Below are 72,089 nucleotides of genomic sequence, written 5' to 3'. Positions count from 1 at the left end.
GGTGACTCAGAGCTTCTCAGGAATTCCACATTATACAGCATTTAGTCAATGATTATGTTTTTTTGTTGTTTTTTTTTAACACACTCTAGGACACCAGACATGCTGTTTGATGCTAAAAAAAAAAGAAAAGCAATAATTCCTGGACCACTGTCAACTCATCACGTCATTGTCATGATGATCTGAGGGGTGCTGTGGTGTTTTATGAAAGGCCTGTCACTCGGCTTCGATGGCAGGCAGAAGTAGTGTGGGAATCAGTGAGGTGGAAGGATGAGACTGCAATGGTGGGGAGGAAGTTTTACATGTTAATTACTCTTCTAGATCCGGCAGCTTTCTGGAGAACATCAGCGAGAGATGATGATAATAATAATAATAATAAGAAGAAGAAGAATAAGCTAAGGGGAGTTGATGGTTGGTGTCAGCCTCCCCATGGCTCCTGCATTGTCTTTTTCCCACATCACATGCTCTGTGATGTACTTGACTGGCAGCTCATGTAGTAGTGCTATAATGAAAAGAGGAACACATTAGCATTCTGATGACCAGGAAGACAAAAACACCACAGACCTCTATATTCAAATGATCATTAACAAACTAGTACGATGCAATAGGCTACTATGTACTATGTACCATATCTGATACTGATTTGAAGGACTAGGAGAGTTTGTGGTATTCATAAATACAAATTTTAGTGAAAACTTGAAGTAAAAAAAAAATTAAATACACACTGGTCTATAATTGATTATGAGTTTTAATTTTCGGCTCGGTTTGAGTTCCTGAGTTCGATCTTTGGACGAGATTCTTTTCATGTCTGGCCCAGTGTGTGAGCTAGTCTGAGCTCAGCTGTCCTCCTCTCCATTTTCCTTCTTATTTACTTAAGAAGATTTGCTTAGCTTACGATTCAAGTTCAATCAATTACGAAATCAAGAAATTAGAAATCAGACATTCATTGGAATGATAGCACGGTTTTGAGTTTAACCAGTTCACCTATGCATTTTACAAGAAATGCAATAAAAGCAGAAGTTTGTGACTTAAACAGTATTGTTTTAAACTATGGAGATGAATGGAGCCTCATTTACTGCATTCTGCTGGTTTTCATAACCTCTTCTACTGTTCATCTTGACAGATGGTATAATCATTATTCCCAATTACAGGATCGCTGTTAATAATATAAATGTCTAATACCTGTCATATTCATTTTAATTTCCTATGAAGTTGACCAATTAGACACAGAAATCCTGACAAAGCCTTTTTAAAAGTATAAAGCTTTACACAGTATGAAATGTAAGGTGATACCTGAAATTTCCACCTTTTTTCCAGCTCTGAAAAGTGCTAAATGATGACTTAAAACGTTTGATAGGATGCTGCCCCAGGTTTCCGCTCTATTCTCCATTTGGTGGCGAAATCCTGTGGAAAATTGGACGTAGTTGGCGGACAGAGCTACAGGGTGGAGAGAACTGTGGACAGGGCACATTCCAGGGGAAAGCTGTGTAAATCCCGAGCATTGATTGGAAAAGGGACCTCCTGACCCTGGGAATACATTAGCAGATTAAGCAAAGAGAGTCTCGAAGTCTGGTAGAGCTCCTATTCAGACTACGTTTAGCCCTGAACCCTGGTGTCACTAATCCGCCTTAGATATGTGTGGAAGTGTGACACGGAGTCCAAACATAATAGAATGTAAAAGTCTTGTCTGATAAGAAAATCATCAAGTTAGTTTCAGCAGGCTGGATTTTTGAGCTTGGTTCGAAACTGCAATGTGTTGCTTATGAAATAAAAAAAATAGGAACAAATCAGCATTTGTGTAGAAATTTGAAATATGATGGCTGAAGAATGGTTTCTGGCTCTGTGGGATAAGTTTTTATCTCTGAGCAGCCGGAGAAGCCCTGCTGCTAGTAATAAAGAGAGAGAGAGAGAGAGAGAGAGAGAGAGAGAGAGAGAGAGAGAGAGAGAGAGAGAAAATATCTTATCAGGCCAGAACTCTGCCTCACACTAACATTCAGCCCATTTTCCTGCAACAAGTTTAGCTCATTTATTGGGACACACATTAGATTTTCAAATTTGACCACAATGGTCCAGTTTTTTAGTGGTTGACTTTCTGTTAGGTTTTTTAACAGGTTTTAACATCTTGGACTGCGATCACCGTAGTAAAAGTTTTGTTATTGTTTACAGACTTCTGTGTATCACTGGATATTTTGGTCATGCCTCCTCAGAACTGATTAAGAGACATATGCTTTGAAGCTTGGAATCTTGGGCCTTGGTTTAGGTGCTTTATCCGTTGACTCCCGGATCTTTGACTTATTGTATCCTCACACAGTTCTCCACATCTAATCCGAATCCAGCTTAACTCCTCACAAACACTCTTCACCCACATCCTCCAACTCATTTCCCCCCACATTTCGGCAGCTAAGAGATTTTTAATAGGGATTAAAGGAAGACTTCACTCAAACATATGCTAATGGTCCAATGGAAGAAAGACAATCATAACCCAGCACATCCAGGAGAAGGTGATCTACTAAAAGTAGTTAAACTGCTACTTCTTCATTTTCATTTAGGTAGTTTTTTGTTTAGGTCATTGTTTGTCTTTTAAACATTTTCCTTGTAACAAGACATAGATGTACTGAGAAATGATAAATTATGAGTTTTTTTCATTCAGTATAATTTAGCTCACCAAAATACATGACTATCGATACATAGCTTGCTAATTATTTCATCAGAAGTAAAATATTTATTTCTGCATATAACCATATACAATGTTAAACATTAGCCCAATTGCAGCTTGCTGATTAGCCAATCATATTAACTACTGGAAATCAAGGCTAGTCTACTAGAAATTCAGCCGCCCAAATCCTGACTGGAACCAAGGGATCACTCCAGTCTTGGAGTCCTTACATTGGCTCCATGTCAGATTTCGGGTGGATTTTAAAGTTCTTATGCTTACCTACAAAGCTTTGAATGGTTTGGCTCCTCACTACCTTTTAGAGCTGAGCTTTTAGCCCCCTACACACCTGTGTGTGCTCTCCGCTCTTCGAAAATTGGCCTTTTAATCGTCCCACATATTCGTCTAAAATCTATGGGTGATAGGGCATTTTCTTCTCCAAGACTCTGATATTCCTTGCCTGTTCGGATTAGGTAAGCAGAATCTCTTAGTGTCTTTAAATCCTCCCTTAAAGCTTATTTCTTTAGGGTAGCTTTTACTTGAAATTGATTTTTTTTAACTTACTTGTTTTGATAGTATGTTCTTATTTGGTGTGTTTTATATCTTACTTATTTTAACATATTATTTGTATAATTGTATAATTGTTTCCCTTTTCTTCTGTGAAGCGCTTTGAGATGCTACTTTTAAAGGCGCTATAGAAAATAAAGTTTATTATTATTATTATTATTATTATTATAATGTAACCTGGTAGTAGCAAATAAAATGGGCTAAATCTTAAAAAAACATAGTCAAATATTTAAATAGCTAAATGTTAAATATAACTATGTAACCTTAGCAAATTTGTGAAACTTCTCAACTAGCTGTTTCTAATTAGATGCTGTTTGTGCCTTCCTTGGTGTGTCTTTGTTTAACTCTGCATAGTGAAATATTTTATTGAGGTTGAGGTGGGACCAGAGTCACTCATCCTTAAAGTCAACACTGCAGTCTAGTTTCTTCTACACATTCAGACCCACACAGATCGCTCGCTACATTGTGTAGCATGAGAAACTGCTGAAATTTTAGTCTGTCCTATAGGATTGTATTTGATGTTAAGAATCTTATTGGAAATTTATAAAATGTAGAATTCTACTGGCAGTGTATTGAACATAATTGTTATTGGAAATTACAGAGGGTGCTTTAGATTTTCTTCGAAATTAGAGTACTTTAATTTAAAAAAAAAAAATCTATGCTGTGTTCAAAATAGCATATTATATTAGGCAGAAATGTTAAAAGTAGCTTGGAAGTTTGTTGTTCTGGACATAGCATAAGAAATTCCATAGGTATGTTTTGTATGTTAATATATATTGTATAGATTCTCTATACTATGTCTAGGTTGATGTGAGAAAAGTGTTATTTGAGTGTTATTTATAAAACAACAACAACAATGCTACATTATACCTTCATGTTTAATTCCCATAAAGACCTGAATTAGGACCCAGTGGATCCAATTAAAACACTGTTGTGAAGTGGTCCTACATGATATTTATCTCTTGTCGTAATCTACTCTGAATTGTTTAATTCAGAGTATGAGAGAACTTTTAATTATAATTAAAAATTAGGGTTTTTTAGGGAACGTCAATACAGATGATAAATTGTCTTGATTCATGATATTTTAAATGAGTTTACATGTTTGGATGTTAAGGTGTTTTGTCTACCAATCAGGAGACTGTGAGTTCAAATCCCAAGTCCACCAAGCTGCCACTGCTGGGCCCCTGAGCAAGGCCCTTAACTCTGATTTGCTCATAAAATTAGATAAAATGTAAGTCGCTCTAGATAAGGGCGTCTGCTAAATGCAGTTAATGGGAGCGAGTTGTATTGATGTGTAGAATGCAGTGGCTTTGGCTGGATGAGAGACCATTGACATTTGTAAAGATTACTTGAAAGATTTAAATGAAAACAGTTTCAAGGTCAAAAGTTTTTTCTTTTTAATGTTATTTTTGCAATGTAAGTAAGAATACAAGGCTTTGTGCCAAAATCATTCTTATGCATTGTAAGAATGTACAATTCTTAAACAATTCCAAGTATTTTGCATCCTTTGTAATAAAGGTGTTTGTATAGGTTCTTCTTCTTTAAATTTTAAATATACCCTTCAGTTTCATATCACTTTATTTGCTTTTTTCCAAGATACAAACTTCTTTTTTGCCCTAAAATTAGAAAAACCCTGTGCATAATAGCTAGAGGCCATTGTTATTGACTAAAAGCTAGGAAGGGTAAATATCTAATAACGACTGAATGTGAGCTTTTTCCTTTTTTTTCTTTTCTTGTTTGTATACTTGTGTTCTTTGTGGGAGTTCAGGGCTCTGTGAAGGCGGACAGGGGTGACAGTCTGCTTGGTCACGGCTTGGTGGTCTCGCCAGGAGCTGCCCCCTTCATACCCTCCCAACACACACAGACACACAGACACACACACATGGCCCAAAAATCCTAACAGACCTAAAAACTGCAGGGACTCTGCACCTACTGACCAACCAAACCGGCACACAGATGGAACAACACACACACACACACACACACACACACACACACACACACACGCACACACACACAGTGTATGTTCCCCTCCAGTTTGGAGGTTATAGCCTTTTTTTCATTTTCATTATGCATTTCTACATTTATGTTCTTTTTTTTTAAGGTCTCTCATTACTGTGCTGCGATTGTACAAATATATTCTCTGCTAATGGTGGTGTGGACAAGGCACTAAAAGTACATTTGCTCATTGTTTGACACAGATATTTGCTCTGTGTTGATGGACGCAATTACCAAGTTAAACACATAATAACACAGTGGCAAAACATACTAACCGTACTTTTTTCCTAACAGTTAGCTGATGCCATGTCCTACAAAATGCACACTGTTTTGATTTGGCTCATGTTGCGAGAACTAACAGGCCTCCCAACACCTTTTACTGTTATTGTTTGAAACCTTCACGCTAATGGAAAACAAACAAATTGCATTCGCAAATTGTCCCGTAACTCTCTGAGCCTTAAACAAACACCGATTTCTGTGCGAGGTGTTAGGGAGGACGAGCCAAACTTTCACACCTCCCTTAATTTACGCCTTTCCTTGTTTTAGGGGATGAAGTTTTCTTTAGCAGTTTCCTGCTTACAGAAGAGATTTAGATGGCTCATTGCTTGCCTTCTACAGTATCCCCTCCTTGTCTTTTACAAAAAGTAAACAAATAATTTTTTTCCCCAAGAAACAGCAGGAATTCTATGATTAACAGCATATTCGTTTTCCTAAAATCTCTTCAATACACCTTCAATGCCTGGGCAATGATGGCTCAAGCAGTTAAGGCTCTGGGTTGCTGATCGTGGTTCAAATCCCAGCTCTGCCAAGCTGCCATTTTTGGGCCCTTGAACAAGGCCCTTAACCTTCTCTGCTCCTGGGTGCTGTATCACCCAATCTTTATACAAGAAATAAAGATTTCTTGTATTCTACACATAACGTAAGTCATGTTGATAAGATAAATATGATGAGGATATTATGTACACTATATGGCCCAATATTTGTTGACATCTGAACATCACACTTGTATGTAGTTCCTCCCCACATAAAAAAAAAAAGAAAGTTAGAAGCACACATCTATATAAAACGTCTTTGTCATGCTGGGACAGGTTTGGGCATGTTGGCTCCAGTGAAGAGAAACTATATGCTACAATATACAGAGTGCCCCTGTGCACAAACTCAGGGCTGTCAAGTGTCACGCATTGAGAGTGACAGTCACACATTTGGGTCTTTTGTCACGCTCTCCCTCCACACATTGTGTGTCTCACGCAAATTTTTTTTTGACTATTTATCATATATTTAATATGCCGCAGCACCCAAAATGTATCAGTCCGCACCGCTGTTTCTATGGAACCGGGCAGAAATCAAGCACGTCTCCCTGGAGCTCTTAGTTGAGCCTGACACTTATCAGCCAATCAAAAAAAGAGGCTACACAATAGCCAATCAGAAAATAGCACTATCTGGGTAAGATTTAAAGCAACAACAAAACCTCAACACGAAACAGCTTGTCTCTGGACGGGACATTGTCTTCAATCATGACCCTAAAAATGGCTGGGCTTGAGCCGAACTGTTTTAAATGGGAGCAACATTACAAATGAAAAAGGAGTCCAAAAAGGCAACAAACACTTATAATAAACAACACCATATTAAGTGTCATCAAAACTTGAGAGCCCTGCAAACTCACTGAGCTCCAAAGATTTTTGTGTGGCAAGGATGGAGTGGAGGAAACCCAAGTGTTCTGCACAGAACCCTGATGCTGACCCAACCCCATTGACACCTTTGGGATGAACTGAAACTGACCATACCCCAGACCTCCTCACGCAACATCAGTGTCTGATCTCATTAATGCTCTTGTAGCTGTATGATCACAAATCTGCATGACCGCACTTGAACATTGGGTGGAAAGCATTCACAGGAGAGTGGAGTGCAACGTGGGCATTTTCATGGCACATTAAATACAATCTCTCTCTCTCTCTCTCTCTCTCTCTCTCTCTCCCCTCTCTTTCTCTTTGCTATGATGATGGTTGATCACTGGTGTGGCCAGTTGTGTGATGTCACACTAAATCACTTTGGCACATTGGAGCATGCTGTACAGTATGAACTGGAAAAAGTGTGTGTGTTTGTGTGTGTGTGTGTGTGTGTTTAAATCTATGGGTGTGTGCATGTGCCAGGCTTCATTAATGAATATAGCTCTCATTACCTCATCACACTCATGACACACTTAATTGGTCTTAAAACATAATCATTTACTGTTCTGAATACTTCTGAACTTACTGAACCTTTTTGTTCATTAATATTTAAGAGAATTTGCCACAGTGTGATATTACTGTACTTTTTCCCCCTCTGTGCTGTGAGACTTTGTCCAGGGTGAAGTGCACAAGAAACTAATGATTTATTTGCTAAACATTAAACACTATTCCAAATCCACTGGAATCATTAGCACTGCTATTCTTATAAGACTCTATCGTACAGTGTAAGCTTTATAATGAGTCCAGGCTGGATTGAAGGTTATGTATTGTGAATTACAGATGGGTTTTAGACAAACCAGAAGAAGAAATGCAAGAAGCAGGGGCAGAACTAGAGTGGACATTTATAGATGTGGAGCTTTGCCTTTATTAAGTTGGTCTAAGGACATGGTTTCTGAGGAGAATTTTTTTTTCACATGGGCCCAGAATGTTTGTAATGATTTTCAATGAAATATAAATGGATATTGGATTACACAGGCACTCAGTAAATAAGTTTTTTCATATTTTGTATGTATATCAACAGATTATTGCAATTTCCATTGGTGCAGTCAGATAGTGTGATTTTTCTCATTATTACTTTTACCATTGATCCACCTTCTGTTCAAGGTTGTGATGGATCCATGGGCATCTGAATGGGATTTTGTCCATCATAAGGCATCACACTCAAACATACTCATCACACACTCAGTCAAGTTAGAGTCACTAATCCACTTACCAGCATGTAGATTGGAGAAAACCAGAGAACCTGGAAAAATCTATCACTGACACGGAAAGCACAGGATCAGCCTGGGGACTGGGAAGATATGATGTGCTAATGCTAGCCATTTTGCCATTGTGCCTCCATTGTTAATAACACAGGTGACAATATTTCAAGGTTATAGTGACTTTTAGCAAAACATATGGATTCTGAATTGCCGGACAAATCCAAGTAATTAGCAATATCAAAATGTCAAAATCAAGCTGAAATCATGCAGTGGCAAATACTTCAAATACTTTTCATGTTCAAGTCTTAACTTAAGCTTGTGTTTTTGGATTTGCATGTCGTTGTGGGACAAAAACGTCGTTTTCAACTTTAGACCAATCCGAGATGTCACTGTGATGCATGGCACATAGGGTGTCCTAAATTATTCTCACGTGAGAATAATATCATTTTCCAGCTCTGTATGTTCACCGTGGAAGTGAAGAGTTGCTCGCTTTGCCCTAAAAACTGGCCTAGTGACTCCAAGAATTGACACAGAATCACAGTCCGCAACTAGTGAATCAACAAACTCTGCTGTTAGACCAACAAGTTTGACAGGCAATGTTATTTCAACTGATGGACATATCTGTGCCTTGTGTATTCACCTTTCACTTAAACACACCCCTGACTTAGCATATCAATTCTCTCTGTTTATCCTTTTTTTTTTTGAATCCGTTCCCAGATTTGACATGCAGGTTTGACTCCATGGTTAGCAACGCATGATTGTGCATGAATACACAGCTGGCTTCTTGTCCTTAGATCATCTGATTAGATATCTTGAGGTAGATATGGATTAAAATACAAGCTGAATAGCTCTGTTAGCCTAGCTTAAAGTTGAATCGGACAAAAATGAACTGAAATCACAAGCCACGATCGATCGAAGACGACAATGGCGACTACAAGAGAGCTGTGAACTGAAGACATTTTTGCATAATTTTGTCTGAAGAGAACAAGACAAGCTATCAAGCACAGCATGAGGCCACAGGGCTAAATCTCTCAGTTTAAATGTGGCAACTTCTTTCGTTTTGTTCTTTTCTCCGGTGTGCGGCACACGTTGCAACGTGCCAGCTGACTTACACAGACGCCTTTTGTTATAGCAGCAGCGACGAGGCCAGGTTACCAGAAATTATGTGGAGTAAGCACATGTGGAGAAATCCCTCTTGAGCACGTAGCCTCTCCGGGTCAACTGAAGTGAGTCGTTACTGATGTAGCAGGGTTCATCCAAACATTATTTCACAATGGGTTTCAGGCCTGACGCTCAATAACAAAATACGGGCCTGAAATGAGTAAACATTTGCTTTCGATGCTTGGAAAATAATGTGTATAACACTATAGCTGGAGGAATGTATACATCTTTGTGTTATTCTTTTTTTATCTCAGTTCAAGACTTCACTGTCTGTCTGGAGAGTCTCATGTCCTTCCTATGTCTGTACAGCGTTTGGTTGATTGGCTGCAATGAATTTATCTCTAGGTGTGAGTGAGTTTGTGCCTCACTCAGAGTCCGAGTGTTTAACCAAGAATAAACCCTGACCAGGATGAAGCATTGACTGAAGATGAATGTATGAATTAAACACTCGAGAGAGAGAGAAAGAGAGAGAGAGAGATAAATGACCAAGCATGCTGCATTCTTATTTTACAAAACAACTAGGACATTAAACTTGTGAGCTAAATCTATTGTGCCAAATTTTTTTTTTTTTTTAATCTTCAGGCACTAGAGTGTAAAATCATTCACTCTCAGCTAACAGAGATCATTATCAGTATATATCAGTTTTAGAAACCCCGTGCAATGCCAGGCAAGATTTCTAAAAATACAACATTTCTGTCATAGGAAAAGAAACATCCTTTCTTTTTGCACAATTTGGTCATGCAAATTCTTATAAATGTACAATAATTATGCCAGATTGTATCAGACCAGTCTCGGTGAAGGGGAAATTCTGATCCATTGATTAGGGTATATGATGTTTCCCAAGATTTTAAGATTTCCACTATGTGTTTAACATATAAAAGAAGATTTATAAATAAATAACACAAATTTCATCTTTACATAAACAAACAGACAAGTCTAGTAAAGAGACTATGTCCATAGATATAATCTTTTAATAAAATGTTCCACATGTACTGTTAGGGAATCAGTGTATGTTTTATTGTTTCCATATTATTACTATTATTTATCCTTCCTCTCTGAGAAGCGACTAGTACGTGTAACGAAATCCTATTTTTTCCCTGTCCTCCAATAAATTAATTGCACACACATGGCTTGTCTGTGAGATGTTTTCCGACTGTGTGAGCAACGAGGAGATGAAGTGCAGAAACAGTCTGGGTCGCCTCGGGTCAAGGTCACTGGGCTCGGGTTGCACCTTCTCCTCCTGGTGAAGCTTTATAGTTTCAGTCACGGTCAAAACATTTAACCTCATTTCTTTCTGGCACGGAGAGAAAACACACACTGGGGTTTTTGGCACCTCTGTCTTATTTAACTCAGACGTGATTGCAAACACAGACGTGTAAATGTTCACTTTAGAAAGTGACACCTATGCGTTAAACAAGTCTTCTCTACTTTACTGTGTGTGTGTTTGAATAAGCTATTGTGCTATGTATAGTGGCACTTTGCTAAACCCTGTGTGCAGTTCTACATGAATTAATTCTAAATTCCCAGAGATAAAAAATGATTTTTTTCCCCCTCGGCAATTTTACAATAACATCATTGAATTGCTTGTCTGTTTTTTTAGTATCTCACTCATGATACATCACAGGACAACAAAACAGGTTTGTAGGGGAACCGTACATACTTATTTCAGCATATTTGCCCTTAACAGATTCCCTTTGGGCTCAGATCCTCTGCATTGGCAGTTGTATTGGTGTTGTTATGGACTCTCAGTCTCAATGCTGCATCTCTTTTTAATTCAACTTAAATCCTAGAGACATAAACCAGTCAACTGACCTGAGAATAACCGTTTGTTTGTCTCGTAGTAAGGTAACAACGTGAATTCTTCCAAAATGCCAGTGACTGTGTTTCAGGATTTCACATTGAGTCCAATTTACACATTAAAAAACCTAAGCAAACCTTTATTTTTCTCTTTTTCTAACCCCTTTCTTGACCTGAAGTGAAATGTGTTCTGCCTTTTCCCGTATTTCTGTTTCTCCTGTCTTGTATATGTTTTAATGTCTGAAATAGTTTTTTAATGTGAAACATCCTGACCAGGACTTCCTGGAAGAAGAGATCTTGTATCTCACTGACACTTTACTTTGGCTAAATAAAATATAAAGTATAAATAAAATAAAAAAGAGCTACATGGACTTTTATTACAGTTCTTGAGTAAATGATTTCACTGTACATGGTGCTTTTTTTGTGAGCTATGCTGAAATTAATTAGCGTCCAAGAAAGCTAATGGAGATGGCTAGATACTTAGCTAAATGCTAGGTGTTATTTAAATGAGCTTGAACGTTTGTATAATATTAAACTTTGTATAATATTAAACTTTTTGTACTATATTTCTTAAGTTCTGTAAAGCTGCTTTAAGACAATGTCTATTGTTAAAAATGCTAAACAAACAAAATTGAATTGAATGTTAAATCCTACATGTTTCCAGCTACATAGTTAGCTATCTAGCAGACTTTCCCCTTACACCTTATCTTAGCAGGAGTTAGATGTATTTAATACAAGACATAATGGCTGGTGAGCAAAAGTACTGCTACTATGCATACAATGCATGTGCAACAACATTAGGGTTTATTCAACACTTTACATTATGCTTAAAAGTTTGAATAACCACAAAATATCCAGGTTCTTTGCTGAAATATTTCATGCAGCAAGGACAAATCTCTCTGATTGATGTGAAACTGGGTGGCCCCCACAATTCTGTCCACTCCTCTAATACAGCATTTCTCAGATGTGATGTGATCTGCTTATGTAACAGACGTTCTCCAGTCCTCCTCTCTCTCTCTCTCTCTCTCTCTCTCTCTCTCTCTCTCTCTCTCTCTCTCTCTCTCTCTCTCTCTCTCTCTCTCTCTCTCTCACTCAGTGAAGCTGCCTCGTCCATGCCTGAATCACCTCAGACATAAAAATCATGAAAATGTGTCTCTGATGTTCTCATGCATTTTGAAGCCTTAGAAATTGTTAAAGAGAAGTAGATTGAAGTTAATAGTTTATGCTGAGAATTACTGTGATACTCACATAGAAAAGACAATTACGATAAGAGATATATCTTAAATACAAGAACAACAACGACAGCAACAAGATTATTGTAGATTCAGTTCAATTCATTTCTGTGCCTTATGTCATGTTATGTCATGTCAGATTAAAAGACTCCTGTGGAGTTGTCTTAATTTCCAAAATCAGATGATGTAAAAAAAAGATTCAACACAATTTGCAATACATTCATTACTAGAATTTATTTAATTTGGTTTGTTATTTAAGTCTCAGGAAGTTTTACCTTGCCACCGGTCACCTCTGGCTTGCTTAAGTTCGACCTTAAGTTTTTAAATTAGTAAATTGTTAAAAGAGCTATACAAATAAAATTGTATTGACCTGAATCAAATCTATACATTTTAAAAATTGTCTAAATATATTTTAGGAATCTAAATATGTTTCTGTTAAAACTGCTGTACGAATTGAATTTAACTGAAGCAGAAACAGAAATTTACAGCGTCTAAACGAATACAATGCACAGAACAAAACTCTTTAGCATTAGGTATAAGATATTGTATGGTATTTGTAAAGATTTTGTTTGTAACAAAATTTGCTGGAAATGTTTAACTCTGCTTCCTGCCTGTTGAGAGAAAAAAAAAAGATTCACAGCGCTACACAGTCAGCACTAATGTCTAACCGATTCAACACAACACAATCAACACATCACTTGCTTACCCTAGCTATTAGCAGAGGCACAGATTTCATACAGTATGTCTAATTTAACATAGATCAGATTTATATACACTCTATAGTCAGAACTTTAATACAGATTTAAGAGTTTACATTCTTGCTGTCCGTCACACTTCTAGTATCATGAGAGATTAAGCATCGTCTTATCAGTTGCCTGGGAGCACAAGCACAAACAAATTTCACATCAATATTCCATTACAAGAAAATGCAACACTTTGTATTTGCAGCATTATACATGGAAATCATTACTGAACATTTTTTCCTGGAACAACATAAGACTGCACATGGAAGGAAACAAATATTTGCTGTACTTCATTAGTGGCGTCATACTGTAGCTATTTATAAGCATAAATATTTCATTTTTATGAACAAGAGATCTCTCTGGTATTAATGGCACATGTATGATTTTCTAGCGATCCTTTATCTAATTTATATATTCAGGAAATTAATCTTAACGAGTATATACAAAGAGTAAAGATTTCATTTAGATTCGTTTGCATTCATTTGCAACCAATCCAAGACTGGATCCTAAACTTTTCGCCTGAGAGATCCCAGTTTTTCAGAATCTTCACCGCACTTCACCGATGTACCTCAGGGCTCCATGCTTAAACACCCTGCTGATGCATGAGTTAGCTGCACACTACAGTTCAAACCAGGTTTGCTTATGACACTACAGTTCTAGGCTTCAGCATGGAGCAGTTAATCCAGTTCTCAGAATGGTGCAGATGACAATAATCTTAATGTCTTTAGACTAAAGACATGGACTGCTCTCCACTGCACACCTCAGGAACAACTGTAAAGGCAACCAAATGCTTCTCCTCTGTTGAACTCTAAACACCATCAGTACCTCTACTTCCTATGGATTCTGAAGTAAGCCAACCTCTCTCCCTCTTAGCCTCCCTCCCATCCATTCCACCTTCTACAGAGGGACTCTTCTTCAGACAATATCCAGACCAGCTGTTCTACCTTGTGCTACAGGAACTGCAAAGCCTCCGACCACAAGACCCGACATTGGATGGCGAGAACAGCTGAAAAGATCATCAGGTTCTTTCTAACCACTATAACTGCTGCATCCACAAAGCCACCTATCCCCCGAAGTCTTCACCCTACTGCCATCTGGAAGAAGGTGCAGGATCATCTGTGCCATCGATAGCCGACGCACAACAGTTTCTCCCCTGAAGCATTTAGATTTCTCTCTCAAACTGCCACCCAACTCTCACCTGGGCTAGTCAAACACTTAAACCAGCATGACAAAAACATTATACACTACACTTTAGAAAGTTGTATCAGACACTTTCCAATTATGAAGCTGGTCTTGCTGTTAGATTTGCTGTTATACTTCTTGCTGCTCAGCATACAGCCCATGTTCTATGTATTAACTGCCCTGTGTATTTATTGTCCTGCACTCATGTCACACTGTTGTGTATTTTCACTTTATGTAGTCTTACAGTATGTACAATTATGTGTTGTACCATAGTCTTGGAGAAACAACATTACCATCCAATGTATATAATATATAAGGGTATACCATTTTAAAAACACATTTGTCTCTAGAATCTGTGACCTTCACAACGGTTACTACCACTCAGTTTAATTGGACTGATCACGTGGTGATTTAAATGAATATATTTTTCCTCATTTCCCACTACGACGCTGCATTAATCTCAGGGGTTTAAACATCGAGTGACTGCATGTTCCTGGGTACAGGGATACGGAACCAAGTTTGAAAAATTTTGATGATATCATTATCCAGCTCATTATACAGAATTATAAATGTACTGTAGTTAGCAATCGTCTCATACATTTATGCTAAATACAGCACTACTGTTGCTAATTAGGTAGACGCAGCAGATGCCAAACATGTTATTGAATTCATAACCTCATACACACAAACACACACCTTATACCTGTAGAGCTGGAATGGTAGAGTGAGTTTTCATCTGTTTTTAGAAGAGCTTGAGCACTCGACAAAGTTGAAGGATGTTCATGATCCTGGAAGGACCAATGATAGGAGGAACTAGCATTACAAAACAAATCATTCTCAGCCTGACATTTATGGCTCATTTACGTCACAATGGCTCAGTGGCATGAAGCAGTCAGCTTTGGTCACGCCTCAAGTAGCACTAGGTTCCTGAGTTACTAGTTTGCTGAGTATTTCATGTGGTATTTGCATATAGATTTCTACTTAGGTGTGTTGTCCTTTAATGTAATTAACCTGGCCTTAACTCTAATGTCTTTTGGTTTGTAGTATCGTACATACAGAGGAACGCTTGCAGGCTTTAGTACTCGAGTTCTTCAAGGCTTTAAAGTAGCTACAGTTATATCTCACTGGTGCTTGTGCTGGAAGTTAAGGATAAATAAAAATGAATAAAATATTCTTATTAATGACAGATTACATCATTGCTCCAGACTCAAAGTCGATCTAAGAAACCAAACGTTCACTGACACTGAACATGCATCAAGTATCTGACCTTTCTGTAGGCTGCCATTATGACTCTTCAACATAATCTATCAGTAAACTATATTTGAAGCCTAGGACAAATCTTTGCATAAATCTTTTATAAAGTAATGGTGAAGACTTGATGAATTTTCTTTGCACAGTCTATATTTGTTAGTCTATATTTGACATAGTCACTTATATGACATGTTAATATACAGGCCAGGAGTTTCATAACAGCTGATACTATATGGGCTTAATATAATAAATAAGTGAAGCTGTATTGGATTGATGCTTCATATAGTACAGAATGGGAACGGCCCATGAGGAGTTACTGTTCATAAATACGCTTTCCACTGAGTAATTGGACAGTATGTGCGTTCCACATTGCATACTTGCGCACTATTCTTCTCCATTTGGAGTATAAATAGTATATGCAGTTTTTACACTAAAAATTCAAACAAGAAGAAAGAAGAACTGTACTTCAGATATTTAGATGATGCACGATGTTGGACACTGGATAAGAATTTTTTTTTAAGATGCCCGATAAGCCTCTGTGGATGTTAAAGTCTTACAAAAATCTTTTAAATTAGCTCATGCACATTGTGTGATTTATTCTTCAATGTTTTAAAAATCCACCGTATTCCGCTAAAGCTACCTGTGTCCCAATACATGCCTTTGATATCGTTTAACATTGAATGGAAAACAGTTGATCCAGAAACTCTTAGTGTTCCATTTGAGACAAAGCTACGCTTCTATAATTGATATGCTAGACAGTAAAGTGCATAACGCATGGTGTTAGTGCATAGTGTTTCATTTGGGAGGAACCAGTCCTAAGTGACTGTTAGTAGTATTCACTAGTATTTAAGTTGTGTCTTCTATAGCACTGATTGTCTGGTTGATTGGCTCTGTGTCCTATTCATGTCACGTTTGTGTTGTCACCTCGCTTCAATGCTCCTAGTTTTAGTTTCATGGTCTGTTTTCACTTATTGTAATAAATAATAAATCTCCACTTGCATCCGCCTTCTCTTCCAAACACATGGACGTTTTATAGAACATTTCACAATGCTTCATGCGGCAAAATAATACCTCTCAAGAAAAACTTGGGGAAAAAGAAAAACCAAGAAAAAGAAACGCCTGATTTCTTTTTACAGTATATATTTTACATAAACCAAGATATAACATAATAGTGAATAAAACCTTTCTTCACTTGTCTCTCTTTCATGCAAAGACAAATATACTTCATAAAACCTTAATATCACATTAATCATCCAGTATTTCATGTTATCATGTGTATGCAATTCTTATTGAGGACATTTGGTATGAAAGCAGGTATGTAGGCACTGTTGTGTCAGAACTCACAGCATAAAGACGCAACGTGTGAAATCGTGACTGGACTTAGGACAGAAAAAAACAACCATTACTGCTGAAGAGAGAGTGATGTAGCACCACTACATATTATCTACTCTACAGTTATTACCATTAACAGATGTTTGAAGGCCAGATCGCTCCTTGTCATTATTACTGCAGAAGTCTGAAATCTGATATATTGTGCGGCAAATCTATTGCTGTGTAACACACTAACACATAGATCAATTACAGAATTTAAATACAGTATATTATCAACATATTTAGGTATTATATATTATTTTATTATAAAACACATTTGTCAGAGAGCTCGATCTCTGAAGTCCTGGATCTGTGGTGTGGAGCTGAAAATAACACTGAATCCTCTGCTTCCTCCCAACATATAGTACGTCCACGATCAATTTATGCTTCATATTAAAGCCTGAGGCCTATGTTATAAACACACACACGCACACACACATACTAATTCACATTTGTTTCACATTCGGCACAGGATGTGACTCATCCACTTCTGATGTTTTAATTATAACCTGGCAAAAATCCGTTAGCAGACAAGAATCCCTCGGGAGATTCAGGAAGTCAGGAGGTTAGATGGATCGAATATTGAGTATGTAAAAAAAAAAAGGCAGGTTTTGACATAGCAATAGTGGAATTAATGTAGAAATTTGTACAGAAATATATGGGCAAAGGTTTTTTTTGACACCTGACCATCACACCCATATGTGTTTCTGTTGCCACAATGAAAGCCCAAAATGGGACCGGAGTTCTTTGTGTGCTCTAGCTTTAGAAATAAAGCTAAATAAATAATGTGTGCACAAGTTTCATTACATCTTATATAGCTTGCATTAGGATTATTGCACGCCATTACTGACAACCAACAAACAAATACAAACCACCACATTGCTGTGATAACCATGTCTTAGTATAGCTCTGGATTCCTCTCTTATTACAGTTCAAGGTTGCATAGTTACGCACCATTCTGTAGCATAAAAAGTGTGAGTAGAGTTCACACTAAAGAAGAAGTGCCCGGATGATGCACATATCCAATCCAAAAAAAACAAATTATGCAGCAGAAGAAGGGTGCTGACGCTGGATGAGAAAAGATTTTCAAAATGGCTGACAACACTCAGATAAATGAGACATCTTAAAAGGGTCTTTTAAATACGCCCACGAAGATTGTGTGATTTATTTTTTGACTTCATATATGTAATCGTATACCGTTGCATAGGCACTCTCCTATGACAGTATATGCTAATTTATCTCAGCCTCCATCTTTCATCCATAGCTCTCTGTCATGGCTGAGCTACATTAGCTCCTACATACATCAGCCCCTGAATGTCACATGACCTTGTTACATGTCTCACTGAGCACACTCATTTTTTTCTGTGTTACCCCTAATCAGCATCCCTACTCATAGTAAGTTCTGGGGTGCATCTAAATCCGCTTTGTATTTCAGTAGTAACATCACTGATGAGGACGTCTGCCATTTTTAAGGGCTCTCTCTCTCTCTCTCTCTCTCTCTCTCTCTCTCAATCAAAGGAACTTTCCAATGCACTGAAATCCCAAAAAAATCAAACCGTTTTGCATATTGTTGATATAACATGAGAACGTAGTCATTCATTCATTAATTTTGCTTTATCCGAACTACTCGGGTCAACGGGGAGCCTGTGCCTATCTCAGGCGTCATTGGGCATCAAGGCAGGATACACCCTGGACGGAGTGCCAACCCATCGCAGGGCACACACACCCACACACACTCTCATTCACTCACACAATCACACACTACGGACAATTTTTCAAGAGATGCCAATCAACCTACCATGCATGTCTTTGGACCGGGGAGGAAACCCCCGAGGCACGGGGAGAACATGCAAACTCCACACACACAAGGCGGAGGCGGGAATCGAACCCCCAACCCTGGAGGTGTGAGGCGAACATGCTAACCACTAAGCCACCGTGCCCCCAGAATGTAGTCATATCACTGGATATTCAGTGTCAATCATAAGTGTGCCAATGTGTAGTGAGCCCAGTGTCCGTACTTGTGTACATGACAGTGATTTACTACTTAGGGAACTAGAGAGCTGATTGAGATGGACCACTCAATATTTTCTCAAACTTTTCATTGTCAGGTTGATGTGTGTACTATATGTGTCACTGTGTGCTCCAAAGCCTTGCTCATAGTCTGTCATAGTCTGAGCTTCATATTTATGGCTCTGGTTTCACGGTTTTGGTTGTTTGTGTTACATGCTTTCACTAAAATCGGCACTTGTATCTGATGCTTTCTACTGTATCTTCACAAATGATCAGACATCTTTTGTACCATTTTCTGTTCACAAGCTACACAAAATTAAGATATTGAATTTAAACATGTCCTTTTTAAATATTTTTATACATCAGTGCTATTAATATCAGGCCTACAGGAAAACATGGTTCTTAGCGATTCATTCATCAGAATCATATAGTAACATCAGTACCGTGATGTTGGAGCACGACAGAAGGTGGGCGTGTGACAAAGTTGGCAGCAAGTTTCAGCTTTAATGCCAAACAGTCACATTCCTTGCCAAGGCAAGAGAAGTGTCCATGTTTTAAGCTAAACAAAACGATCTTATATTTCTACACAGAAATGAAGCATTGCTCAGTAGCACAATGGTGCGCTTGTGCTTTGGGGAGGGAAAAAAAAGGTTTTATTGGTTTGGAAAGCTTCAGGTAGGCGAGTAGAAGAATCCAAAATGATCTCACCTTAATTCAAATAAATTCATATTTAACAAGAAAAGATGTTTACTTTTCATTAATATGAACGAAGTCATATGAAACGAGACAAATATTTATAAAAGTTGCTTCTCATAATATTACTAAGAATTGTCTGACTCATGATTTGAGTCATGCGAACTTGATGTTCTTCTTTTTCTTCTTCTTCTTTTTCTTTCTGTTGTTGTTAATAATAATAATAATAATAATAATAATAATAATTATAATAATAATAATAATAATAATAATAATGTCTGATAGTCTGAACTGTGTGGTTTGTCTCAGGGAGTTATTCCTCATCCCTGTTGCCTTACTCATTCATATCCTGAATTGATATATTTCTGTAAAGCTAAAAAATAAAATTGAATTGAATTGACTTGTGGATGGACTTCATTGGATTTGCATGTGTGTGAGAATCGACGGCAGCGTCTAGTGCCTTTCTGACCTGTAATGGACCTGGATTAATAAGTGACATATTATTATCTTCTGTGTAAACTCATTATAAAAGAATCATCTTAGAAAAAAAAACTCACAGCTCAGAAATTCAACTTTTCCAGAGTCTTTGGTTCTTTTTTTTTTTTTTCAAAGTGGTAAAAGGAGCTCGTATATAATACTTGCTTGGATCCAGAGCCACTGCAACCACTAAATGTCACCAGTAAAACACTACTGGGAAATAGAATTTCTTTTAAAAGGGCCAATCCACCAGTGGGATAATACCATTTCACCACAGTTTCCTCAGTTTGGTCTGCCACACATATACAGTATGTGTCTGCATACCCAATAATGAAAACCCTTTTAAAGCCTTCTGAACTATCGACACTGTCTGATTTCCTGAATTTGGTTACAGAAATATTGTTGAAGTTAGACGGCTTGCCAGGATTCTTGTTCTTGTCTCTAAAGCAAACAGTTCTATCTTGCTGTCTTGACTGACATTTCAGGAGGTGCTGCTTTTACAATATAACTGACTAAACAAATGGCATCAATAAATCAAAATTCCTGTCAGCAGAAAAGCAGAAGACAAATGGTGTTTTGTTCTTAGGGCTTCTCAGTCATTTCAGGGGGAATGACGTAACACCCTGCTGATAGATTAGCTCTCGCAAACAACTAGCAATTAGCCTAATAGCAGAACAATCTAACTAATGGCGTTTCATTTACTTTTCTTTAAATACCAGAGGTGTTAATGTTTTTTTCCACTGGAACATTTCAGGGCCAGAAGGTTCATTCGACACAGATAGATAATAGAGATCCTAAGTCATATAATATACTGCTCTGCAAATATTTAGCTTGTAACTGTACAGGACGTTACTGGAAGCAGAGATCATATATACAACATCCTTACTGTCGAAAAACAACACTGCTACAGTTCTCTAGTTGCATTGCCAAATATGTATTAAATACTCTTAAACTCCTAAACAAACAAGTTAAACATTTAAAAGAACCATTTCATAATTCATATACATATAAGAACTTCCTAAATGACAGTTACACGATAAGACGTTTCTGAAATGCACGGATAAGAAAGGAGAAAGAATAATGACCAAGAAGAAAATAAACAACAGCAATAGAATCAGTATGATTGTCTATTTTTCAATCCATCCTTTCATATTCTGTAGTGCTTATCCTATTCCAGGGGACAACCTGGATGGGGTACAACCACACACCAGGGGCAATTTAGAAATCCCAATCAGCCTACAGCACATTTGGATTAGTACTGCAGACGAAACCCCTGAAACACAGGGAGACCTTACACACAGGAGTGGCGAAGCAAACGCGCTACCCACTAAGCTACCGTGACCTCCAATTGTCTATTTTATAACAGAAAATCATGCTAGCTAGAAAATGGCTCCTAGAAACATTACCTCTGGTTTCAGTGTAGTGCACTGTAAAAGAAATGACTGGAAATCTTAAAGTAATTTGCTGGCAGTTGGTTATTTATTCATTTTTTTTTTCAATGCAATCTTTGACAGATTTAAGTTACAATCAATGCATGAGCTAGTGGGATCTTTAAATATATAAATTTAAATATAAATTGCTTGATTAAAAAAAAAAAACGTGACCAAATGAGCAAATGTGTTGTTATCAAATGTGTTGTTATAGTATCTAAAATATTCCAAGACCTTACTGTCACATCTGTTTACATTTGGCAATATATTACTGTAAATCTTGCAGCTTATAATTGAACACTGGTTCAGTCAAATAAACTATAAGCTACTTTGACCCAGTATTAGAACACATGAAAAAGATCTTTACAAAAATATATAGTTCTTTCAAGTTAATGATCCTGTATGTTTACTGTGATATTACAATATAATATATACTGTTTAGCACACATTATATATATGTATATATATATATATATATATATATATATATATATATATATATATATATATATATATATATATATATATATATATATATATATATATATAAACATACCTTAGTCTGGTATTTCAGTCTAATCTGTACTGTAAATATTTATTTTGAATACCAAGTGAGCCACAGTGTTGACTTGTGAAACACTGAATTTATTAAAGAAATCACAGACATCTCTTGCAGTGTGTAGAAGATGCTTGAGGAGAAGGCAGCAGTTCTGTTGAAATAAAACATCTCATGAGATCCACTTCCCTTTTTTTATTTTGCTTTTGCCTTCTCATAAATCAGGCTGAATCTAAACATCCTAGTGCACTTTGGTGATTTGTAGGAAGCCAAGTGGAATCAAATGACTACCATTTATGTATGTATATATGCAATGCTTTTTGAAATGATAAAACTATACTATGACCCTGTACATACAGTAGGATTACTTAAAGAGATAATGGCTCAACAAGTAGGGTCCTACATTGTGTAGAGTAGAAAACTGGAAATAAAATCAACTACATTTCATCATATGTCATGAATCCTCAAGAAACATCCTATAATATTAGTGCGTACATGAAGGGGGAATCAATTGTAAGTTGTAATAGTACTAAATGTGGAAATTTTAAATGGAGGCAAATACTTATGTAAGGTATATAACAGCTACAGGTATGTAAAGTAAGAAATATTGTACAAAAATTATAATAATACAATAAATAGATGAAGCTCAGATGTGTGTTGTTGAAATGTATATTTGAGTGTGTTTTGGTTCCTCAGTTTCAGTTGTTGGTTTAAGAATATAAAAAAAAAATTGGTCAACAGCTTTAATAGAGTCTAAGCTGCTTAACTAGCTTGCTTCATTTCAGTGAAGAAGATAGCAACAGCTAGCTATTGTGTAAATAATATAAATAAACAAAAAACTTAATTTATAGTTAGAATTTATTTACAATATGTATCAATTACAAAAGACAAAAATAGGGATGCTATTAACAAGCTATGTTAGCTGTGCAAAATTGTATTCCGTTGGATTTCTTCCATGTGTCATGTTTATTACCATTTGATTGGAGGTTGGTCATGAGTTCAGACCCTTTGAGAGAGTATAATTTTATCTTTTTTTTTTTTTTTTTTTTGAGAGAGCAATTTTATCAATGCAAGTTGTTTTCTGCAAAATAAATAAATAAATACATAAATAATTGTTTCACAAAATTTGAAAAAAGCTGCATGCCAGTATAGATATTTCATTGCTGCATTTTAATGAGATACTAAGGGAGACACTGGGCTTCTCACTATAGTGTTATAGCAACCGCCTCTGGTCACCTCTCCTCATCAAACTAAGCACATGATGTACTTTGAGCACAAATTTAAGTAGACAAATATCACTCTAATCAACTCCCAAATGTTTAAAATGTGATCAAACACTGTTCAGTGTAGTATAAAGCTCCCACGTTACCTAACTTTAGATATATCTACTGAAAATAATTTACATGTTAATCATGTTTAAGGCTCAGAGAGAAATCCAGGCTTCTTACTCTAAAGAAAAGAAAGAGTGAGTTCGACAATAGTCCTTTGACAGAGATGTGACCTGTCTCTTTTCTCCTCTCTGCATGTCTTTATGGCCCCCCTGCAAGGCTTCCGCCGTGTCCAAGCCTGAGAAGACTAGCATGAGTGTAGCGTAAATCAGGTTTGGACAGGCGTTTGAGACAAAAAAAATCTATTTCTTATTGCACTCCTCTAAACCTGTAGCTCCCCTCTATTCACTCGTCCTGTTCTCCAATTCCAACCCAAGCTGTCACCTTTTTCTAGGGTGCCTCAGATGACCTTACTGAGCAAGTAAGGGTGAGAAAATAGAGGGGAAAAGGGAAAAACTGGTGAATGCCAGTGAGAAAGAAAGACAGAGAAAACACAGATAGACAGCTCCATTGACACAGCACTCTCGCATTTTCTTTAACAGCCTTATTAGCTGGTCTGTTCGGGAGTGAAAGAGGACATTTCTTTTCTTAGAGGAAAAAGAGGCGAGCAGCCAGTCTTTCTTAGAGAGGGAGAACTGGTGAAAAAAGCAGAGGTGAAAGCATATTAGCTGGTGCTCCCTCCCCTTTTCGAAACCACATGCCTCTGGTTTTTGGGGGGAAGGAGAAGAGGGGTTCAGCTTGAAAAAGCTTTAACCAATGGAAGAGACAGCATGGAGAAGGAAAAAAATAAGTGTGACTGTAGAGCACGGTATTTATTATTTATTTAGGGGATTCTTGATAAAGGTGCAGACTTCCTCTAAAGTCTAAATACTCAAATGTGAAAACTTGTGAAAACTAGAACCCACCGTTTGTGCGGTTCATTCAGACATTTGTGAGGATGCTCACAGTGCACATCTGCGGCATCTGTATTATGAAGGCCATTGCTGTACTTTTGTCTGTATATTTCCCTTTGTTTTATTTATTTATTTATTTTTTATAGAAAAAAGGCTTGCTGTCATTGGATAAAGTCTTTGGGACACATCCCACTTTGTGTAAGTTTACTGACCAAAAGATTCACAGTCAAAAATAATAAAACAGATAAAAATAATAAAATGACAATCAAATCAGAAAAAAATGACAAAAAGGATACTAATGACTACTAAAGTTGAAAACATTGTACTTGTAAAAGTGTAGAAATACCATAGACTGTAGGTCTACTGCTATTTATGCTGCATTCAAGTTGAAGGTTCATGTAAATAAGTAATTGAAGTGAAGTAACTCTTAATTCCTCAACTACAACTGGTAAAACCACTGAAAACATCATCTCAGATTCAACTAGGGTTAAGGTTTCCAATTACCAGTTCCTTCCCTTTTTATTTGACTTCACAACATGGCCACACAAAAGGTTCCCCTTCTCTCATTTTAAATGTGTTTACAGCAGTATTTACTGCAGTATCAGATTAAGTTAGGATTAAGATTAAATTCAGTTAATATACAGACATAGTATCTGGTTATATCCATACCACTGACAACATTAATCACTGTTTTGAGAATGTAAACATCAACCCTACTCACTATTGTCTTCTGGCTAACGTTTTTTTAAAATGCAAATGAAGATTCAGCATCTCTCTCTTACCTGCCACAACCTCCACCCTGTCTCACTTCTTCTAATGCTTCTGGCAGTCTTTCTGATCCTGACTCCTTTTCCTCACTACCCAGAGACATTTTCCTCCTTAAGATTCAAAACACTGATGGTTGCCTACAAAGCCAAAAATGGTCCAGCTCAAAAGCCCTCATCACTACTCAGACTTCAGCTTGCACCCTCAGAGCTACCAGCACTGCTCGACTGGTCCCACCATCTCTCAGGGTGAGGTGTGTATACAACAAGACTTGTTGAATGTGTGTATTTAAAAAAAAAATAAAAATATGAACAGTGTTTTAAGCTCATGGTATCTTAAGGCTGTAACTTAGTGAACCAGAGTTAATGTAATCAATGATAGAGACATAAAAGCTCTTTTGTACATCGATCTGGATAAGGGAATCTGCCAAATGATGTAATGTAAATGAACATGGTTGTCTGAAGTGCATCTTAATAAAACAGTACCTGTACACTGTCTCACTATAACTGTAAAAGTGCAGTTAAATAGCTTTTTGTGAGATTCGTGTTCTCTCACAGACCAAACAAAAGACATGCTTTCAAACAGGTGTCTATTATTTTTTCACTTTGCAATGTTGAACATCCTGAAGTAGGGAATGACATCATTACATTGCAAATTACCACTTGAAAGGCAACACAAACCCAGCATTAAGTACTAGGGAAGTAGGAGGTAGGCAACATGCACTCTGTACAAGGGTTAAATTTAAAAGTCTTAAAGAAAAACTTTACCAAGAAACATATTTATACTGTAGTCCTTGTAAAACTCATACCCTGGTGGTCCAGAAGCAGGATCCCATGCTCTCATTGTCAGTGTCCAGGTTTGGGATCTAACCCAGCCACTGAAGAGCTAACTCTCAGTGCTGGGACCAAGCCTGGATAAAATGGTAGGGTTGCATCAGGAAGAGCATCTGGTGTTAAACCTTTGCCAAATTCATTGTAACTTTGAACAAATGTTTTAAACTCATGGTATCTTAAGTATGTAACTTAGTGATCCAGCATTAATGTATTCAATGTTAGAGATTTAAGCACTTATGTACGTCGCTCTGGATAAGGGCGTCTGCCAAATGCTGTAAATGTAAATCAAGTGTGTGGATGAGATGATCTGCTTTGGTGATCCTAAAAAAGGAGACCTGCACTATAGGCTGATTGGCATCTTTGAACTGAGATTCTGAAGTGTGTGAATGGGTGTGTGCTCAATTGATCCATACCATGGTTTGGCACCTCATCCAGTGTGTCTCCTTTTTTGAGTCACCTAGAATAAGATCCAGGCTCCCTGAGACCCTGTGTAGGATTCATCCAGAAAATGGATGAATGGATAGAAGGTTGTTTACTTTTTCTAGCTGGAAAGCAAACCAGTGACTACAATCTACCTATCTAATGTTATTGTCCAATAAGTACTCCTTTTTTCGTAGGCTGATGTTAGTCCAAAAAGCTTGTAATAAATTGAAAAACACTGCTCTTTCACTGAGTAGCTTCCTTGGAGGCTCTCACGTCTTCCCACACTTTGATATATCTCAGCTCTGTTGAGTTACTGCAATTTATTTCTTTGGGGAATGTTAGGTAGCTGGTGAAATATCAAACCCTCACTGGCCGATTTCTTATAACAGGCACAATCAGGAATTGCACACGACTCTATTGTCTTGTTTGATTATCATCTCCTGAAGTCTGTTTTTCAAGCTCTCACTATGAGCCTGCCACTGTGCTTGACATCTAACAGTGGATATTTGAATCTATAAAAAAAACTACAGGGTTTTAATGGATGTGATTTCTTTTCTTTTCTTTTTTTCTTTTGGTCCAAATGGCACAGGGGGTAACATCATTAAACATTAACAAAGACTAATACATTTGGGTTTGGTAAAATTTTTTGTCAAATGTTATTGGTCATTATTGGTTTTCTGCTATATTTTTATTAAGCTTGTAAAACTATATTTGTACTATACATTTGCATGTTCCTGACTTCTGTTGTTCCACTGTCACAGGAAACAGTGGAGCTAGATGGACGGTGAAAGGTTCCCATTATGGTTCCGCTCTTCATTTCCACATGACTCAGAATCTGCATGCTTTTATACAGATGTTTGCAATATCACTAATATTAATTAGTAAAATTAATGAACAATCCGGGTGTGTGTGTGTGTGTGTGTGTGTGTGTGTGTGTGTGTGTGTGTGTGTGTGTGTGTGTGTGGAGTTTGCATGTTCTCCCCGTGCCTCGGGGGTTTCCTCCGGGTACTCCGGTTTCCTCCCCCGGTCCAAAGACATGCATGGTAAGTTGATTGGCATCTCTGGAAAAATTGTCCGTAGTGTGTGTGATTGCGTGAGTGAATGAGAGTGTGTGTGTGTGCCCTGCGATGGGTTGGCACTCCGTCCAGGGTGTATCCTGCCTTGATGCCCAATGACAGCTGAGTTAGGCACAGGCTCCCCGTGACCCGAGGTAGTTCGGATAAGCGGTAGAAAATGAATGAATGAATGAATAATGAACAATCCCTCCAGGATTTCTAAGTTTTTTGGGGGGATTGGGAATGCAACCAAAAAAAGGTTGATTTTTTTTTTTTTTGCTGCAGATTCTATAACAAAGACATTTATAAACACTTAGAAAATACTTTTCTCTGACATTTGTAAATCAATTAAATTGGGGAACCCTTGTTTATAATAAACCCAAATAATTTACAAAGAAATTATAAATATCAAGCTACATCTCTTTCTCCTTAACAATCCAAGAAACAAAACCGACCACCACCTAACCACCACCACCACCAACAACAACAACAACTTTTTAAACACTTTTTAAAGTCTAGGTATCCTTGTGGGAAACGAACCCAGTATGCAAAGGAGCAGTATGCAGGGTCACTAATTAGACGCGTTAAATATGTCACCACAAGGCGGCAGTATTTTGTGAGAGTGAATCTCAGGAGGTATGGCAGCGGGACGAGGAGGAGGAGGAGGAGGAGAGGAAGAGGAGGAGGAGTAGTAGGTCGGACAGAGTTTGCAGTCTGTCCTCTGCTCTACTCACTCCACTAAAGTCCACTCCAGCACTACATCACTGGTGCGTCGCTGATGTTGGAGCGCACTGCTGAGGGGTGCTGGACTTTCTGAGGTTTTTCATTGGCGGACGGATGCCAAAAGCTCCAGTCAGGAAACGTGTCAGGTTTCAGGGAGCGGGTGGGGGAGTGACATTTCTTCAGGGGGAGAGCGAGAAAGAGAGCGAGAGAAAGAGAGAGAGAGAGTGCGTAAGAAGAAGGAGAAAAAAAGCCCAAAGCTTGACAAAAGCGCATGAGAAGACGACCAAGGTCCTCGGAGACTGGGAAGCGCTTTGGAGTTCAGTGACTAACATGAGCTCAGAGTGTGTGTGTGCGTGCGTGTGTGTGTAATGCGTGTAGAGCGTGTTTACTGTGCGCGTGTGTGTAGGAGGACGTCGAGACAGCCGCGTTTCACACGTTTTAAGGTATTTGTCTTTGGAGGAGCGCAGATTATCGGACCATCTGAGAAATACAGGAGGATCTGAGTTTGTGAAAGGACGTGAAGGACTCTAACGGAGGGGGAAAAAGCAAAATCTTCATTCTCTGTTGCTTCCCAAAACTATATGGACGGATAAATAATAATTAAACAAACTATTGGGGATTTTTGTTTTGTTTTTGCGACGCTTCCATCTGGCAATGCTGTTCTGTGCAAAGGATCAGTGATTTCTTTTGGCTGCGGCTTTATTTTTTTTTTTACATTTTTAATATATATTATATATATTTTTTTGTGCTCCTGTTTTGTTTTTGTTTTTTTTTCCTTGCCGACTTGTGGAATTTGGAATAGTGAACTTTTGAGCTGCGAAGTTGGGGGAAGAAAAAGAGAAGCTCAGCGTCCGGGCCGCAGGGGTAAGTGTCGGGTTTGGGGTGATGGGGGAAAAAAGAAAAGAAATAAAAGCACAAACACACTGAGTGCATGAGAAGTGATTTGAAAATGTTCAGGATAAATATATGTGTGAATATATTTGTGTGTGTGTGTGTGTGTGCGCGTGCAGACGCGGTCCGGCCTGTTGCTAGTTGGACTTAGTTTAATGTTGGGAAATATTTCAACATGTCAAAAAACACAAATTTCTTTTAAGTGATTTATTTATTTATTTGTTTATTTTTTAAGAGATAGGAGAAGTTCGATTTTTCATTTGGATCTGATAATATAAGTGTTTTAACAACTGCTGAAATAAAAGTTTGAATGGCTTTATTGGATCAAAGTGGAACATTTTAATGATCGGGTATTTTTACACAAACAAACAAACAAGAAGAACGCAGCGGATTGGTGTATTTTGTTGTATGACCTTCGCTTTAGGTTGCGTGAGAAGTGTTTTTTGCGTTTTAAGGTTGACTTTTAACCAGGCATTTGTGATCAATATAGTGACTATTAATAGATAACATGAGATTTCTCTCGGCTGTTGTTGTAACTGAATGCATTGCATTGTGTAAAAGCAGCCTCGTAAATCTCAGCGCATTCAGTGAGATTTTATTGTGAAAATGCAAAGTGATTAGAATGTGAATGGAGCACTGATGATTAGCCTTTAGATGAGTTTAGCTGGGCTGCATTGTATGCACAAATAAATCAAGAGGTTGCCATTAACATGTTGGTGATAACCGAGTTAAGTGTTGATTTATTTGCACAATAGCACGAGACTGATGTGCTATTCTATAAGTGCTCGTGAAGAGTAATGCATTGGTTTTTTGTTTGTTTGTTTTTTTTTTTTTTGCTTTTGCTTAGATTTGAAACAGTTCAACTTTAGCATTTGTAGTATAGAAATGTAGGACTGTTTAAACAGAAATGTGAGATGTTTCCCTGCTGCATCGCCCTGACTGCATGATTCCAGATGATATGACACTTTTCACTGTTTTTGGAGTCATTCGCCACGTTTGTCCTGATTGTGCAGTAAGAGATGAGAGTAAACAGCTAATCAATGGCGCGCAGCTGGACTCGTGCACGCGCTTGGAACCGCATCTGGACGGTCTCGATAGTGCCGCGCGCGCGTCCCAGCGCATCAGGCTTAGAGCTGCCTAGCAATTAGTGTGTCAAAAAATAACGCTCCGGCAACGATATTGTATTTCTTTTGTTGTATCTGATTTTTTTTACACGTCAGAACAGACCTGCTATTCTGTGTTTAGTGTTGCATTGTGTGGTTTAGGACATAGCACTCATTTTAGAGCAGCTACGTCACCGAAACCACCAAAAAACGCTCGCGCAGCGTGTCACAGCAAACCAGCACTAAACTCGAACCAATGGTTTAATAAATGATGTAATTCAGACCATTTACTAAAGTGCACTAAATGTTTGACGCTCTTTGCTAGCACAGCTGATGACTGATTTATTTATTATTTATTTTTTTTATTTGAAAGGTTTGTATCTTTGACTTTTTTTTTTTTGCACTACACACATTTACTATATGTGTGTGTTTAGGGAAATAACATCAATCAATAAAATCCATTTTCAGACAGGTGTGGATTTATATATTCAGTTGGTTTGCATCGAATTACTTTCCAAATATTATTGGTCTACTAGTAATGAGAGTTGGGAATGACCTCAGTTGTAGATTTAGGTGTTTTTGTCAAGCTGAAAGAAAATCTTTTTAAGTCTCTATAGAAATCAGTCAGGAGGAAAGAAAACACCAACTGCATCCTACCAGTCTATTTACTGTGTGTGGCTGTAAAACAGTAGTGAGATTAGTGCTCTATAGTATTAGTACTTTGGTATGGGTGTGTGGAACAGCTTGTTCGACAGCATTTAGCTACATGGGACATGCACACACACAGACACACACACACACACACACACACACACACACACACACACACACAGAATTGTTGTTGACATGCCTTCAGTGATGAAATGTAAGTGAATTCATTTTGCTCAGTTGGATCCTGTAACAAAATACCCACATCCATGGAGAAGCATACATTGAAATGAAATATCATGGTTTCAGGATCATAGTACAGGGACATCATGAGCAGGATGTGGATAGTTTTCTGTAGAAAAACTGCAGCCATCACATCTCTGACTTTGCCTCTTGTTCTGCTTTGCCGCAGGTGATCAGATCCTTCCAGTGGGCTTCAGTTCATGAGCTGCCGTCTGCAGTTCATGGTCCGGTGGAGGCCCTCAGATGGGATCAGTGTCCAGGGGGAGGTGGAGGAAAGGGGGATGGGGAGGTGTGTTCACCACTGATGCCATGCCCACCTGGCCATGGCTCTTGGTTGCGATAGTGCTGATAAGCTTGGCATCGACTGTCCGGGCACGGCCGCCCATTGTGCCCAGCGAAGAGGAAGAGGCTGCGGTTGCTGACGGTGAGTAAGGCTGGACATGTGAAAGCATGACTTAAAAAGTTTCAGTGATGAATCTTATCAGTTTATGATATCACACACTGGGTTTGTACCTCCCTTTCAAAACCAGCTCTTTTCTCACATAAAGCTATTGTAATATTGTGGGAGGAAGTAAGAAAGGTAAGAACAAGATATAGGGAAATATTACTTGCGAGAACGACTCATTTGCTGACCAGGACTGATTTTTTTTGCTCGGAGTGTGTTTCTTGTTTTGACGGGTCAGAGATGTTCTCTGAGATGGTTTGACAAAATGTTATAGTGTGAGGTTTATGAATTCTTAATGTTCTGTTGCATGTGTTGTATGAGAAACTCTTCATATGCCAAAGAGCTAGAGAGCATTTTGATGCCATTCCCTTTTACTACATTTGACTCTGGCTTTTCAGTTACCCAAGATACAGACATCTTGTTTTCAGAAAAGTTTTCGTCTTTTTTTTCTTTCTTTTTTTGCAATGTGTTTGTCTTTTCTTCTCTTATTTTCTCTCCCAGACTTCAGTCTAAATTTAATGACGTTCTGAGCCGTGGACCACACACATACCTGCGAGCTGGCATGCTAGCAGCTCATAGTTTGTTTGGGAGGAAAATAAGCCGTGCTTGTTCTCAGAAGGGAGTGACACTGAGACAAGAAACAGTTTCCTTACTTTCCTTAAAAAACGGGATGTGGTTTGTCTGGGATTGAAGTCTGAAAGCTACTAAAGTATCCCATATTTTTTTTGAGACTTAAAAACCTTTTAAGTCTCAGTGATCATGCAAAAAAAAAAAAAAAAAAAAAAAAAAAACTAAAGTAAAATAACACAAATCTGACTTTTGGGTTTGTTTCTGCATGGCTGCACTGCATGAGTAGAACTGGTAACAAGAATTGCTGTCAGAGTTCATTCTTACCAGCACGTCTTTCCCAGCAGGTGATTATAGGTGTGATTATAGCTGCTGTGCTGGTTAAGTCAATTCCTGGTGCTTTAATCAGAATGTTAATTAGAAGGATGTCTGACAAAGTCATTTTAAGAAACCCCACCCCCATCCCCCGTGCACCCAAGCCTAATTTAAACGATCTTTGCCCTTCGGGATGTAAAACATCAGTTGTCTTAAGTGTCTTAAGCAAACGGCATGATGTCCTGCGTGTATGAAACATTCTCCATGCTTCTATTAACTGTTTGATATAGCCAGTCATTTAATTACTAAATTTACTAAGATGATTTGCACTTCTTTTCTCATATTGTCGGCAAGTGTAGTGGGCCATATGATAAAAGATTAAGTGTCATGTGCTGTGGAGGTTTTCGAATCCTCATGCAGTCGAGTGAGCAGGTAGGCGTCAATGTAAAAGCTCTAACACAAGTAAAAAGGAATGTGCAGTGTTGTTTTGAGTCATGAAGAAGAAAAAAACATTGTGTGATGGTTGTGAGTCTCATGTGAGTAGTTAAGTATCATGTTAGCAAGCTACAGCCAAGTCACCTGCTCACACACACACACACACACATACATACGCACAGACAAACTTTTAGACTAGTAATAGGTCTCGGGAGAACCGTGCCCATCGTGTGCTCACACAATGCCTTTGGAGCTTCACAGGGAGATAATGTATTGGCTATTGGCACTGCCTTCTTCAGGTATTTAGATCTGCTGCTACTTTGCATTTCATTTTCCATGGAGAGTGTAACACTAGAGGCTCGACTGAGCGCACCCCGTATCCGTTTAAGTTATGTATCAGCTCGCCTGCTGCGCACCAGCTGTTTCACCTCTTACTAAACTCCAAGTTATTTCCAAATATTGTTTTTTTTTTTCTTACTGTAATTTGTTTTTTATTTCTAAGATTTATGACCAATAATCCGAGTCATGTGTTGGTTGTTGGGAAGCAGTAGAATACTAAGAAGAGCCCAGAGTGTGGAAGTGTGGGAATATGAGAATAACTAAAATGCACACAGCTAAAAAGCGAACAAGGTCTGGAGACCTAAGTTTATTCCTTTTCGTCTTGGGTCTTCTGATTTGCAAAAAAAAAAAACAAAAAAAAAAAAAAAACAACACAATTGACAAACCAGATAGCAGAGCTTTTGGTTTAAACCAATGTTTTGGATTAGATTTATTACAAACGCTGTAAGATTTCTGTCCTTAACTCCACTCCTTTGTTGAACCTGAACGTTCCCGCTAAATTCTAGAAAGCTCTAAACCTGTAACACACACACACACACACACACACACACACTGTAATCAGATACACTGATTACTGCTCTGGCGAAAAACCAAGAGAAATTACACAAATCATTATAATCTGTTTTTTCTTTTATTTTCGTTTTTTCTTTTACTATAAAATGCTAACAAATATTTATACCAGTTTATATTTATTATATGCTGTAATATATTCCAGGCTGGTTTAGACCTGGATTTTTTTTTTCTTCCCAGGACGATTTGTAGTCAGCATGAATCATTGGGCCATTTGAGTTAGCTTTTTTTGCTATAGCCAAAATGTAAACTTTGTCCATTGAGTTGAATCAGAATATTGTAAGAGATTAAGAGATGGCGAAACCTTAAGTATCACATGAAAAGGATTACACTCTGGTTTTGTGTAGCAGGAACCGTATGCTGTGTTAATCCCGAGCCATTATTACACTAGACTAAGTATCTTCTCACGACTCTTTTTTTCCCCTTGATGAGCATGAGGACACTCTCTCTCTCTGGTCAGCTGTGGTTGTAGGTGCTGTTTGGTAGCTGTGGATGAAGATGTTTATAGCCAGAGTTATTTTATAGTGACGTCTGTTGGTGTTGATCCTAAGGTTTAAATTCGCAATTAGCGACTTAACCGTACCGTGTGACACCTGGCTCCAATAAACATGTTGCTCGAGTTTGCTGGGCACAGCTGGCAGATGTTGTGGAGGGGAAGCTGTGACCATGTGATCAGGAGATGGAAATGTTTGCAACATTCTTATATAAACATAGCTGTTATATTCATGCTATAGCTCAAGGTTATTACTGGGATTTGGTGATGTCATTGAAATCTAGGCCCAACATTGGTCTTGGCTATTTTTGGTGGGAAAATTAGGCAATGAGAGGACTCTGGGGAGGCCTCAGATTATCGTCTAGAAGACGGTTGCCGTGGACGCCCCGAGAGATTTGTGCCCTTTGGCTGTGTGTGCATTGTCCTGACGATAAAGCCGGCAAAAATTAGAATTTGAAAAGGCGTTTGGAGATTAGTATGGAGAAGTTGTTGGGGATGGGGTGGGGGGAGTGAGAGAAAAAAGGTAGAGTATTACAATCTCAGTGGCTTATTGGGAAAAGAAAGGGTGAGAAAATGAAGAAGGAGGAGATGGAATACAGGAACTGGAGCTAGGTTAGGTTAGGTTAGGTTAGGTTAGGTTAGGTTAGGTTAGGTTAGGTTAGGCTGGGTTGAAAAGGGGAGGTTGGGATGTTTGTGTTTACATTCTCTTGTTAGATGAAAAGTTTAGGGTTTTGTTATCAGTGATGTGTGAATGAATACCAGAAATACACTATGAGGTGTTATGTGTCTGTCTTGAAAGTGCGTTCAGATCTCTATCGATTCTCCAGCATCTTAGTGAAGGAGGTCGGTGTGAGAATGGGATGAGATGATTTGGAGGAAGCTTAAATTACATTCGGCTCCGGAGGTGCAAAAGAAGAAGAAGAGGCACAAGAAGAGCAGCAAGCAGCCATTACACCTGTCTGTATAGCGAGCGTTCCTACATTTTCTCTCCTGAACTCTTAAAAAAAGGAGGCTGTTTTTTTTTTCTTTAGTGTCAAGCTAGCATCTGTGTAAAGGTATTGACATCTCCTTGTGTTTTCCCATGAAGAATGAGAAAATCAGAAGACGGCAGGGGGTCCAGGCTGGGTGCGGGACAGAGTCATGGGGTCATGAGGGCAGGGGTGAGAGGTGACGGAAGGATAAGAGGAGGTGTTGATGGCGTAGAACAGATGCGGCGGGTTTTAAAAGCAGGAATCAGACATGAGACACGTTTGAAGAGAATGAGAGAGAGAGAGTTATGCAATGTTTTTTTTTGCTGATATTGTAATCAATCGGCTGGACTGAGAAAGGTCATCTGTTTCCACTTTTTTTTTAAATGCATTGTTTATAAAAAGGTGAGCACAATAAATATCTTTGGGAAGTATTTTAACCTTAGGAGAATATTTCGCTTTTCTGCCTGTTTTCTGCTTTTCCCTGCCTTTAAATTGCATGCAGCTATAAAAGCTCAGGCGTCTCATTTACCTCTCTTTCTTTCAGCCTCTTTCACTATGTTTAAGCTCACTTTCCAGTAAGACGCATAGCCATGACGTAATCCAGGTATACGAATGCTCTCGTAGTGAATCTGACGTGACAGGGCTTGTGTCCGAGGGTTCGTCCATCTCTCCTAAACGTCCTCAAGATGATGCTACAAAAAGTGTGTTCTTACTTCTGATAGACTATTATACGCCAAGATAATGAGTCTCAGGTTGGAACAGACGACGTGGATCCGTGCCTCTTTTTTTTCTCTCTCTTTTTTCCGAATCAGCCTTTGATCGCACAATAGAAGGAAGCACACAAGCGAATAACAGTTAGCTAACCGCTCGCCAAACACGGGCCTCCGGAAACATAAGGCGCTGAATACAGTTCCCATCAATCAACTGCCACATGACCGTGCAGTTGAAACAGCCAGTTAAAAAAAAGGACTTAATTGTTTCCGGAATGAAGGAAAGAGGTGGAAAGGCAGAGGGAGGAGGAAAAAATGTAACAATAAAGTAACTGTACCTGTGTGGGGCAGTAAGCCTGGAAGGTTTACATCGTCACGCACGCTCCCCAGGCCCCCTTCGGTCCAGAGTGTGAAGTGACCTGGCTTTTTCCCCGTTTTTCAGAAAAGGCTGTTACGACTCACACAATAGCGCAGGAATGTCATGGCAGAAGAGGCGTGCAGGAAAGCCAGGGAGTGCCAGTCACACCTTTAATTAGTGCCTCGTCTCATCAACAAGTTCCACCATGCTTATTCTCCGTCACTGCTACAGGTTTAACATCTCATCCAGAAATACCTTTAGTCGCGCCGAGCTCTTTCTTTCTTTTCTTTTCATTTCTTTTCACTTCATTTTCTTGTTTTTGATCAGCCAATCCGATCCTGCGTTCAGAATCCTTGTGTATAACTTTGCACATCTTTTCAAACTGTACGTGGATAATGTTAAACACTTGGAAGATGATTTTTTTTTATTTTTATTTTTAGACCAAAAACTAGAATTTGTGTTTAAGGTGGCTATGTTCAAACCTAGAATTTCTTTGTCCTGTCAAACTGCACAGAAGTGATTAACATCTTCTAAGAAAGTAGACACTTTTGTAGCTTTAATTAATATTTCCCTATATTTGTATACTTTTCCCCCACACAATTTTTTTTTATCAAAGTAAATCTCTGAGATGCCCCAAGTGCTTTGTTCATATGAGTCAAAAATAGTCAATAGTATCCTGACTCATTTTATACCAAACCTGAGGCGATGAAATAATTCATTTTATTTTACTGATCGAAAATGTTTAAGTTGATTATCACTGCAAAGAAATTACTGCAAAGAAATTACTCAAGAATAAATTGAACATAACAAATACACAGAATGACAAAAATGCACGTTTTTCTTTCCGCTCACTGTTTGTCTGTTAATTGAGTAAAAAATGCTACTTCCTGTGTCGCTTATATGCTGCATTGTTTAACGCTTCGTTAACAGCCGGGATGGAGAGCGGAACCGTTATAAGAGCTTATTGCGGTATATTTTTAAAAAAATGTTTTTCTTATGTAGCCTTTAAATGAATAACAGATGGTGGAGTAGAATCTGATTTCCTGTCGACTCTACAAGTATAAATTGCACATAATTGGTCAAACGAATAAGCAGGATGGTGGACTTCATTTGGTGAAAGAGTGGAATTGACAGGGAGGAAAAAAAGAAAACCAAGGACATTTGTAACGACAGTGGAATAAATACGGAGTGATTTTTCTGTGCCTAAAAGATCCTACGGTTCTACTTTCTCTTTAAATATGACCACATGCTTAAAAAAATGTCTCTGTGAATGTAGTTAAATAAGATTTCGGTTTACTGAATATTGGGCTGCGACAATACAATTACTGTTATACAATGTTCTGGAAAGTTCTTTCTTGATTGCAGACCAAGTACAAATATTTCTTTGAGTAAAGGAACATTTTTATATGGATTATAAATTTTAAAGTATATGTACGCTTGTCTTGAAGTCTGGAAGATGTGACCGGATCTCCTGAACAGCACAGTTTAGAACGCAAAGGTAGCAAGATTGAGAACTCGAGTACTTCAGAAGCTTTACTTGGAATGCCAAGATCATTTTCGGATACGAATTTTTATACTTTGGAAGATAAGGCAAAGGTTTTCGAGATAATCCAAGCGGTCTTTGGTTAATTGATTATCAAAAATAAGCGTCAGTCTTTTGTTGGTGCCTCGATTTGTTTGCTTTTTTTCTTTCTTCACTTCTGTCTTGCATTTCAGAGCTGGGTCATGATGGTGTTCTCATGCTTTTGCTTGTTTTCTCTCTCATGCCACCTGGACTTAGTATTCCTTTATACTTATGCACTCTGTCTCACCTGCTTTCTTGTCTTTCCTCGCTCGTCTCTTCCCCTACCCTTGCTCTGCAGAGCTTCCTGTCAATTCCGAGAGCTCTAAGGCCACCGTGTGCTTGGTGCACCCAGGAGACATTGTGAAGCTGAACTGCCCGCTGCCCGAGGCAGCTGCCATCGTGTGGACCAAAGACGGCACGTCGCTTATTCCAGACAACCGTACGCTCATTGAGCGTGAGCAGCTGCACATCCGCCATGCTGCACCGACTGACTCAGGCCTATACTCATGCCAGGCAACTGGCACTAAGGCCACAGATGCGGTTTGCTTCATTGTTAATGTCACAGGTGAGATGCCGCAACTGAAAGAGAACTCTAACCGCCAGTGTACGATCCCGATTCAGAAAATGTGGCGAGATGATTTTAGTAGGATTCAGCTTGTGTGTTTCTCTTTTGGCTGATCCAAAACCCCTGTTTAGTGTCATTGAAGTGTCAAGATTCCTTTTTCGGAGTTTGACGTTGTTGTTTTGGACGTTGCTAGGTTCGGAGGTTTGTAGTGCTACAAGTGAAGGTTCATTTAATACGTGGAATGCTAGCTTTACTGTCTGTTGTTTTGTTTCTGGACATTCCATTTGCAATTTTTTAAAAGAATAAACATACAACTGCAATCTTAAATAAGAATTCCTTAGAATGGACCTTTCTGAAATTCAAGCTGCTTTTGTAGTAGTTGGTTACAGCAGTAACAATCATGCTAATGCTTCCATTGCCAACGCTGTTTCTTGATTTGTTAAGTAGCATTGCAGTAGTAGTATTGCATGAATGTAGAGACCGAGCTGTCAAAGCAGGACGGTTACAGTTTTGCCGGTGCTCTTGCAGATACCATCTCATCCGGCGACGATCAGGACGACGCTGAGAGATCGGATGATGTCGGGGCAGACACCGAGCAGATGCGTGAGTATCTGTCAGGGATTCATTCATTCAAGGAATTAGTGTTGGGGCAGGGGAAGGTATCTGAGTAGTTAGTTGTGACTAAAAGGTTGTGAGGAAGTCTTCAAATGTGGTTCAGAAGTGCCTTTAGCAAGGCCTTTAACCCCTAGTTGCTTGAGGAGTACTGCACCGTGTCTTATCTCAGCGTCACTCCATGTTGGGATGTTTCAATAAAAACTACATTCCTGTGGATAAACAAAAGGACTAACATGTCTGAAAATAATAGAAATCATTCTACCGTATAGATTTTTCTTAGCCAGTTTTTACTGCCTGAACAGAGAACAGATATTTCTTGTTATTTTCCGTGAAGTTGGTTCATGTTTTCTTTTGTCACAGATTCATCATTTTTTCACCTCAAAGCGTGGTGGGTCTGTTGATAGAAGAGCATTTCAGTGCAGTTGCTTGTCAAGCGATTGTCACCAAGCCTTTTTAGATTCGGAGTAGAGCTCTGGGTAATTTCAGTGCAGAAACATTCCTGGCATTCTTCTGCTGTTCTTTTTGTCTTTCTCCTACTTTTTTCTCTCAGGTAGCTTAACTGAGAGGGCGCCCGTCAGCCAGAGTTGTCCATTATGGAAAGCACTCATCTGCTGTGTGTTATTTACCTGAAGAGAGACGTGTTTTGAATCAGGTTCAGGCTCACAATGCAGACAGGAAGTAACGATGTGAGCCGGTTTGACATTTATCATGTATTGTGATAGAAAGCAGGAGATTATTAGATCTATTAGAAGTAGAAAGGCAAAAGAAAAAAAAGCAAACAGAGGATATTGATCATGGCTGGGACAGAATTATTTCCAGAGCATTTTATTTAGAACACCCTGTTTTATAAACAAAGCAGAATCTGTTCTGGCACTTCATGTAGATTTAGCATCTTTCAGCAATTTTAAAACGGTCTGTTAAAAAGTGGAGGGATGTTGGTGGGGGCATGTGTGGCTGGGGGGTGGGGGTGGGGTGGGGGGATGGGGGTAGAAAGAGAACAGGAATAAAGCCATAAGCTTTTTAACTAGCAAGCTCTGGTTTGGATCAGGACCAGAACTTGTCTGTGCGTGTGTTGTTCTGGCCTTTGGCGGAGGATAGAGTGGGTAGTGAAGGTGGGGAGGGGGGTGTGTGGGTAGGGAACTGTTGCATGAGGATGGACGGGGGAAGTTTGGCAGTGTTTAACAGTGCGCTTGAGGCAGTTTTGGGCTTGATGGTTTGGAACGGTGCCTAGCCGAACCACTAAGAACTCTTTCTTTGCGGAGTGGGCCTCAGCAGCAGCACCATGCTAGCATATCTTCTTCCTCTTTCAACACCGTACTTCGTTTTGTTTTTGGCCACATTGTCTATTGAAAAAGACATCCCTGGGCAAAAGGCTTTCCACAGACTTTTCTTTTTAAATTTGTTGGCCCAGCAGCTTGGGAATCATCCTACTGCTTGGGTGCACTAAAAAAATAAATTATAAAAATAATAATAATGCAGTAAGTACTGAAACAAGTACCAATAGGATATTGTTAACATCTTTTTGTTTTGATTTTCTTTGTTTGATTTGTTCATATGTCAGGTATTTGTAACAGAAAGGGACAAACACGCCACTGGATTAGTGGGTGGGTTTAGAAGCTTTCTCTGGGGTTTGGGAGGGCAGCTGCTTTGAAATGTGGCATGTCCGGGCAGGGGCCATGGGAACGCAGCCCTGCCACCCTTCTTCCCCAAGGATCATCCTGTTTAACCTGTCTTCAAATCTGTGACCACTGAGCATCTAAGCATTACAAGATCTTTAGAAACTCACTGACAGAAAGCTACCAGGTGTCCCATTGGTCTGGAGGTCAGGCAGGTCAAAGGGTTACAGGAAAAAGAAAATGAGAGAGAATGGAAGAATCCTACAGAGCTGATGAGACCCACAGGAAGGAGATAAAAACTGTGGTTGCATGTGGAGAGAAGGAAGATCTCAGAGAGAGAGTGAGAGTGAAGGGAAACCAATTGGCATGCCTTCACGCTAGAAGGAAGACCTGTGTTTACATGTTTGTATCAAGTTATGCTGGAACTTTCCGGTTCACACACACCAAGATTGGCCATATATGGTGAGTTGTAGTAATTAGGACCATTCCATATGAGGTAAGATTGCTGTTGCTACTGCTGTGTTAGAGGGCAATTATTAAAATTATAATTATTCACGTAATGGTTTGAAAAATATCTCGATGCTTTGAATTTAAGAGGAAAACTTATTCAGAGAACCCGAGTCCACAAGAAGGAAAAAAAGACTAAAGTGAATCCAGAATTTGAAAGTAGGCTAGGGAAGTTTATTCCAGTGTTTGGTTTCATGTGCTGACGGGGTCCCTGAAAGGAATGCGGACGCAGAACTTCATCAAAACCACATGTCATCTGTAGTGTTCCCTGTACGTCCCAACTAACCACCTCACCATCCACCACTCACTTTTTTTTGCTATACTCAGAACAGGAGCTACATTCCTAATGAGTTGAAAAAGAAACCGTTCAGGCCAAGCAAAGGAAATCGAACTGGATGGTCCCATTCTTTTTGGCAAGCCTTCCTTTCTTACACCCTCCACCTCCTCTGGCTGTTTTTTCCCCTCTTCTTTCTCTGAATATCGTGTTCTAGAGGGAAAGCAAATATGATTTTATTCAAGCAGTTTGGTGTGAATTGCACGGTGACGCTGGCTACAATGGGCTTTGTTGTTAAGCCAATCCAGGAGTGTGAATAACAGTTAGGATTTACCTTCTTGTCCCCTTTGGCTTTGGCCACTGCTCTCCTGTTGCTTCTGCCGAGCTTGTAGGAACAAACAAAATGTGTATTTATGTGTCTTTTTAATTGGTTGTCGAGGTCATTTGCAAAATCTTCTTTATTTGCAAAACTGTTCTTCACAGTTCCATGTACTTTAGCTTGAAAGGAGAAATAATGTTTGTACTGACATATCCACAATGTTCTGAATGTAATGTTTCTAAAGCTGCTAATGTACTAGTTTTACAAAAGAAATAAATTATATATTAGCATGTACACATGTAAGAAGAATTGGCAGTAGTTGTCCAAATACATTATCAATATAATGTTAATATCCTTAATATTTATTAGTGGAAACCTTATTTGCAACGCAATCTGGAAAAACTAAAAATTTGTGTTGTACGTAAAAGCATCATTTTCTTAATGATTTCTCAGCAAGCAATACTAGCAAGTGATTGGGACAACTCCTTTTTTTTTGCTTGTAGGTGCACCACGATGGACCTCACCAGAAAAGATGGAGAAAAGGCTTCACGCTGTACCAGCAGCCAACACGGTGAAATTTCGGTGTGCGGCGGTGGGAAACCCAATTCCGGCGCTACACTGGCTCAAAAACGGAAGAGCTTTCCGACCTGAAGACCGCATGGGTGGCTATAGGGTAAGACATTTCTTTTCATTCACTATTCCAAAGCACAGGCACACTAAACTTTACAAATGTAGTTGGAGAAATGGTGAAGAAAGAGACAAGGTGAAATGAATGTCGAAAGAAATCAGTGTTGAAAAGTAAGTAAGGCAGGTTGTTTCCATTTTAATTAAAGTTCTGACTAAACATTTCTCTGAATGTACCCAAGGTGAGGTCACTAGTGTCAACAAACAGTCAAAAGCGCTGTGCTGATGTCTGGCTCTGACTTGACTTGACTTTTCTGTTAATGTTTAATAGATATAACTGGAACACTTTTGTTGGTCAGATTTCCTCAATTAGTCTTATCATTTGTGCTTGCTGGACCAAGATGCAGAGATTTTGCTAAAAAAAATAATAATAAAAATAAATAAAAACAACAGCATGTACTAACTTAATATCAGAGAATATATTGTCAAGTACAAGTACAAGCTTTTTTTTCAGATGAATTGTTATTTTCAGAATGCTTTGTGGTAAATTGACTATTTTGTTATTGTTAATTGTAACATTCTACAACATACTTTACAGCACTGTGAAGACAAAGAAAACATACCAGAAAACGCTGTTTTATACAAGATTATAAAGTAGCTAAAGACCTTTAAATACCTCCCACGTGACAAGTTTCGTTTTGATCGGCCATTGTGCACAGGGCACTGTTTTAATCTGCATGTTAACAAACAAAATTGAATTGAACAAATCGTGCGGTGCACCTGGAGAGAAACTTGTTTTTTTTTTCTTCTTCTTTTTGGACATTCTTCTGTAATGTAGCAAAGTTTATGGTATTGAAAGCAAGAGTAGGAAAGAAGAAGCGGGACGCAGGTTGGATATAGTACGTGGTCTGCAGTCATGAGAGTCACATTCCTAAGGTGGGGGTTCATGCTCTGAGCTGTCTGTCAGCATGTCGCTATTGCTTTTCCCATGATGCTCTTGGCTGGAAAGCTCACCTCACTGGCCCCCACCCTCCACCATTAATTTATTTCTCCAGCAAATTCATTGATATTGCTAGGAACTTATTTTTCATGGAATACTACTAAGTTTGAACTATAAAACAAAGACATTTATGTCTGATACAAAGAATGGAATTAGTACTGAATAAATACTGAAGGCCTACCACTGGAGTACCAAGATGGTACAGAGTGAGTTCAGCACCCACAGTACTAGGGAAAGGAATACTAACTAAGTACCAAATGGATACTGAGAGAAAATTAACATATTATTGTTCTATATGAGTACTGAGTACTGAATGAATATATTATGGTTTAATAGGATAACTGAGGCAGTATGAGTACTGAATGTGTATATTATTGTTTAATAGGAGTACAGGGGCAGTATGTGTACTGAATACTAAATGAATATATCATTGTTCAATAAGAGTACTGCTGCACTTTGAGTACTGAGTACTGAAGGTAATATTATTTACTGAGTACTGACGCAGCATGACATTAGTACTGAGTACTTTTTTGCGGGTAGTGCTGAGATAATAGTGAGTACTGAGTACTGAGGCAGTCTGAGTACTGATGTATATATAATTTTTTTAACAGGATTACTAAGGCATTATGAGTACTGAGTACTGAGACAGCATGACATTAGTACTGAATACTGGTTTGTGCTTTTTTGCAGGTTCGACATCAACACTGGACTTTGATCATGGAGAGTGTGGTTCCTTCTGATAAAGGCAACTACACCTGCGTGGTGGAGAACAAATACGGCTCGATCAACCACACCTACACCCTGGATGTAGTTGGTGAGTACGTGTGTGCATGTTCCTCTTTCTGAGGCTCATTATACAGGTGTGCCATGAGTGAGTCTGTGCATGAGTGTGTGTGTGTCAGTGTGGGTCAAGCAGGTGCAGGTGGACTGCATCTCAGTGGAGGGAATGTTGTTACATCGATGCCAACTGCTAAATAAGGAAGTTTAGAGATGAAACTCAGACATGAGCAGGTGTAGAAGTGTGTGTGTGTGTCAGTGAGTATGTGAAGTTTGAAAGGGCAAATTGTTGGCTGTAAGATAAAACAATTCCTGTATCTAAAGGAAAACTCTACCCTGAAGGACTTAAACATTTATACTGAAATATTTGAATATTTGGGATGTTTTGTGATTCTGTTGTTTTTTTTTGCGATCAGTTGCTACATGGGCTGTTTCAATGTTTCGCTTGCATGGTCTACTAACTAAACTTAGGTGTGAATGGGAGATGATACACCGAAAGAAACTACAAAAAGCAAATCTTCTGTTATTGCACCATTTTTATCCATTACCTTAACTATGCCGAGCTCTAATATTCTAAAATGGAAACAATAAAAATCTCGATGTTCAATTCCATGCAAATGAGAAATCCACTGGAGAAGTAGTTGTGCCAGCAAAGATTGGACTCCCACTCTACAGCACACTTACGGCAGAGACTCGATCTGCTAGCATTCGAGCATGATGACATGGATGCTGAAATTAGTGTGAAAGTTGGCACTTTGGACATGTAACTGCTAGAGCAGGAAATTTAAATACATTGTAGGAATATAGAAAAGTAGACCTAAGTGTTGATGAAAGAACTTCAAACTAAAACAAGTTTTAAAGCAGGTTTAACACAGTGGATTTATCATTTAAGATACAGACAGGAATTGAAACCGTCCAGTTACTACATATTTACAATATCTGCAATATAAATGACAATACACGTTTAATGATAAAATATATGTATTTCAAGCATTCTTCCACATTTTGTCAAAAAGATTGAAAAGGGTCATTTTGACCCAGACAATACCGAAGGCCTAAACAAGCTCACTGAAGGATTTAGAGCATGTTTGAGGTCTAGCCGGTATTTGTCCAAGACCACCAGAGTGTTTTTATAGAGCAGTATCCATACTAGTACCATACACTGGCAGTTGAAAACCGAGACAAATAAACCGCTCCTATTCATGGCCCTGCGCTTGGAGAAGTAAAAGCAGCCTTTTAAATTGCAACGCTGCTGTTTTACTGGACAGCTCTAAAGTTGTTTTTTTGACCAAGCTCCAGCTTGTCCTCCTAACATATAGCATGAAAGAAAAACGGGGGAGGCTGTGGAAGAGACAGAAAGAGACAGGGGTTGGAAAATGGCCCACTGTTAATTCCTCGGTGTTCACTTAATTTTTTTAAAACGCTTTTTTGAATTTACATCTGTTTATAAATATAGTAGGAGATGGTTAGATTCTGACAAAGTTGAACTCCCTGCCCATTTTACTCTGCATCAATACGAAAAGAAGAAAGAGGAGAAGAGAGAGAGAGAGAGAGTATTTGGTGGAACGTGAGTCGTAGCTAGTGATGTAAGAACCTGAACTGGCTGAAACATCAAAGCCAGACTGAGTCCAAAGTACTGGAGCTTCTCAAAGGTAACCAAAGCAGCCTAATTATATCTGTTTATAGTGGCCTTCTGCCAGGGCACAAGCTCACGGCATAATCCCCAATAAGCAATTCCACCTACTCTATGCATATTCCCACTCTATACATGTGGGAATATTCAAGAGTCTGACCTCACTACCTATTAACTGTTTTTAGTTTTACTTTATTCAGCAGGAATTATTCTCAAAGACATCATTATTTAGTTCAATGTGAAAAAGGCTGTTCAAGCAGGAGTTAACTATTGAAATTTAGGATTTCAGAATTTAAGAGATAAGCTCTTACCATATCTTCAGGTGGTCACAAGGTCCATTATTGACAATGCAAAAGCCATCCTAGACCAAGAAAGCAAAATTGGCCATCCTTTTAGGTAGGAAAGAAGGCAAAGCGCTAGCAAAATACAATAACATGGTTAATCCACACTCTGATACTATGGCCATGTGGCTTGTTTTACAGCAAAAACGTCATTAGTCCATGGACAAGTCAGGCTATTTGCCCGAGCATTTATCTTTTTTTTTTAGAAGGGTTACATATAAATGGAGGAAGAGTAGTCAGGATAAAGCGCTACAAAGAAGCTAACTAAAATAAGTCATTAAATTGTCGCCAAGTCAGCTCAGGTATGCGGAAGAGGGAAGATAGGGCTTTCTACTGAGTAGCTGGCTTCATTTGTGTTGGAGGAAGCATTTGACTCCACCTTAAATCAGTGTGTGATTTAGCTAATGGGACAGAATTGGTGCAGAAATGGGCATAATGGGGTAAAAAGTAGGGGTAAATTGGCCTCTCAATAATTGTAATGAGCTTAATTTTAGTTTAGGTTAAATATGTCCATCTTATATAAGATTATAATCTATCAGTGACTAGTACACAATGAGCAAAACTGTGCGTTATGTGTTTTTATTTCATTCGCCTCATCCCTCACAATCTCTGGTCTGATGACGCTGACCCTTTCCAACCCTGCCCAGGCACCCTGGGCCAACTTAACGGGTTAAGCAGAGTTCAGCGGTCTCGCTTGGACACACTGGGCCAGCCTGTGCATGCATGAATAATGACTTAATTAATAGATGGTGATCTGTGGGTGAGGGGGTACTTGGTAAAATTATTATTGTTTAATTTCTTTGATTTGTGTTAAGGTCACAGTCTGCAAACGAAAACAGTGTTAAAGAGGACTTGCACAAAGTGTGTTTCCTTAACTAATTTGATACCTAGTCTATTGTTCTGAGACCCCAGAGATTATTGGGATAGCAGTTTTTACTGCTGTGGTCATGGTTGTGTAGGTGCTAGACAAAATGGTAGCGTTTTTGTATTTTTTCGCACAGCTAATTCATACTCACCATTTCCATTTTCAGTGCCTAGGGTGGAGCATGAAATTCCACTGTGTACTGGCACAAGCTAAAGATTCTCTTTTTTCTACAAGACTTCTCAAGATGTAATTAGTGTGTGCGAGAGACTGTGTGTAAGTAATCGTGAAACCAGAGAGAAGGATTTGTGAGAATGTTGGTATTTCTTTCAAGTCTACTAGAGACTATAAAAATAACCAGGATAAAAAATGCACCTTGGTTGCGTTCCAGCCAGTTGTGCAGGTCAGATTTGCTTCTTGTCAAATAAAAAAGGAAGGCGGAGTCTGAAACACCAACAGATGAACGATAAAAAAGTGTGCCGGGCCCCCCACAATCCCCCCCCCCCACTTTCTCTCTCATTCTCTGTTTAACCTCATCTTTCTTTTCATCTTCTTTCCTTTAGCCTTTTCCTTCTCTGACCCCATCCCCCTCTTTGCTCTCCTTCTTTCCCTCTCTTTTTACACTCTTTTGTTGGCTTTTCTTCTGTCTCCACTGGTTCTTCACAATACTCCATGCAATCCAAGTATCATCCCCCAAACACACACCATCAGTAACCCTCGAGCACTGGCGCAACCGGCGTTTTAATGCTCTCCGGGCGAGCGTTTATCCTGTTTAAGAAGGGTTGAATGAAAATGCAGGAAGACGAATCAGGAAGAGGAGTTACTTTCGAAAAGGTTGTAGTTGGGATTGAAACCAGGGTAGAAAAACGTGCACTCAATTACAGGCTGCTGAATATGTTAAGTGCTTTATGAGCAGTGTGGCAAAGAGGCTCGATTGAATAAAGAGAGAATGAAGTTGAGCTCCACCTTAGAGATTTTCTTCAACTGCCATGTGGATGCCACACAACAAGACACACACAAACACACACACACATACACACAGTACAGCTAAGACCTTTTTCCTTTCCTGTCTGGGTGCTGGTTTTTGTTTTGTTATCGCCCAAGATAAAGTTTTTTTGTTTTGTGCAAAAGAATCTTAACAGTATGCTGATAGCAGAGCAAGACTAGTGCCAGGAACTGCTCTCAGGCAACATTTATTCACACCTTTTTGCAATGGGTGTGTTACACAGCTGTACCTTAGAATAAACAGTTAGAATTATTGAAGTGGCTAAAGTTACATATTATTAAAGCGAGTGATCAGTGAAAAATAAGCGTCATCGATGATCACCATTTGTTCTTTCCGTCAGAACGTTCCCCACACCGGCCTATTCTCCAGGCGGGTCTGCCAGCCAATGTCACTGCACACGTTGGAGAGGACGCTCGCTTTGTGTGTAAGGTGTACAGCGATGCCCAGCCACACATCCAGTGGCTTCATCACATCATGAAGAACGGCAGCCGATATGCTCCAAACGGAGACCCTTACGTTCGTGTCCTCAAGGTACGTCCTGTTGCTTGGATTTGGTGCACAGTGCATTGCAACGAACGCCTGGTGGTCAATCAAATGTATTACCAAATCTTTTACCCAGTGTTCATCATCAACTCAATTAAAAGTTTTTTTGTTAAAAGTATGGCCTGGTCACTATGGTGTCAACACTTTTCACTGTATTTTTCTGAAGGAAAAAGGTTTTCCATTCCAAAAAGTTTGTTTCTATTATTTTTATTTTCTATTATTATTATTATTTTATAAGCAGATAGCTTAAAAATGTTCTGGTGGTGGGAACATCCTCCTTCTTTCCCCATATCCACACGTAATATTAAACCAAACGACCAAAAGGTTTTAACAGGTTGCTCTATGTGTTTTTTGCCCCGTGTTATTGCCACTTTGGCTTGTCGTGATCCACACTAGAGCTCGGGCATAAACAGCACGGACGTGGAGGTGCTCATCCTCCGCAATGTATCGCTGGCAGATGCGGGTGAATACATGTGCCACGTCTCCAATTACATTGGGCGGGTCAACCAGTCAGGTTGGCTCACTGTGCTACCAGGTAAAAAGAACAACCCTGGCGAACTGTACCCTCCTTGCCGACCTCCCCTTCTGGTGTTTTGGGTTGTTGTGTTTTTTGGTGGTGCGTGGTGATCCTGGGACCTTTTCTGGAGCATTTCAGTGTGTTTTGTGTTATTTTGGGGTAGGATGATCCTAACTGTCCTACAAGAGGCCATGGAAACAAGATTCTATCCATCCTACTTCTCCATTTCTGTTTTCTTTTCTACCATCCTTCCTTTTTCCATCACAGCACTTAGGTTTTCTCCTGCTGTCTTTTTCTTTCTTGGTAGCTTGTTCTCCATGGTTCTCCGTGTTGGCTGCATGTTTTCTGAAGGACTGGTGAGCCACTTGTTTATTGTTGGACCATCTTCTTCCACCCTAACCCCCCCATTTTCATCCACTTTCTGGACAAAACGGTCACCTTTTTTGTGGTTCACCTTTTCTTCTTTTTGAGTATATCCCTCTCTAACTCAAGGTTCATCTACGACAACAATCAATGAGTAGATGACTTTTTTGCAGCAAAATTTCCCAGTTCTGCTCTTCTCTTGGTATTTTGGGGTTTCATATTTGTTTCATTCTCTCTCTCCATTCTTGCCTTCTTTCCTTCGATCATACCCTTTCCTCTCGTCCCTTGGTTTCCTCTTCCACTCCTTCCTGCCTTATTCTTCTAACTCTCTCAGACGGCGGGTGTAAACACCACGGATAAAGAGATTGAGGTCCTCTTCCTGCCCAACGTTACTTTCGACGACGCTGGTGAATATACGTGCTTGGCGGGTAACTCTATTGGGATCTCCTATCACTCTGCTTGGTTGACGGTTCTTGCAGGTATACACGACTCGACAACAGCTTCTCCCTTTTGTTGTTTGTCCCTCCTCAATTTGTTGCGTTGTATGTAAACAAAATGGTTAGAGAAGTGCGGGAGACACTTGGGCCTAAATGAGGTCAATATTTAAGCTTTGATTTTACTAGTACGATTAGGAAAACGATTAATATGAAGAGTAATATCCAGCCAAAGTGACTCCCCCTCGCTCTCTCATTCCCTCACTCTCTTTCCATCTGTCTTGATCTCTTTACTACCTTTAGTAGTGCATGCTTTACCTACGTTTTTCTCAGGCTCTGATAATTGCCATTTAATTCAGAAAATCCAATATCTGAATCTGAAACCACTAATACCTTTCTCGGTATTCCTGAGAAAGTTAATTATTAGAGCCAATTCATCATTTTAATTGTCTATTGTGCGTCAAATGTGTTTGTCATGTTGCAATATGCAGGCTTGTGATGTATGTATAGTATGCGTGTGTAGTGCTGGACAAAAACATATTAGACCCACGTCCTGGTTGTGTCTCTCTGTGTAAACTAAATCTTGGTCATTTGGTTCCCACTCCGAATCTCTGCCACTTATTCAGCAGATGCGAGCATCGCAGAGCCCGACTATCCACCAGATTATGTAGAAATCGCCATCTACTGCATCGGGGTGTTTCTGATCGCCTGCATGGTAGTGATTGTGATCGTCTGCAGAATGCGCACGTCCATTAAGAAACCCGATTTCGGAGGCCAGCCTGCCGTGCACAAGCTCACCAAACAGATCCCTCTGCGCCGCCAGGTAACAGAAAGTAGATAAAGAGTTCCAGAAACCCCTACTACACTCCGACACACTTATAAATACAACATATTTGATGCAAAAACTTTTTTGATGAGGTTATTTTGTTACGAGTTAGATGCTAAGTGTCACAGCTGTCTGTCATTTTTGAAAGTAAATTGGGATTAGGATATTAAAAGGCATTCTTAATCCCTGAGTAGGATCCAGTATACATCTTGTATTAAGAAAAGAAAATGGTTTTATGAAACGGAATTAACCCTGTGCTCATGTACAAATGATTGAGTTCTGTAAATAAAGCTTCATTTGACCTTTGCAAATGAAATGACAGCAGCTTCCCTTGGTGAAGATGTGCAGCTTGCAGGGTGAGTAAAGGTAAAGTATTTCTCAAACACGGACTTAGAACAATGCTGCAGTGACCAGTTGTTAATGAATGAATTATTTAGGTTAAGCAACAACCTGTCAGGTACATACTTACATATGTAGGGTTCTCTATTACTGCTACTACTAGTAATAATAATAATAATAATAATAATAATAATAATAATAATAATAATAATCGGATTAATTCAGATTGATTGAGTCACTCAAAGCCACAAACGTGTACACTTATAAGGGGTTTCTGTCAACTCCTTTCTCAATGCTCAGGTGATCAGCCATTACTTTTTCTCCCTGCAGGTTTCATCAGACTCAAGCTCCTCAATGAACTCCAGCACACCGCTAGTGAGAATCACAACACGCAGAAGCTCTGAGCACGAGCACATCATCCCCGAGTACGAGCTCCCTGAAGACCCTCGCTGGGAATTCTCCAGAGACAAGTGAGTCAAGTTAAGCCTTGAGCTTGTATATGTACTGTATATACAGAGTTACAGCATGTGAAAAACAAGCGCGGTCGCTAAGGTAAACGACTGAGTCAGATCGAGGCAAATCGAACAAGTTAGGTCATTACCGAGCTACTCCGTTTCACCGTCTAGCACTCATTACACTTAATGATTTAGGTTGAGTAATGGTGCTGTAAAGAACAGTTAATCATTCAGGATATCATTCGAGTCCTTGTCTCTTATCACCTCGTTATTCTTTCACTGACCTCCGTTTTTCCCCCGTTACTCTATCAAGCCATGCTTTGTCTATCCTGTTGATTAGCTTTGATTAGCCATAGAGAAATGTGTAGCTCATGCCAGTCTCGATCCGTGCAGTTCGATTAATAGCTGTATGACATGAAAAAAGCAGCTGGAAGCTCAGATGTCAGTGAATGGAGAAGAAAGAAAGAGCGTAACTTCTTTGTTTTTTACTTGGTTTTGCAGCCAAGTCTTTATTTAGCGAGGTGATGGAGGAAAAAACAGAGAAGTAAAAAAAAAAACAAAAAAAGGAGTTTGTCACTACGCAGCATGATTAATAAGGTGTTTAGCTTTCAGTAGACAGCAGGCATGCACGTTGACTGTGTAGAGCTATGAGGAACACTTTCTTTCCTTTGTGTTCTCCAAGTTAAGTGAAGGGGAAACCCCTTTCTGTAAGTTTCAACACTAATCCTGCTTAAAGCCAGTTTTTGTCTTTCTTTTTTTCTTTCTTCTTTATTCTTTGAGACCAGCACAGAGTTTGAACGTCTTCTTATTTGTGTTTATTTCCATCGTTAGTTATCATACAATTTGAAAATAAGTCAATAACGTTATATATAAAGTCTTTGTGTGTCTCTTTGGCTCGTCATGCCAGTGTGAAATGTTAACATTTAGCATGGCGGGAAAAAAAAACATAACATTGATTATCTGGAAAACATAACATTGATTATCTGCGGCAGACTCGGGCCAGACACAGGCGGCCTTTGAGAGGCACAGAAGGGCGATTGTGTTACACAGTGTTTACACAAGGAGGTGGAGGCGGAGCAAGCAACCCGTCAATCAATTCTGAACCCAAAGGGCTCAAGGCTCAGGGCATGAGGGTGGAGGAGGTGGAGGGGTGTGAGGTCGTAAAGTCATGATGACGGCAGTGAGATTGAAATGAAGTGGACTTGTTAGTCTTGGGGGGATGTGCAAAGCTAAAAAAAAAAAAGATAACAAGATAAGTTCTGAGATCATATATAACAGTGTGCTCTAAGAGATCATCCAGATCACCGCAGGGGCTTTGACGCTCAACCCTGCAGAGCTGTAACATGATATTTCTCAGTCTCACTCTCCGTGTTCCCTGTGGCTAATGTCGAATGTGTGCTTTGCCACCAATGACAAAGGGCACCCACTTAACATCTCTGAATTGGGTAAACACTACTACAGTGTGATAGTACTGCACACACACATACTAATACGCACACACACACACACACACACACGCACACACACACACACAGAAACTGTTATCTTTGCTATCGTCGCCGTTGCTGCCGGTTCCAGTTTAACCTTTTCAATTTGATTTCAATAGGCCTGAGGAACAAATAAGTGCCCTTTGATTTACCTTGATAAACTATACACTTTAAATGCAGTTACTTAGTTGAAGCTATAATCTGCTCAAGCAACTTAACCGTAACTCTTTTTCCTGCTCTTTTATGCAGGCTAACGCTGGGCAAGCCACTAGGAGAAGGCTGTTTCGGACAGGTGGTGATGGCAGAGGCGCTGGGCATCGATAAGGACAAACCTAAAGAAGCCGTTACCGTAGCAGTCAAGATGTTGAAAGGTAAGTGCAGACCATGAGCATAAGATAATACCAACATCGGAACAGTGTGTTTTGTAGGAAAGTCCAAGGGATGGTTCAAGGTTCTTTCAGGCAATTCAGTTTTAGGGGGCGGGGCTTCTGAGTGACACAGCAGAAAGGAAATTCAAGTATTGTGAAGATGCCACAGGGAGCACAGTTGTCCGTGTTGTCTGGGTGGGAGGGATGATGTTACGGTCTCCCCTGTCAATCACAGTGAGACTAGCCAGTTGTAGGAGTTTGTGAGCTTGTGGATGTGGAACAATGTAGATAGTGCTTTCCTTAGATTGTGTTGCTCTGGATGGCTTCATGAGCCTCAACGAGAGTCATGAGCCTCAGTCTCCAGTTCATAGCTCTTATTTGATGGTGTTCTCCATCTTTGTTTGGCCGGTGATGGGAAGTGGCAAACAACTCAATTGTGGAGAAACTGTGGACAAAAATTTTGTCTTTTTCTCTGCCTTTTCTCATTCCAGACCTTGATCTTAGTTAGTGCCTCACACCTTCAGGGTTGGGGGTTCGAATCCTGCCTCCTTCTTGTTCTTCCATTCTTCAGAGGTTTACTGTTCCTCCCCTCAGTCCAAAGACGTGACTTGTTAGCTGATTGGCATCTCTAAGTTGTCCAGGTTGAATGAATAAGTGAATGTGTGTGTGATTGTAACTTTTGATGGGTTGGCACCCAGAGTGCCTTGTGCCCTGAATCCTCTGGGATCGAATCTAGGCTCCACCATGACTCTATAAGGTATAAGTGCTACATTAAATGTATACAGATATAAAAAAAAAAACAGATGATTTGAAGAAAAGAGTAAAGAGTGTATGTTCACAAAGGCAGGTATTAGTGAGAGTGAGAGCGAGGGAAGAGGAGTAGAAGTGGAGAAAATAGGCCGCTTAAAGGTTATTTGCTGGTGCTGAATGATTCTCAGGTCAGCAGGCTTCTCTCTCTCTCAGCCAGCTGTAGCAGCTTGTCGCTTCACCTACACACACACAAAAGGGGCCACAGGTTTAAAAAGACATCTTAAACCTAGTGGTGGTTTGTGGGGGAAGGGGTGGTGGTGATTTGGGGCAGAGTTTGCAGGGGTGACCCGATGACCTCGTGAAGAGAAACATGGCTACAACAAAGAATCCTCCTTAAACCAGCAGACTTTAGATAACGATCTCTTACGACACTCTGTTTAAAAGAGTCTGATCCACTATATACTCCAATGTTTAAGTTGACCACAAGTTCAGGAAAAACAAATCAAAACAAGGAACGAGAGAGAAACAGAGCAGAGGAATTCCTGCCATGTGTGAGGTGCACCACCGATCAGAGACACGATCATGAAAAGGCCACTGTCCTGAAGGTAATTGCGCTAAATTGCACGGAGCCGTTTTAATTCGGAGGTACTGAAAGGATGGTTGCTCGGTGTAACTCTATAGTGCTGTAGTGAATAGCCGGGGATTCTGGGTAATTAGAACCGTACTAAATTGCTTTTTAAAACTTAGTTACATAGGAACCGTATGTAAAATAAAATAAAAAAAACAAGGGCTAATTAAACTCTCTCTAATCTCTCTAAGCTAATCTCTCTCTCTCTCTCTCTCTCCCTCTTTCTTTCTCTCTCTTGCTCTCTCCCTCTGTTGGACTATCTTTCTCACTCTGTCTTTCTTATGGTCTGTCTGCCTGTTTGTCTGTCTCTCACTCTCATTCTGTCTTTCTCATTTTCTATCTCTCTGTCTGTCTATCTCATTCTCTCTCTGTCTCTCTGTCTCTCTGTCTGTTTGTCTATCTCATTCTCTGTCTATCTCTTTCTCTGTCTGTCTCTCTGTCTTTCTCATTCTCTGTCTGTCTCTCTGTCTATCTTATTCGCTGTCTGTCTTTCTCATTTTCTATCTCTCTGTCTGTCTATCTCATTCTCTCTCTGTCTCTCTGTCTCTCTGTCTGTTTGTCTATCTCATTCTCTGTCTATCTCTTTCTCTGTCTGTCTCTCTGTTTTTCTCATTCTCTGTCTGTCTCTCTGTCTATCTTATTTGCTGTCTGTCTTTCTCATTTGCTATCTCTCTGTCTGTCTATCTCATTCTCTCTCTGTCTCTCTGTCTCTCTGTCTGTTTGTCTATCTCATTCTCTGTCTATCTCATTCTCTGTCTGTCTCTCTGTCTGTTTGTCTATCTCATTCTCTGTCTGTCTCTCTGTCTATCTCATTCTCTGTCTGTCTCTCTGTCTATCTCATTCGCTGTCTGTCTTTCTCATTCTCTGTCTCTCTCTCGCTCTCACTCTTTGTTTTTACTATTTCTCTTTCTCTCTCTCTCTCTCTCTCTCTCTCTCTCTCTCTCTCTCTCTCTCTCTCTCTCTCTCTCTCTCTCTGTCTTTGTCATTCTCTCTCTGTCTGTCAGTCTTTACTCATTCTCTGTCTGTATGTTTCTGTCTCTCTCTCTCTCTCTCTCTCTCTCTCTCATTTTGTACATTTGACATCTCCCCCTTGTCCTTTTTCCAGACGACGCGACAGAGAAGGACCTCTCAGACCTGGTGTCAGAGATGGAGATGATGAAGATGATTGGCCGGCACAAAAACATCATCAACTTGCTGGGGGCTTGTACACAAGACGGTAAGACTGAGGACGTGGAGACAAACACCTAGCAGCACGCTGGCTTGAAAACACTGAACACTCACTCGTAACCATTTGCCTACAGGTCCGCTATACGTGATAGTAGAGTACGCATCTAAAGGGAACCTGAGGGAGTACCTGAGGGCCAGGAGACCACCGGGGATGGAGTACTCGTACGACATCGTTCGTGTTTCTGAAGAACCGCTTACCTTTAAAGATCTGGTCTCCTGCACTTATCAAGTTGCCCGCGGCATGGAGTATTTAGCCTCTCAGAAGGTAGGTGGCTGTAAAATAAATACACAGCCACGTTTGTCCAAAAAAGTTGTATTTTGAAGGTTTCCATGATCAATTTCTTCATCATCAATGTATTTCTCCTCTTTGTATCTCTTCATGTCAGTGTATACACAGAGATCTAGCCGCCAGAAACGTGTTGGTCACCGAGAGCAACGTGATGAAGATCGCAGACTTCGGCTTGGCCAGAGACGTCCACAACATCGATTACTATAAAAAGACCACTAATGTAAGCTGTTTGTCTTCTTCCAGAATTCTGTTTTATTTATTTATTTATTTATTTATTTTACGGAAATTCAACCCAAATCTGTCCTTCAGCAATAACATGCAAATTTATGCTCAGATCCCTCCTTTGTTGAGCGATCCCCTCTTTCTACTTGTCTTTCTTTTTATTTTATGTTTCTTTCCCCCCCCCTGCTTTTTCTCTTCCTCTGACTTGGCAGGATTCACAGATTCCCAGGCTGCAAGCACGTGAAGTGACTAAAGTGTTCTTTACTTATTCGTAGTCGCTCTCGCTCGCTCGCTCTCTCGTTCTCTGGGTTCTGTTCTCTCACCCTCTTTTCCGAAGACTTGTTGTCTAAACAGCTATGAGAGCGACGAGAGGAGGGGATTTGTGCATTAGCCATAACCTAAACACATTAGTCTGTCTCTCCTGCCATTTCCCACCATTATACTAATCTCTCTCTCTCTCTCTCTCTCTTTCTCTCTCTCTCTCTCTCTCTCTCTCTCTCTCTCTGTCTCTCTCTCTTTTTCTATATTTCTGTCTCTCTCTTTACATTATTTCATGTATGGCTGCTCTCTATCTATCTATCTGTCTGTCTGTCTGTCTGTCTGTCTGTCTGTCTGTCTGTCTGTCTGTCTGTCTATCTATCTATATTTTTCCATGTATGGCTGCTCTATTCCTCTCTCACTCCCTTCCTTTTTCCCTCTCTTTCTGTCTTGAAGTCAAACATATAAATAAATGTTTTACATGAACATGTCTAGCACTAACATGGCCCCGGATGAACATGAATGATCTAATCTGAACTTTTCATGAAATCTTTATTTATTAATGTTAAAAATTATAACCAGGCATCGCAAACAAACCGTTTCCTACAGCCCCTGATTCTCAAGCTAAACATACTAGATTTTGTTTTAATCTGTGTGTAATCTATTGCCATCATGACTAAGAAACAGTAATGACTGATAGATGGGTTTTTTATTAGTCTGGTTCCATGCTGTCTAGCTGGCTGGCACCCAGCAAAAAAAAATTAAAAACGAGCCTTTGGCGAGACTTGCTGCGAGAGAAGACGAGAGACTGAACTTTAAAATGAGCGCACGAATATTCAGCTCCAGCTACTGAATAAAGCCAGGTGGATGTGATGTGTGAAGCTGTGAATCCCTTTCTACGCATCTGACGAACCTTTCAAGGAGACATTCTTGCGTGGGGTGTAATGAAATTCCTGCTTAATGAGAACACTGGAGTAGAGAGAGGTCAGAGCTGTAGAAAGTGTATAGAAGGTTTAAAAGAAAAAAAAAAAACCCTAGGGGATATTGAAGGCGGGAATGCCTCGTGTCACTCGTTTTGACCCCTTGACCATAAAAGCTTTGTCTTCCGGGTGTGTTCGCAGGGTCGCTTGCCGGTGAAGTGGATGGCTCCCGAGGCGCTTTTCGACCGTGTGTACACACACCAGAGCGATGTGTAAGTAGACCACGATTCAACTGAAATAAATAGTGTTTAATGCTGTGCTAATAAAACAACTGTATGGGATGAGTGTGCGAGAATGCACATGGACCGAGAGAACTGAACTGTAGCAGAAACCCTGTTTAAGCTACCAGAAATTTACTTTGTACATGTTTTGGTTTCTGAAAGCAAAAGGAAGAGTGGTGGAGTGTTTTCTGTTGTCGAAAAGAAAGGGAAAGGAGAGTGTTCAGGGCCAGTGCTGTGGCAAAAAAACACAACCCAGAAAAGATTTTACGCTCGACTTGAGGCCAATGCTGTGTTACTAATCTGGCCGGCTTCAAAGCACCTCAGACAGGCCGAGCTCTCACCTCAGCGAGGCCCTGACGGAAGTAACCCCTTCCTCGCTCCTCTCCTCTCCCTCACTTTGTCTCTTTCTTTGTAGCACATTTTTGCCAATTTTGTTCAAAGGATGATATAATCGTGCTGATCGATCACTTTTTCGAGCAGGCTGATTGAAGGGATTTGGACAGCAGATAGCATATGGTTGTTAAAAGAGCATGGCTTTTTGTCCGAGGACAAAAGTGCATGTCTGTGTGTTATTGCGATGTGTGAAGTGTGTGGGCTGGTTGTTTGGAGTTTGCTCTTACAATCATGATCGCTGGACCGCGAATTTGCGTTTAATGGATTATTATGTGCAGCAGAGTAAGCTGTGTGTGTGTGTGTTTGCGTGTGTGTTGGACAATCGAGACAGATTCGTGAGAAATCTTGGCCTTGTTAACAGCTTATTTATGTCGCTCCTGTTACTAATTACGCATCATCATCACTCTCTACTCTAATTGGCTGTCCTAGTAGACTATTAAGTGTGCAGACCACAGACATTACATCAGATTACATTAAAGCAAAAAGAAGCAGAAAACAAACTGGTTGTTTTGATGCGTAGTTCACCAATCAGGGTTAGTAAAATCTGCTGAGGTTGCTGGAACTAATGTGTGTGTGTGTGTGTGTGTGTGTGTGTGTAAGGGTTAAGGACAAAAGCAAAAAGACATTGATTATCCCTGCATAAGAAACAAAACCTCCTCAGTGCTATAATAAGATTAAAAACGTATACAAGCAAAACGTATACAAGCGACTGTCTACTTTATAATACTATATAATAAGGTTTAAACACAGGTTTTATCATGACCTTTTAATAGGAGTCACAGCCCCTCCCCCAATACACACACGCCGACTTCAACTGATTGATCAGACCGAGGTTAACTCTTGCTTACACACTGATGCTGATGGATCACCAAACATGTGAAAAGATACACACACACACACACAGACCATCTGAGAAAACAGAACAAACAAAAGTGAGAAGGAGGGAGGGGTAAACAAATGCAGGAGTAAACAAAATCAGAGAGCTGCTTGGTGTCACGGGTCACCTGAAAAAAGCTTGGTTCCATGTAAGGTGTGTTTTTGGTACAAATGTTAACTTAATCAGCAAGTCACTGCGAAAAGAGACTAAAATGTTTTGATGTCATCGAAGTGGTTTTTCTGTTTTTTTATCGAAATCTGTTTCCTAAGATGAAGTAACGCACGATCATTGTGTGATACAAAAAGAAAAAAAAAAAAAGCTCACTTTCCTGCTCTTCCTGCGTTACAGCGGTTTGTTTCCTGTGAGTCTAAAGTGATGTTTGTTTTGGCTTGAACAGTACGTGTCATTGTGGCAGTCCAACAAGGACAAAGGCCAGCTTTTAGTCCCCTTGAGGCCGGTGTCCACTTGCCACAGGCATGGTCTGATAGACTGGAGCTCCCAGCAGAAAGACTGCATTTAGTCTCCTACAGCCTTTGCTTTGTTAGTGATGTATAATGATCGTAAAAATGATCGCAATTCCTCGACCACATGAATGCCGCAGTATTTATAAGTGGCTTGGGATTCATTCGGGTTGTCGTTTAGGTTTGTGCTGCTCAGAGCTACAATATGTGAGCTTGTGAATGTAGATCTGCTGGTTGAACATATCGATGAATGACTAATATGTGAATTTGGTGTGTTATCAGATGGTCGTTCGGGGTGCTCATGTGGGAGATCTTCACTCTGGGGGGTTCACCCTATCCTGGGATTCCTGTAGAGGAACTCTTCAAACTCCTAAAAGAGGGCCATCGCATGGACAAACCCACCAACTGCACCAACGATCTGTAAGTCATGGCCAGCATGGACTAATATTTGACATTATTATTATTATTGTTTTTTTTTTCTTGGTTATTTAAGATCATTTTGATCTCATTCAGTGGATGGAATGATCCTATACATCCAGCACTTCCTTTAAAGGTCAACACAAGCTAATGTGCTAATCACTGGGACTTTTATCAAGTTTATACAGAAATATTGGAAGTTGAAACAACTAGCTAACTCTTTTGTTTATCTAGTCTATGCTAGCTATATTTAAAACCTTAATGTTTGGCTTTATTTTTAGCTAGATGAGTTCCTGCAACATATAGCATAACTTTTGTCTAAATTCGGATGTAACCCAGAGTGACAAAATTATTCTACTTTTTCTGAACAGACATGGAAATGAAGGTGTACTTTCAATAACAGCAGTTTATTTATTAACTGCCTGGTCAGGGTTCTAATGGTTTAAGAAGAAGCCTTTATTTTTGCCACATAAACATTATAGCACAGTGAAATTATTTCTTTGCATATCCCAGCATTGATGGTTTTGGGTCAAAGCACAGGGTTAGCCATGATACAGTGTCCCGGAGTAAAAAGGGTGAAGGGTCTTGCTCAAGCAGCTTGGCAATGCTTGGGCTTGAACCCCAACCTTCCAATCAACAACCCTGAGCTTTAACCACAGGAGCCACCACTGCCTTCAAAAATTTGGCACCACTGCAATGACCTTTTTCATAATTTAGGAAATCTAAGTAGTCAAAATAAATCTGTTTGAAAAAATCTCAAGCAACAACAAGAAAAATGACCGCACAAGCAGGATTTATAATCACAAAGCCACCCACTCCTCTAGTCAAGAACAATTATCTACTCGAGAGATGCAGTGGAAGTTGATGAGCGGGCTGGTAGAGCCAGAACACATGGGTTTAAATTCTGTAGTTTTCCACTGTTTTTATTCAGTGGGTTGATTAATCAGTCCTTCCAGGGCTATGCAATTTTGCGATCGCAGAAAATAACACAAAATCAAACAAAGTCCATGATATTCAGAGCAGCTTGCAGATTTTTAAAACGATTGCAGATTGTCTGCAGATTTTAAGCCGAGACCCGCCGTGTGACATCACAACACGCATGCAGCTTGGATGGAAAAGAGCTTTTCCATTCAACACGAATACAGCTAACATAGAAAGCACTGACATATGTGTCTTTACTGGTAAAAGTTTACAAGAAGAACCCGGTGCTTGTAATTTGACCAGTTCATGTAATTTGCCACAAAATCTACAACTAAAAATAACTTTAAAAAGTAAACTTTAAAACACCTTCATAAAATCCTGGAGGAAGTGATTAAAAAAAAATGTCGGATTTAGGCCACACCCACTTTGGTGTTAGAGCATGAAACAGATCCAGATCAAGATAGTGTCATTGTGTTACACTGCAAGCAATCGGCATATTTACTGGTTTGTGAATGATATCTCGACACGACCAGCTCAACATGCTCATCATATCGCCGTTGGCTTTTGTTTGTTTGTGCTCTGTTTGATGTTAAGATGCGGCTCTTTCTAGTCACGCGCTCTCCTTCAAACACACGACACAAAACACATTTCTCAGGCCGATTAAATTTCTTTTCCGTCTTTCAGTTTAATTCCTGTCTTTCAAACATGCGGTGTTAATTGTCAGCTCATAATGACTGACACATGATACAGTGATGCAGTTTGATTCTGAGTGCTTTTGAAGAAAAAAAATGCACATTGTGTCCTCGATAAAAAAAAGGTTTTATTACCAATGAAATAAAATAAAAAAATATATAATATAAATATAATAATATAACAGTTTCTTGGCTGCATTGGATTATAACAGCATGCTTTTGAGTCTAGTTGTACTGGGATGGTGCATGATGTCAGCTGCATTTCTCTCTCTCTCTCTCTCTCTCTCTCTCTCTCTCTCTCTCTCTCTCACACACACACTCTCTTTCACAGGTATATGATGATGAAAGACTGTTGGCACGCAATCTCCTCACACAGGCCCACGTTCAAGCAGCTGGTAGAGGATTTGGACCGCATTCTCACCCTGGCAAGCCAAGAGGTGAGGCGGATGGATATGTTTACTCACATACACACACGGGGAAATACACAACGCATATTTCATACATGTCCGTCGTAGCCGCTCACACATCTTCCTGGAGTCCTGGAATTTATCAGTTCCTGGCTTCATCCTGCAAGATTGAGCAAGAATCAGGGAGAAAAATAAAAGAGAGAGAGAGAGAGAGAGTTAAATAGGAAAAACTCATGAGATGGGTTTTACAGCAGCGGTCAAGGTCAAGAGTTACATGAGCCCTGATTTGCTCCAGGCCTCAACCCCTTCCCTAACATTGCTTCATTTCTGGCTGTGTCTCTCTGAGCCAAGCGCCAACCTCCCGATTCTTTCCATCCCAAGCTGTCATCCGACATATCCGCACGGCCGAGTGTGGCGTGGCACAGGATGGAAATCTGTCAGGACTTGTAGGTTTAGTTTTGGATCTGAAAAGCGTGCCAAGAACCCCAGTCTCTCTGGTTTTGAACTTTTGAAATGTAATAAGTGGCTTTTGCCTGCTCTTTCTCCTACTTCCTCCTTTCCTGTCTTGCTCTCTCTCTCTCTCTCTCTCTCTCTCTCTCTCTCTCTGTCTCTCTCTCTCTCTGTCTCTCTCTGTCTCTCTCTGTCTCTCTCTCTCTCTGTCTCTCTCTCTCTCTCTCTCTCTCTCTCTCTGTCTCTCTGTCTCTCTGTCTCTCTCTCTCTCTCTCTCTCTCTCTCTCTCTCTCTCTTTCTCTCTCTCTCTCTCCCTCTTTCTCACCAACCCCAAAACCTCTCAAACTACTCACAGATGTGAAGGTCTTTAGTAATGCGAGCCGCCTTGTGTTGAAACGGGGGAGTCCAAACCAAACGCTAGCCTTCAGATACCAAAAACCTCTTCCTTTGCTTTCAAATATTCTGTAGAAGCCACAAAAAAAGGGGGGGGGGGGGATGGATTGAGTTAACTAGAGGGGAAAAAACACACCAACAACCATATTTCCTCGTCCCCCCCCAAAAAAAAATGTATTATATGTATAAGATGGAGTTTCTTTGAACTGCTATGTGTAGTGAAGTTGTAAACACATGTATGGAGCTGGATACTTGAAACGAAGTTATATTTCTACTTCTCATTTATCTGAAGGGAAGCAAAATTCTGGCGTTTTCTCCTTAAAGTGTTCTCTAAGCACTTTCTTTTTGGTAGGTGCCAATGTCTTTTTATTAGACATCAGTTTAAAAAAAAAAAACAAATGAAATATACATTATTAAATTAAATCATCTGTTAATTATTATTCAGTTGTTTTTCATTTAATAATACATGCATTTTATATAGTTTTTGGGATGTTCCTGTTTTTGCCTGGTTGGAACTATAGTTTGGTGTGATTTCTATAACTGTCATTTAATTATTATTTTTTTTATTTCTTATACATTTCTAATAGACTCTAATAGGATGTGTATAGGGACGTGTTGTCTTCACTAGAAAAAAGAATACACGGTCAGATTTCAGAAAAAATATATATTACATTACGTTTACAGAACAAACATGATTTCATTGCTTCTTCATTTCCTATTAAATTTGTTTCTTAATGAATAGAATAAATGATGTCAAGTGAGCCTGTTCGATTGACCTAAATGTCTCTGTGTCTCTGTAGGAATACATTGACCTGTGCGCTCCGACAGAGCAATACTCGCCGTGTTTCCCCGACACTCGGAGCTCCTGCTCGTCTGGAGACGACTCTGTGTTCTCACATGAGCCCTTAGCGGACGAGCCGTGCCTTCCCAAATACCAGCACATCAACGGTGGCATTAAAACATGAGGCTTCCTGAAGATCCGACACACCAGCGGGAGACGCACGACTCCTCAAAACTTTTGTCTTCCTCTACTTTTTTGCCTCGTCTCCTTCCCTTACTGCTCCAGCTGGACTTAAGGAGCACGGGGTGCAGGGATACCTCGGCAACGCTGCTGTCCTTTAACATGAACTAATTGAGTGTGTGATGTTACACAAAATGTACACACACACACGCTCACACACACACTCTCTGACCAAGCTCTTAAAAAGAAATCGTGGACCCAATTTTTTTTTTTGACTGAAATACAAGTTATTCCCTTAAAGAGGGTCCTCTTTATCTCTCTATTTTTTTTTTACATTTTTTTTTTATTATATTATTTTGTTCGGCTTTTTTGTGTTCTCAACGTTCTTCAGCGTTCTGGCCAGTGATTCCACGGTGCAGCTTGGCATTCCAAGGACTCTTCATTACCGAGATGGAAAAAAAAAGGACCACACCAAATGAAATGAGCAAGAAAAGAACTTAAAGGGAGGAAAAACAGGAAACTTGTTAAAAAGGAAAACTCCAGCTAGCACATAAAAGGACATTAAAAAATAGCTACACTGCTTCTGGTCTATTTTTTTAACGTTTTTTTTATTTTTTATTTCACATTCCGTTTTTTGTATTGATAACACAGTTATCAAATGAAAGCCCATGCAGTTATTCTTAAAGGATAAAAAAAATACATGGTATATAATTTTGGGTATATTTGTAAATATATTAAAAATATGTAAAATATATAAATTTCTATATAAATATTATATTTACAGTGAATTATTTTTTGTATGGACTCCTGAATAATTCCTTTTGGTTCACTTTGCGCAAGTGGACAAATTTCCTGCCAATCTTTTTTTTTTTTTTTTTTTTTATATTGTATTTTTTTTCTACAACATTCCCAGAAATATGCACACACACACACACACACACACACACACACACACACACACACACACACACACACAAATCTGTCTTACCTTCACTTGCTGACACAGCATTGGCTTTCAGGGAAAGAGACAGCATGTTAATTTATTGACTTATTGTTTTAAAAAAAAATGAATCAAATGTACAAAAAATCAACACAATAATGAACGAATTAATGACAATAGTAAGAATTATTCATAATGAATATTGTTTTTTAACTTAAAAGAGGTATTTCGTCAACACAACGGTACAAAGAAGATTTTTTTGTAGTGGGTACTCAGCACATTCATGCTTCCAATGTTTTATATACAATATACAAAAAGAAATGTGAATATTAAGTTAAATATAAAATAATGTACAATTTTTATAGCCAGCTAATCCCTTTTTAGTAGAGGATCTTGTTTTTAACCAGCTAATTTTACTCCGTGCCAATGTTTTGCTTTTGAATGTGAGAAAATTCAGAATGTTTGTTCGAGGGATAAAGGATTGTTAATTGATTTACACACACACACATACACACACACACGGGCAAAAGTATTACAATTTGTTCTAGTGTTCGTTTTCATTATCTACCTGACAGATGAGATGATATTGTTCTCAACAAGTGTTCCTGATAGATTTGCAAAATTAAAGATCTATATATAAAAAAACTGAAATTTTCCAGTTGTTTCTTTTCTTCACTGAACTCTGTAAGCTTGAAGCATTTCTTTTTTTCATAGCACTTCATATTCATGTTTGCACAATTTTCTGTGTTGTGTGTACAGACAAAACGTAAAACAACTTTTTTTTTTATCTTTTATGTCTTTTAGAAGGTTGAAGTATTCTATATTGTACATGGTTCACGGTTAGAAAATTAGAAACCTTCAACGATCTTTGGTCTTCCCTGTGAGAGCTCTCTGTAGAGCCTTACAAGAATGTTTGTCTGATAGATCTTTAGGCAGCGGAGATTCTTCAGTTATTTAATGAATTCATAAAGAACTCTTTTCTTCACTGTGTGTTTTTCCTCTGGGTACTCCAGCTTCCTGGGGTTTCCTCAGGGTACTCCAGCTTCCTGGGGTTTCCTCAGGGTACTCCAGCTTCCTGGGGTTTCCTCTGGAATACCTCCTCTGGTTTCCTCTGGGTACTCCAGCTTCCTGGGGTTTCCTCTGGGTACACCAGTTTCCTGTGGTTTCCTCTGGGTACTCCAGCTTCTTGGGGTTTCCTCAGCGTACACCAATATCCTGGGGTTTCCTCTGGTTACACCAATATCCTGGGGTTTCCTCTGGGTACTCCAGTTTCTTGTGGTTTCCTCTGGGTACACCAGTTTCCTGTGGTTTCCTCTGGGTACACCAGTTTCCTGTGGTTTCCTCTGGGTACTCCAGCTTCTGGGGTTTCCTCAGGGTACACCAATATCCTGGGGTTTCCTCTGGGTACACCAATATCCTGGGGTTTCCTCTGGGTACACCAATATCCTGGGGTTTCCTCTGGGTACTCCAATATCCTGGGGTTTCCTCTGGGTACACCAGTTTCCTGTGGTTTCCTCTGGGTACACCAGTTTCCTGTGGTTTCCTCTGGGTACTCCAGTTTCCTGTGGTTTCCTCTGGGTACTCCAGTTTCCTGTGGTTTCCTCTGGGTACTCCAGTTTCCTGGGGTTTCCTCTGGGTACTCCAGTTTCCTGGGGTTTTCTCTGGGTACTCCAGTTTCCTGGGGTTTCCTCTGGGTACTCCAGTTTCCTGTGGTTTCCTCTGGGTACTCCAGTTTCCTGTGGTTTCCTCTGGGTACTCCAGTTTCCTGAGGTTTCCTCTGAGTACATCAATATCAAATTATATTTCCTGGTTCCTGGAGTTTTCTTTGGGTACACCAGTTTCCTAGGGTTTCCTGTGGGTACTACAGTTTCCTGGGGCTTCCTCTGGGTACTCTAGTTTCTTGGGGTTTCCTCAGGATACTAGCCCCCAGTCCCCAAAGGACATGTTCTGTAGCTGATGGGCATCTCTAAATTGTTGGTAGTGTGTGAATGAGTGTGTAAGTGTGTGTGCAATTAGGTTAGCACCCTGTCCCGGGTTTCCCCTGCCTTGTCCCCAGAGTCCCCTAGTGAGTCCCTCCAGGGTCCCTGCAAAACCTGCAGGGAATAAGGGCTACAGGAAATGGATAGATTACATTCCTGTCCTTGATGGTTTGTACTTCTTCTTTTTCTAAGTAGTAGTAGCAGTAGTAACAGTAGTACATATTTCATCATGAATTACTCCCAAGAGACATCACCGTTCTTGCGTGACTGCATATCCACCTCATTATTCTTCATTCGGCTGCCATTTTGCAGCCTAATCTCAGGAATAAAAAGCCCCTCAGTCTCACACACATGTCTCCTCATGCCCTAACCTGACAATGTCCCTTCTCCTGCCTGGGAAGAAGAAAGAGTAGGAGTAGGTACACACATACTATTAATAATATAAGCCTTTTATGAGTAAAGACACTTCCGACACTGAGACTAGCATTAAGGACATTCCAGCATTCTGTGTGAGTGAGATCGTTTTCTCTGCCAGGTGTCAAGGAATGTGATTTTATGAAGCAAGACCTACAATTGGTGTTACATGTACAGTTGGTGTTGCATGTTTGAATGAAATTATTAAAGCTTTAGATTTGAAAAAACTCTGAATAAACAAAGAAGCAAAACTGCATATTATAAAAGGTTCAATTCGATTAATAAATTTATTCATAGAGCGCCACCCATATTCTAATTGGATCAAAGCAGCTAAACATTCATTCATTCATTCATTCATTCATTTTCTACCGCATATCCGAACTACCTCGGGTCACGGGGAGCCTGTGCCTATCTCAGGCGTCATCGGGCATCAAGGCAGGATACACCCTGGACGGAGCAACTAAATAAAAATATTAAAATTCAGAATAAAAATTTTAAAAGTTTAAAATTCATATTTATCCTATTAAGCAAAGGACAGGCAATGGTAGCAAGGAAAAGCTCCCTGAGATCAAGGTAACCTAATGGGCTTATTATAGCTGCCAGTGAGTATATCTACTGGTAAACGTACGCTATTTGAACTCCTCATGCATTTTTTTTTTCAACTTTGCTATGGTCCCAACCACGATCTACTATGGAGAAATGGGGTCTTTGCATGGCACTTTTCTTTCTTACTCTCTCTGGAATGTCAACAGTCAGACGTTGCTCGGATCACGATCTGAGATTAAGGCCTGGGGACTGTGTTGAACATTTTAAAGTTAATAGTTAATCAGTAATATGGACAAATATGACATCCAGACTCATACACCAAATGTGTGCTCTTCCACTTGAAACATTCTTAAACCATTCATACATCCATGTGCAGAAGTGTGTGAATGTTGAAAAATAAGATTTGCTGTGTTGTAGCATTAAGCTCTATTTAATTTTATTCAATTTTATTTGTGTAGCACTTTAACAATGGATTTTTTGGATGGATATTTTAAAGGGGAATAAAACATTTGAGGGCTACACAGGTGTCACAGCAAAAAAGTCATTGGGGAAGTAAACACTTTTAGTAAAAAATTCACACACTCAGAAATGTACATACTTACATTATAGTTCAATTTCTTTTTAGATTGGACTTTATGCCATTGACAAAAGAAGGACATATTAAACTCATTCTAAAGGGTTACCAAAGACATTTACAGAACTTTGACACCATTACCGAACTTATTAACAAGTTAAAAAAGACACGAAGTTTAATGGACCAACAGAGAAGTGGACAGCCACTGGATTACTGCTGGAATACACACTACTCAATGTATGGAGACTTTTGGGACACACTGTAATATGAAAATAAGAGATTTAACAGACTCGCAGTTACTGTCATGACATCCTCTGCCAATAAAACCAGTAGTAAAGACGCATTGGCTTTTAAATGAACTTTAATTGAAAACTGTAGAGAAGAGCAGCTCCTTAGGGACATACCTCTCTTGGCTAACAGCTTCCTTATAACTCAGAACAGAATGCAGTCTTTTCAGTCAATAAAGGTCCAAGGGGCATTTCACATAGTCCGTCTGGGGCTGTTAAGCCATTACTATTTGCTAAACATTTTAACTAGAGACTTCTAAAATATTCCAACAAGGAAATTTGAAATTTTTTTTGAAAAGATGTTTTGTAAGTTAACTATGGGTATTTGGTCAACTAAATTTGCTTTGTTTTCAGGACAATATTTCACACACTACGATGTATTTTACAGCTGCCTGAAGATATGGTAAAAAAATATCAGGTCCTCATGCACATTTGACTTTAACCTATTAACATTAACCTCCCCTTTTCAAACACACACACACTCACACACTCATACACACACATCATTCACTAAGCAATGGATTAGCTTTTTGTCCACCCACTGCTCCTCTTTGTTCCTTTTACTCTTGTTTTCCCTTCCGTTACACTAAAGTCACATAATGTCTGTTGTGTAAGTGTCTATTGTGTAGGTAATTAGCTTGCAGCCTGTAGCTTGAGGAAAATTGCCCTTTGGAGTGCACAGGGATGTCTGTACTTGTCTTAAGCTACGATATAATTAAAATAAAAGATTCTCCCGCAACTCTACACCAGTCTACCTATGACAATGAGAAGCTTGTGTTCAGACAAAACAGTCTAACTGTATCTGTAACAGCAATTATTCAGATCAGTGGTGTATTTTTTTGTTTTTTTTCTAATTTTTTGTTTTTTTCAACAAAAAATAATCAAGACTGTATAACGATCAGCCATAGATCATTGGAGGAAGGAAAAATCATGTGGCTAGTCAGGTGTGTGTGTTGTTGCTTGCTTGGGGAAGAGATGGCACCAGGATGTACTATGGGAAGAATGCAAACCTCCTAAGGCAGTGTGATACCCTGGGCCAGGTTCTGCTGGGAAACATTGTTCAGGAATGGTTTGAAGAGCAGGACAAAGAGTTCCTCCAAATTTCCCAGATCTTAACCCAATCAATCATCTGTGCGATATGCTGGACAAACAAGTCCGGTCCTGCTAACATCTTAATGCCAGATACCATAGTACACCTTCAGAGGTCTTGTGAATTCCATGCCTCAATTATTATTCTGGTGGGTTTTATTGTTATGGTTGATCTTTTTTTATTATTATTATAATATTCTGATATTTTATAAATGTAATAACAAATTCTTGTAAATTGTTGAAAATAAATCCATGGGGATGCAATATAGTTTTATTTCAACCCACACAATTAATGTTGGAGACATTGGAGATGGAGATGGAGATGTTTTCCCTGTAGAGAATAACAGAGCTGATGGATCTTAGGACATTCTTCCGAGCACGTTGACTCCCTCTTCAGTTTTAACTGAAATTGTCACTGATTGCAAAATACTGAGTTTTTGTTCCAGTAAACAGTTTTGTGTTGCTTTGGGTGGATGTTTTAGGTCATTATCTTGACTTAAGCTAGAAAACCCTGGTACTTAGAGAAATTAATGATACCATCAACCACTAGAATCAAAACATCCCAAAATCATTAATGATCCACAGCCAAACGTGCGGTACATGTGTACAGCTAACATCTGATTTCAGTTACCAGTTCAGTGTGGTTTAGTCTTTTGTGCAGCTCATCCTGACAGACTGTAATGACAAATCTGAAATTGCAATATGGGGGTCTGCTCTGTTTCTCCTATTGTCACAATTGTGTTGTTATTTTTTATGTGTAATGTCTGGCTTCAGGCATTGAATATAAAAATATCCAACATCTGATTTTTTTGGGTCCTTGGGTTTGCCCATTTTGGATCTTTGTTTTAGCCCTGGTATGGTGGATCTTTGGTCTTGTCCATGAAATTGTTGCTCTTCGGTTTTGCCCCGTTACGGTGGCTCTTTGGTTTCGGCGCTGGTATGGTGGCTCTGTGCTTTTGCCCATGGTATTGTTGATCTTTGTTTTTGCCCATGGTTTGGTGGATCTTTCCCATGGTGACTCCTTGGCTTTGGCATTGGTGATGTTTGAGACTTCATACTATATTTATACACCAATGTACCAGTTAAATGAATGAACTACATCTCAATGGTGGTAATTGGCAACTCAAAGAAATAAATCATTTAAACTGTTCCTACAGAGTCTGGATCTGACACTCTGTTTGGTTTTTACCAAAAACCCATGGTAATGTCAAGCTAACTATGAGCCTAAAGGGGAAAATGACTAATACAAACTGTCATCATTAACACAAATCTTATTACCTAATTCATAAAAAAATGCTCTGAGGTAGATTTACTACTCCGGGTAAAAAAATGACATGTTTTATGAATTGATTCCAAAGACGCACACATGAAAGGAGTTGCTGTTTCATAGTTCACCTGGGCTGTATTGACTGCATGTTTCTAAAAACCTGTAATGGAAATCCTGAACTCTAGTTGCAGACATTTGCCTCCAAGCTCTAGGAGGTGACTGGACCAAGGTGAAGTGAAGGAAAGAGAGAGTTCTGAAAAGGCGCTTTGTGTTGGTCTCCAGGCTGAAGGAGGTTTGGGACGGTCAGCATTTGTGGTTCTAGGAAGAAGGCCAGCCGCTCACTGGCACTGAGGATGGGGCATGCATATTTGCGCCCCATCACATTCACTTAACATTGTCCTGATTCCCTCTGTCAAGAGGTTAAAAAAACACATCTAACTTTTTCAATTCACATGACTGAATTTATTATTATCATCAAGATGATGGTGTGAGCCAAGGGAAGTTGCAGCAGAATTTTAAGAGGGAGGGGTTAAAGAAGTAAAATGTCAACAAAGTTTGTTTTGGATGAATTAAAAGCAATCAAAAGTGATTTATGGTGTTTATGTAATGCTGCATGGTGTTTACACAGCGTCAACAGCCGTGCTGTTTCAAACTATTCTAATCGCTTGAGTTACAACAAGAGTACAGTTAAGAAACATAAATAAAACAGTGGTGAGAATGGAGAGTCTTTCCTCAGTCTTTGCTGCCTTCATTTTCTTTGTAGAGTTTCAGTCAGGACTAAGTAAGATGATATCCATTATTGTTTCCAGCTGCATGCTTCAAACCCATACAGATGCTAGAGATGAGAAGTGAAGGGCTCTCTGTTTAGCTGTGGTTTTACTTCTAGCGAGAGCATTCCGTGAGTGAGAAAGGGTGTGTGCGAATGAGATGAAATGTTTCAAAAAATGAGAAAAGAAATAGGTGTTTCAACAAGAGCTCAGAAGGCCACTGAGCAACCACCAAACAACTCTGTAGCTGATGGAGGTAGCCCAAACTAAGCCAATTACGGAAGAAAATCTTTTATACGTAGCTCAGAGACAAAATGCACCGTGAACATCCAAAAAAACAATTCTGCTATTAAAAAATATACAGGAAACTGAAGTGAAACCCTCAAAAACTCAACCACCATGTTCAGTATTATTTGTAATATATTTAAGAGTAGAGAATAAATCCACCTTGTACTTTGGGCAACTTTAAAATTCCATTGCAAAATAGTA

The 72,089-nt window shown here is 39.4% G+C and overlaps 1 protein-coding gene across 10 annotated transcripts; it reads left to right on the top strand.

The window, feature by feature from the left end:
- The first annotated feature begins 28,089 nt into the window (after positions 1 to 28,089).
- On the top strand, positions 28,090 to 65,328 carry fgfr2 (fibroblast growth factor receptor 2). Of its 10 annotated transcripts, none has more exons than XM_060871914.1 (18): positions 28,090 to 28,931; positions 31,122 to 31,376; positions 38,018 to 38,284; positions 38,813 to 38,887; positions 42,119 to 42,288; positions 43,930 to 44,053; positions 48,199 to 48,389; positions 49,616 to 49,760; positions 50,345 to 50,538; positions 51,211 to 51,350; positions 53,072 to 53,193; positions 55,674 to 55,784; positions 55,870 to 56,060; positions 56,182 to 56,304; positions 57,686 to 57,756; positions 59,779 to 59,916; positions 61,858 to 61,963; positions 63,577 to 65,328. In XM_060871914.1, the coding sequence occupies exons 2-18, from the start codon at positions 31,196 to 31,198 to the stop codon at positions 63,739 to 63,741; spliced, it is 2,514 nt and encodes an 837-aa protein (XP_060727897.1). In that variant the 5' UTR covers positions 28,090 to 28,931; positions 31,122 to 31,195; the 3' UTR covers positions 63,742 to 65,328. The 10 variants fall into 10 exon arrangements, with proteins under 10 accessions (XP_060727897.1, XP_060727894.1, XP_060727893.1 ...); XM_060871911.1 differs by having other exon boundaries at positions 50,345 to 50,545; positions 51,212 to 51,350; XM_060871910.1 differs by having other exon boundaries at positions 50,342 to 50,545; positions 51,212 to 51,350.
- Positions 65,329 to 72,089: the final 6,761 nt, after the last annotated feature.

This window comes from Tachysurus vachellii, chromosome 6 (genome assembly GCF_030014155.1).
Source record: "Tachysurus vachellii isolate PV-2020 chromosome 6, HZAU_Pvac_v1, whole genome shotgun sequence".
NCBI lineage: Eukaryota > Metazoa > Chordata > Actinopteri > Siluriformes > Bagridae > Tachysurus > Tachysurus vachellii.
The sequence above is the reverse complement of the archived record's forward strand: the minus strand, read 5'-3'. Positions and strand labels throughout refer to the sequence as shown.

Excerpts from the sequence above, each read along its gene's own strand:
- fgfr2 (XM_060871910.1), top strand. The coding sequence starts at position 31,196 with ATGGGATCAGTGTCCAGGGGGAGGTGGAGGAAAGGGGGATGGGGAGGT. Across the intron at positions 38,888-42,118 it reads GGCAGACACCGAGCAGATGC|GTGCACCACGATGGACCTCA; the intron begins GTGAGTATCTGT and ends TTTTGCTTGTAG. Across the intron at positions 59,917-61,857 it reads ACCAACTGCACCAACGATCT|GTATATGATGATGAAAGACT; the intron begins GTAAGTCATGGC and ends TCTCTTTCACAG.